The sequence below is a fragment of the Saccostrea cucullata genome, unplaced genomic scaffold, assembly GCF_032062105.1.
Source record: "Saccostrea cucullata isolate Sc308-1 unplaced genomic scaffold, CSIRO_AGI_Scuc_v1 ctg2542, whole genome shotgun sequence".
Lineage (NCBI taxonomy): Eukaryota > Metazoa > Mollusca > Bivalvia > Ostreida > Ostreidae > Saccostrea > Saccostrea cuccullata.
This window is the reverse complement of record NW_026922077.1, coordinates 20669-92757: the sequence shown is the minus strand read 5'-3', so window position 1 is coordinate 92757 and position 72089 is coordinate 20669. Positions and strand designations below refer to the sequence as shown.

Genomic DNA, 72089 nt, shown 5'->3' with positions numbered 1-72089 from the left:
GCACAATTTACAACCACTCTTAAACTAACATAGCTGCCCTAAGTGAAGAAATATTAAAACAGAAAGCGCAAAGATATATAGCAGTGCGGATTATAAAGCGGAAACTGACCCAAACCAGGTTATCATTAAATTATTTGGCCAAGAATTCGAGTCCTTCCTATAATAGTAAAAAATAACAGAACGCCGATTAAAATCTACCGGTTTAAATTGTATCAGCAGGAGTTTTGACATATTGCTATAGATACAAACATTTCAAAGTATATTGTGCTTTCTATATTAATATTTCTTCACTTTGGGCATTTATGTTACGTCAAAAGTGTTGCACTTTAGTACAATTCATTGTGACGTCATTATGTTACGTTATTACGCTAACTATTAGACAAACAATGCGGGAAAATTGTAAATTGTCTATTAACCCTTTCACGATAACTGCGGTACTGCTCTTTTGCAGGGCAAAATGATATATTTTGGTGAAATATGACCTAAATGCAATTGTTTAAATAACGTCATTTAATTATCTATAAACAAAAATTCCGGCAAACGATATAAATTTGACCTGCAGAAGAGCAGTACCGCAGTTAACGTGAATGGGGCTAATTATAACACGGCATTTAGCTTTGGTTGAAACAATAAAATAAAATGTTTCACGCTCTTTTTCGGAAGTCTTGTTGTAGAACTTGTATATAGGAAACACTGTAGAATTAGGAAAAATGTTTTCAGCACATGTTCTGATATGTCCGCTCACGGCAGTGCACTGGTATTCAGTTTGACGAATCTGTTGACGATGGACAGTGATTCGGTGTCCTAGGGTGTCCCTGGTTTAGCCAATTTAATGCTCGCCGTATCCTGAACATGTCATGACATATTTCAAATTTGAACTCTGGCAGATAAAAGAAGAATGAATTACCAATTTTCTTCCGTTTTTAAAAATAAATTGTTCTGTTTCCTGTGAAAAGGGACAGGTTCCACATCTTGGATGATGACATTTTTTAACATCGGCTGTTTCTTCTGTATTGCTAAATTTGGCTCGTATTAAAATCTTCTTTAAGAAGGGGCTCTGTCTTTTACTTTTGATTAACTGAAAATCACTGAGTACGTCTTTCATCCTTGGACCATTCTCAAAAATTGTCATGTTGGTTTTGATGACTTGGAAAATTCTTTATTTTTTGGATTGTATGTAGATACGTAGGGAATGAAATTTTTTCGGGTTTTTCTTGTATCTGAAGTAGGCTGTTTCTCTCATGTAGTTTGACGTTGTTTATTCCTTTTTCAATCAGTAAGGTTGGACAATGCCTTTGTTTTAATACTTCCCGTAAATCATTAGGTCTGACATTTAAAATATCCTTGACGATATTATGGTACAGAGTCGCATGGCTAAATTAAATGGAATGTTATTATTGATCAGGGATGGGGTCGATTACTTTCAAAAGTAATCAATTAAATAACAATTACTTTGCAGTTTAAAAGTAATCGATAACAAGCTGATTACAGACATTTTTTAAAGTAATCAATTACGTCTGATTACTTTTCTTTCATGTAATCATGATTACTTTAGATTACATTAAGTTTTTTAATGTTCAAGGACAATGGCATGTTTTTATTCTTCTTTCTTTAAATATCATTAATATTTTTAAGGTAAAATTCAGACAAAGTATGGTGGCACGTGCCTTTATATAGATGCATGAGATTTATCTTATATCATCCGATTTCTATCTTTAATACAAGTAAATATTCCGTGTTATGGTCGAAAGAAATAGAAAAAAAAATTCTATTTATAAATCAAACTGAATATACCCTAACAAAAAATACTATAGTAAACTTTAGTTAACTATAATTTACTATAGTACCCAAGTTAAAACTTTGGAACTTTAATTTACTATGGTGAAAACTTTGGAACTTTAATTTACTATGGTGAAAACTTTGGATCTTTGAAAAACTATAAAAAAAAAACTTTGGAACTTTGAAAAACTATGGTATAAACTTTGGAACTTTGATTTACTATAGTAATAACTTTGGAACTTTGATTTACTATTGTGAAAACTTTGGAACTTTGAAAAACTATGGTATAAACTTTGGAACTTTGATTTACTATAGTAAAATCTTTGGAACTTTGATTAAGTACTATAAAACCTTTGGAATTATGTTTTTGATTCCCATTCAATACATTTCAAGAAATTTGAAGAATTAGATTCATTTAAGTTTCAGAGAAGGTTTTAAAAATACGACCTGTCCCCTAAAAGAACAAAACACAAGAAATGAATTTTAATGTACAGATTGTCTCTTGCACCGATAAATAAGCAATATTTATTATTATTTGTTGGTAAGAATTATTATAAAAGAAAAATTTCGTCATTTAGAATCAAAATATTTGCTTTCTTAACTTCAGATAACTTTTTTTTCTACTGTTAAATGTAAATATTGAATTTAAATTAATTACTTTGCATATTTAATATATGATTAACAACAAAACCAGCCTAAACAAACAAATATCATCCCCCTTGAAACAGACTAATTATAATAAAAAACTTAATAAAACAGAATACAAAAACTTTAAAACTTTGATTTACTATAGTAAAAACTATGAATCTTTGATTTACCATAGTTATAACTTTATAACTATGGAACTTTGATTTATTATGGCAAAAACTTTGGAACTTTGATTTACTATGGCAAAAACTTTGGAACTTTGATTTACTATGGTGAATACTTTGGAACTTTGGTTCACTTTAGTGAAAACTTTGGAACTTTGATTTACCATAGTGAAAACTTTGGAACTTTGATTTACTATAGTGAAAACTTTGGAACTTTGATTTACTATAGTAATAACTTTGGAACTTTGATTTACTACGGTGAAAACTTTGGAACTATGATTTACTATAGTAACCTATAGTTAACTTTAGTTTACTATAGTATTTTTTTTTGATTGGGTAATTATAGGGATATAAGAATTTGATAGAGAACAGGGTTCACCGAAGTAATTGACCTTCTTGATTAGTGATGAACTTTTCAATTAAGCTGCCAATTATTAGATGTTTTTACTATAATTAAGACATTGACTGGACAAGCATGGATAGTTAAATAATTATTATTTAAAAACCAAAGCTGACCTAACTTACGTTTATCTGTCAGGCTGTGTTTTATGACTAATTAATTCTTTTTATGTACATTGTATATCAAACCAAATTATTTAAAAGAAAAACGACACTTAAAAATGATCGTGTTGATCGAAACTTTCTTTCAGTATATATATGTTTCTTTTAGAATATACATGTATCTAGTCAAAAATGGCAAATTGCTTATCTGCTAAAGTATATTGAAATGACTAATTGATATACCTAAGTATGATAGAATTGCCTGGACAATGGACCTGGTTATAAGCATTTCTGGAAGTATTCTAAGAAGATACCTAACTTAATGTATGGCTTTTAATTTTATATTAACCTTTGCTGATAGACAAATTTGTACACTGAAAACAATCACTGACTATCTTCAAAATCATGATTTTATGAACTTTATTTTAATAATTGTAATCATAAAGTAATCAAAAAGTAATCATGATTACAAGACTTTTTTCAGAGTAATCGATTAAATTACGATTACTTGTTATCAGAAAAATGGATAATTACTGATTACTCATGTTTCATTGGCAAACTGTAATTGATTACAGCTGATTACGATTACTGATTATGATTACCTAATCGCTGTTCTTGATGTGTCTTGGATGACAGAAATGGTAGAGATAGAATTGTTTTGTGTCCGTAGCCTTGTAATGTACGTCAGTTAAGATTTTCCCTTCTTTTTTCATGACCATAACATCTAAAAATGGTTACTTGTTTTCCTCACTCTCCATTGTAAATCTTTATGTTGGGGTTCATGTTGTTTAACAATATCATAGAAACTTTGTAATTCGTCGGTAGATTTTGTCCAGATTATAAAGCAATCATCCAAATATCGTTTCCAGGAGTTTGAATAAAAATATTACACACAACACAAAAATTTTCTTCCACGGTTTTGTATAATTTTCCTCAAGGTATCCCAACGTAAGTGTGGTACTGTAAAATCACATATTTTCGTGGGGTCAAATTTTCGTGGTTTGAGGAAAAATGTTGGTTCGTGGGGATTTGATTTCGTGGATGAAGAACTTTTTAATAGGTGTGCATATAAAAATTTACGTTTCGTGGTGGACATAAATTCGTGGGTCTCTTCATACCACAAAAACAACGAAAATTAAACCCCCACGAAAATAAGTGATTTCACAGTATATGTCGGGGAAACTTTGGTTCCCATAGCTATTCCAAGTATTTATCTGTAGGTTGTTCAATCGCATTACATGAAGTTATTTTCCAAAATGATTTTTAAACCTTCTAGAATAAACGTTTTCGATAATAAAAAGTTGTAGTAATTCTGGGAATTCATCAATCTAATGTTCAATGGCTTCTAGTCCTAGTTTATGTAGGATGTTGGAATGTAAACTGGTCACGTCAAATGATATGAGCGTTGAAACAGTTGGAATATTGCCAGATAGTGGTTTAAAAAAATCAATAGTATCCCTTATATAACCTTTTACCTTTGATACACATGGTTTCAAAAGTAAAAGATACAAATGATACATATGGTTTCAAAAGTAAAAGTTTCGAATAATTTAGGAAAGTCAGACTGGACAGCCATTGAAAATTTTAAGAAAGATGAATCATTATTATAAAAGAAGCTGACAAAGGAATTGCAGTCGTTTATAGAAAAAATAAATTTAATTCACTTCAAAATTTTACCCTACGTTTCTTTTTCCCTCAGTATATATATGAATAGACTAACCTGATATCTTTGTTTTCCACACATCATTGTCTCCAAGATTAACCATTTTACTATTGTCTAATGTGACCGATAAGCCTTCTTCTTTCTTAAATGTTGCTAAAAATAATAGTTTTGCTATAAATTAACGAATTTGAAAAATCAATAGGAAAAATAAAATTGTTTAAACAATCCTGGAAAGAATGTTTAATGATATTAACCAATTCTGAGTCGGGGGAGGGGCGTATAGATTTTATTAAACTGAGTTGTGGTCATGCATTTTATGCATCTTAAATATTTGATAGTTTTTACACGTTTTTATCGTATGACATTGGAGTGTTTCCTGTTTTGTTTGAAGAACATTATGAATGTTACAGGCATATATAATCCCTATCTTAATGACCTCCTGCACGTTGTCAAAAAGTCAAAATTACTTTTGCTAGGGCATTTGCACTATTTTTATAAATGTAAAACATTTCACTACATGAAACAACATGTATATTTCGTTCGGTCGGTAATTGTATTTTTTATACATTTTAACAAAAAAATAATGAAAAATTCCATTTATCATATATATTAATTCGCTTATTCAGTCAATCACGTCTAAAAGGTATGTAGGTCGGTAATGACTGTTGCTAAGCTGGAGGGCGTGGCTTCATTAATCAGCGGGTATTAGTGTTTTTTATTAAATGCTTCTCGACCAATCAGATTTTACTAATTTACATGAAGGTATTATATATAGAGATAACAAACATTATTCAACACCAAAACTCCATAAAACAATGCAAAACAGGGACAGAGCAAAGACGGATCTCCAAAACATCAGAAGTGGGATCAGCTGCAATGGAGAAGTAAGCATCCCCTAACGGCAAGTCAAACTCACCGTGTGTTCTTTGTCGTGTTTGGGAAATAACGGAAAAATTCGTCGTCAATTTAATGCATAATTAATACTCTAACAATTAGTATGAAATAAGTAAGCATTTTAACTGATGACTACCAGTCATGAAAGTTCAATACTTCTCTCGTTTCTTGTTGTTAAGAACGAAAGCGCATTGAACTTTTCGTAGTTAAAAAAATAAAATTGTCGTGTTATACTGCGTAACTTTTGCGTTCTAACGTTGAATTAAAAAAACTCTTTAGACTTATTATTTTTATTGAAGAAAAGTCTCCATTTGACACTTTCTCAAACTGTTTTTATCAGTCACATTCAATACAACTTTACCACTTATAAATAAAGCAATCCTTCATTCTTAACTAAAAATTATACCTTGTAGAAACATAGCTTAAACGTGAGTAAACAATCTGTCACCCTTGTGATGGGTCACAATTGACAAATGTATCCTTATTTTGTCACTTTTCTCAGATTTTAATCTTAAAAAGAAATATCTCAAACTATCTTAAGTAGGGAAGCGTAAATGGCTCTACACTTGTTGTGTTATAACTATGTATATTTTCTTATATTTTATCGACTTAACAACATATAAAGTGATATACCTCCTTTTTTATACATATATTTTGAGTTTTATTGAGACATATTTACATAATTGATGACAACTTCTTTTGTTCAATAGATTTTATTGCTTTAAGTTTTATCGACTGAAATAGTATACCAATTTTCAGATATCGATAAAAACAAGATATTAAATCATGTTAAATGAATGTAGTATTGTTGATATGAAAAAAAATATATCGTTATATTGATATAGATATATGAATACTTTCGCTAAGAAGTTAGAAAAAATTGTTTTAGAATTAACTTTGGGGGGGGGGGGGGGCTGGAATTCTTTTAAATCTTCACTTCTCTTGGGAAAACTCATGTACCATGTATTTTCTATCGTGTACGATAAAAGGATGCAACAAATTCAAAAATATTTGAAAAATGGAGATGGAGAGGCATCAACTCTTAGATTATATGCATTGTCATAGGGGGTTATTGTAACCATCGCCACTCTTATATTAATAGGAAATCTGATATATATTTATTCTATCATGATTCACTGGTTATATCAATTGAGTTAAGTGGGGGATCGTAAATTGCTAATGAAGCAAAAATATAGAAAATAACAGCATTATAAAAATAACACTGATAACGTATTTTTGGGGATATATTAGTGGATCTCTGATGTATGTATTCAATATTTTTTTTGAAGGTGGATGAGGGCTACAAAGATACTCTTACCCCCCCCCCCCTCTTCAAAAGTGGTGACCGGTGTATTAGCCCCATATGAATCATAATTTTAATAGGCCTCCACCTCCCTTTTTCAATATATTTTTTGATATGATTCAACCTTCAATCTTACATGCAAGCAAAGACATGATACATGTACATAAGATTTTCACTGAACCCCGAGTGAAGTTATCGAAGGTTCATTAGAATCCCCGCCCCCGCCAAGTTAATTCAAAACACTTTATTCTGACTTCTTTATCGCAAATATTCAAAAATTAAAATCGATATAACTATGTCTTTATTTGTTCATATCGACAATACTATATCGATATGACTAAATACCTTTTTTCGATCAATATTTGAAAATCAATATATTATTTCAGTCGATAAAACTTAAAACAATAAAATCTATTGAACAAAAGAAGTTGTCTTCAATTATGCTAAAAAGTCTTATCACAATTCAAAATATTGGTACATGTGTATAAATAAGGAGGTATAACATTTTATATGCTGATAAGTTGATAAAATATAAGACAATATACAAAGTTATAACACAACAAGTGTAGAGCCATTTATGCTTCCGTACTTGAAAGTGCATAAAAAGACGCCTAAAAGGGTTGATTTTTCCGGAAATTCATAATCATAAAGTTTAACTTTAAAAAAGTTGCATTAACTTAAAAAGCAGTGAGAAAGAAAAATGTGACAGTAATATGGGTTCCATAGCAAGAAAACTTAAAATTGTAGCTTGTGATGATCCAAGAACAAATTGTTAGAACCTGTTACTATATGTGTATTAATTAACCTTGTACCTATGGAGAGGGCTTATATAGGCTATGCCTGCTGCCCAATCCATTTATGTATTTTACATAATAAAATATGTTCAAATCAAATCAAGAACAAATTGTCTTTTGCTTTTCTTGAATGAATGAACACGATCACTTAATCAAAAGAATTATACGACTTATGCAAATATCTTGGTTAAACAGCAAAATGTCCTCGTATTAACGCAAAAGTTCCACGTTATATCGTAAATTTGTCGCTTTATATTCCGAAAATTTCGCCTTATAATGCGAAAAAAGTATTTCATATAACCTAATGAATGAGCTTAATTGGCCTTCATAATTGAGGAATTGTTAAAACAAATTCTAATTTTGAGAACAGGAAAATATATAACGAATGTGAATACGCAGGTATGTTAAGGTTACAACCAAATTTTCTACTTGCCTATATGTTATGACGTCATAGTAAGCTATATGACGTGAAGCTTGGAGATATTAATTTCTTAAAATCGATATCTAAGATTGATTTAAGGTCGTAAAAATGAATCAAAATATACAAAGGCATAACATGAACGGAGTTGTTTCGTTTCTGGGTCTCTGTAGTTATCACAAGGGTTAAAAACCAAACCTGTAACGTCATAACTGTTGATCATGCAGGAGTAGAGTGAAAGTGAAACGTAACAAAAATTCATGTAAACAAACACAAGAAATCGGAGATTAATAGCAATTAGAATGAATATCATATGTGATTCATGTGGGAATAAGGATTATGAATAAGGCATGCTTTGTTGCAACCACTATTGAAATAACGACAACTATTGAAATAATTATATCAATAGTGGTTGAGAGTGCATTTCAATAACAAACAAAGTTAGTAACCACTATTGAAATACAACCACTATTGAAATAATTATATCAATAGTGGTTGAGAGTGCATTTCAATAAAAAAACATAGGTAATAACCACTATTGAAATACGACCACAATTGAAATAATTATTTCAATTATGGTTGAGAGTGCATTTCAATAACAAACATAGGTAATAACCACTATTGAAATACGACCACTATTGAAATAATTATTTCTATAGTGGGTGAGATTCATTTCAATAACAAACACAGGTTGCAACCATTATTGAAATAATGTTCACTTTTGCAATAAAAAATTCAATATGGATTAAATTATTGATTTAAACAGTGCATTAAACAAAGAATCCAATATATATTGAAATAATTATTTCAAAAGTTAGTGACGCTGTGAAATTTTTCTTTCAATAGTATATTTCAATTGCGGTTGAAACCAATGGTTACCATTTTGAAATGCACTCTCAATCACTATTAGATAATTATTTCAGTAGTGCTCGTATTTCAATAGTGGTTGAAACCTTTGGTTATTATATTGAAATCCACTCTCATCCACTACTGAAATAATTATTTCGTTTTTCAATGGTGGTTACTAACTAGGTTTGTTATTGAAATGAACTCTCAACCACTATTGATATAATTATTTCAATAGTGGTTACCAACTATGTTTACTATTGAAATGCACTCTCAACCACTATTGATAAAATCATTTCAATAGTAGTCGTATTTCAATAGTGGTTACCAACTATGTTTGCTATTGAAATGCAATGTCAACCACTATTGATATAATTATTTCAATAGTGGTCGTTATTTCAACAGTGGTTGCAACAATGCTTATATAATTCTACAATTCCTTCGTAAAATTAAAGCAGTGAAGGTGTTTACTTGCTGATCAGCCTTTCCTCATTCGATCGTAACGAAAAAGTTGAAAAAGTTCAACACTATGCCACATACTTTGAAACTTCATTTTTCTTAAGTTCTTATTCACTTTTTTTTGGAAAGTGCTGCTAGAATCGTATGATTTACGGGAATTTATGCCATTTTTTCGATGTTATGAACAAAATGTAAAAATTTAGGGAAGGCTTCGTCCGAAAGTGATAAATATTTATTCCTGTGATAGGACTGTAGGATTCTAGCAGCACTTTTCATGGTACGGAGGTGTTTTTACATAATTATTATTACAAATTGAAATTTATTATCCCCGGGGTAGTGTTGAACTTTTCACTTTTTCATTAAGGCATATTTGCTAATTATGGACGTTACGTGGTGACGTCGTGGTGAAGGGCTTCCTGTAGTATAAGAACTATTGAAGTCTATAGAATGCATAATAATTGCAAAAGTTTTGTCCTTGACATTTCCGATTTATTAGTGTTACATAATTATATAAAAATGTCAATTCGCCGAATTCTGATCCATGTGTTGCCTTAACAAATCCGCGTAGTATACAAGGTTCTGATATTTCTGGATGAGACATTTAAAACCGAGGTCCCGTGTCAGCGGCAGGCGTTGACACGATAAAAATCCCTCACTGCTCAATGGCCCTGAGTGCCGAGTAAAGGTCAAAATTTGAAGCGTCATACGGTGACGTCTCCATGTGAAAAATTCTCGAGAGGGACGTTAAACAATGTACAATCAATCAATCTGATATTTCTTTACATTTTTTAATCTTCAAAGTTTATAAATCATTTTAAATATTTTATCTAGATGTAATATTTTTAAAAATCTTAACATCGAAATAACGTAGTTTTTCTTTAAAAACCGGAATATTAATTGTTTGTTTCCAGTGAATTGATAACATAATATTTCAAAAAGGGAAAAGATGCAATTAAGTGATGCTACATTTAATTCTAAAGATGGAACATTAAAATTCTTGATATATTCTTTCACATCCTGTTACGACTGGAAGTGATAGCTAACAGGTTTAACCCTGAATGTTTCGTATATTCTTCAAGGTATATCACTAATGCAAGTGTCTCTTGCTGTTTCCGAGTCACTCTCAGATAACTTCATATTTTGAGAACATGAAAACCGCGACCGGAAATGAATTTTACGATATTTGAATATCAATAAGATATCTCAAATATTTCTAATACATTATTTATAACTGATATTTATAGAAAAGTTGAACATCGAAATAAAGAAGTTTATCTATTAACACTGGAAGGTAAACTAATGTTCTTGTTTCCGGTAGAATGTAACAATTTTCGAAATAAAAGAGCAGGGAAAATCACTTTTTTATATCCGTTTTTTTTTGCGATAATCTATTTTACGCTTTTTTGCGAACATTTTTCGTTCGCAAAAATATAAAACATACAGAAATTATGTCAGCTATAATGTGACATAAAAACATTACCACTTTAAACATAAAAAAATATTCAATAATAAAAAATAACTAACACAAATCAAAAACTGTACTTATCAACCTCTTTTTCGCAAAATTTAGAACACTCGAAAAAAACTGATATACGGTATAATTTTAAACAGAAAAGTTAAAAAAAAATCATATTTTTATAAATTTCCGTAACAACCTGAAATCACGGCTGACGTATCTTACAACCAAGCTATATGATAAACGTGATGACTTTAACTTTTCCATCGTCAACTTCCCTTACTTATGCAGCAATATACCTTCATTACCTGCATACGGAGTATATATATTTCTCAATTGATTCGATACGCAAGAGCATGCTCTACGTATGAAACATTTCTGAAAGGAGGTAAATCATTGACAAGCAAGTTGATGAAACAAGAATATCAGCAGTTTTGTATAAAGTCATCATTTCTTAAGTTTTATGATTGATGCAATTACCTTATCAGCAAATACAATTTATCATTGAGTTAAATGCTGACTGACGATCTTTCAGACCAATTATTAGTCCATTATTTATACACTGAATTGACAACGGATTTTTCCCGATCATGAAAAGGAGCATGACCGGTCAGCAGGGGATGCTCACTCCTCCATGGCACCTGATCCTATCTCTGATGTTTTGGGTGGCTGTGTTTCTCTGCTTCTGTTTTGTATTGTTTTATGGACTCTGATATTGAATACCGTTCGTTATCTCCATATCCTTCTATATATATGTTTCATCTACTCCTCACAGTCTATAACTGATATAACTTTGGCGTCTTAATCTCTTACCGTTTCCGAGATCTCAGATAACTTCTCATTTTGAGGACAATAGAACAAATTAAGCAAAAATATGATATTTAATGTTACTCTAGACATTTGCAGTCTGAATTAAATACTGTAGATTCCTTATTTTTTGCAAGTACTTATTATCGCGAAAAGGCTCTTCAACGGCAAATTGCGAGAACAATTTATCTCAAAGGGAAGGTTGATCAAGAGATTTTACATTGATATCAGTGCCATAATAATAAAGGCTAGACATTTTTGTCGCGTACGGTGCTTCTCGCGAAATTACGAGATACTTAATTCCACGGGTACATTTAGGAATTTAAAGTATGTGAAATTCATTTCAAATACTTTATCTAGTATTTACGAATGATATCTATTGGAAAAGAAAATACTAAAAATTCTGTAGTGTTATCTCTTATAACCGGAAGTTGTCATTTTCAAACGAGAATAAGTAATGAATTTACTTTAGGTAGATCATTTGTACTTGCATCGAATCTATTTACATGTATCATTAATTGAGATGTTTGGTGGTGTTCAGTAGAAGTGCAATAAGGTCTTGGAACTTTCATTTTTCCCTTAGGGATAAAATGGGGTTCAACAATGATGTATTTAACGCAAAAACCCATGGATCCCTAATCTCCTTTTACATTTTACACAGTACACTAATCATCGTTTGGAAGATAAATAGTAGTGTTAAATAGATGTGCAATATAGTTTGGAATTTTTCATTTTTATCCTGAAGGTCAAATCAGAATCAGAAAATGCGCGGGTATATTAAGGCAGCACATGGATCAGAATTCGGCGAATTAACACTTTTTATAATTAGGTAACACTAATAAATCGAAAAGGTCAAGAATAAAACTTTTGCTATAATTATGCATTCTATAGACTTCAATGAGACTTATACTACAGGAGGCACTTCACCACGACGTCACCACGTGATGTCCATATTTAGAAAATATGCCTTAATGAAAAAGTGAAAAGTTTAACACTACCCCGAAGATAATTAGTTTCAATTTGTAATAATAGTTATGTAACAACAACTCTGTACCATGAAAAGTGTTGCTAGACTCGTACTGTCTTATTATAGAAATAATTATTCAACAATTTCGGACGAAATCTTCCCAAAATTTTTACATTTTGTTCATAACATTGAAAAAAAGCATCAATTTCCGTAAACCATACGATTCTAGCAGCAGTTTCCAAAAACAAAAGAATAAGAACTTTAAATAGAAACAAAAATTAAGTTTCAAGGTATGCGGCGTAGTGTTGAACTTTTGCATCTTTTTTGTTAGGAACGACAGAGGAAAGGCTGATCGGCAAGTAAACACCCTCCCTGCTATAATTTAACGAAGAAATTGCAAAATTATATTACCATACCTTATTCATACGCTTTATTTTCACAAGAATCACAATTGATATTCATTCTTTATGCTTTTAAACTCCGATTTCTTGTGTTTGTTTACATCAATTCTCGTTATGTTTCACTTTCACTCTGCTACTGCATGATCAACAGTTATGACGTCACGGGTTTGATATGTAATCCCTGTGATAACTACAGAGGCCCAGGAACGACAAAATTCCGTTTATGTTATGTCTCTGCATATTTTGATTCATTTTTACGACCTCAAATCAATCTTAGATATCGATTTTAAGAAATTTGTTATCTCTAAACTTCACGTCATAAAGCTTACTATGACGTCATATCATATAGGCAAGTAGAATATTTGGTTGCAACCTTAACCTACCTTCGTGATGTTTTTTTTTATTCAAAAAACCCTTGTTAACATAAACTTCTCTTACATTTTACCATGAAGCCTAATCATCTTTTGGGGGACAAATGTAATGTCAAGTGGATGTGCTATAAGGTTTTTGATTTTAATTTCCACCCTGGGTGTCAAATGTGAATCAGAAATGACGTTGTTAAATATTAAATCATGGCATCCTGGATTCAGAATTTCCCTTATATTTTATGCATTAACTTAATCATTTGGTAGATAGTGGTTTTGACCTGTGTTTCAAAATTTGCAATTTCTTGTGGATAGTAAACATGATGAGAAAAAAGAGGTCCTTCACTAACCAATGGGGCCATGATTTGTATAAACTTGAAAATTCACGACTTGAGATTCAAATGAAGTAGTCCTAGCAAGTTTATAGAAGTTTAGTTTACTTAGTGACAAGCTTCCTTATAAAAAAAAGTTTTTTCTATGTGCAGATAATCAAGCTTTACTTTCCAATATTTTATAGGTTGACCTACAAATGAGAGTAAGTAATGACTTTACTTAAGATAGATCATTTGCACTTTTTACTAAATGAAATATGATATTTTGTTTCGTACAATCACTAAAGCAAGTCAATGCAGTTTATGGACTTTAAACTTTAAACTGATTAGTGTAACAATGGATTCTGTATTTTTGTAATGCTTGAAATTTTACCTTTCATTATGACCTTAATCTTTATCATTACTTTTTTTCATTGTTAGATTTGTAGCTTCATTGTTATAGGTAGAGTGCAAAAAACTAATTCTGTTACAGTATCAACGCTGATGTGAGTGCTTCCTTTGCTTGTTGATTGTGTTCCTTCATTTGCTTGTGATTAAATGCTAGTAATCGTTACTATTTTGTATAAAATAACTTTCTTTAATCTGTTTACATTGTTTTTTACATAATTTCTATTTATCCCTGACTGAGAAAATAAAAAAAAAATATTTGCAGTTTCGTTTTGTGAAATACGAATCTATATTATAAGTAAACCAATTAAAATTCATATTAAAAGTAGGCTTATGCTAGTTCTATCCTTTGCTTGCTTATGCTGATCCTGGTAATGCTGCTTTTAAAATGATGATGCCAATGCTAGCTGGATCCTGATTATTCCTTATGCTACTATAGGCCTTTTACGAGAAGCGCTGACTTTAACAGTTGACAGCTTACTTTTACAAAAGAACAATGTATGGAAGCTCTTTTATGATATAAATATTTAGCTCAACGTTTAATTCAATCAAATACCGGGTTATTTCAAAGTGTAAATCAGTTCTACTTAAAGAGAACGACAACAATTCTACCATCAACTCCCGGTCTTCACATCTAGTGCCCCTGAGAACATTAGGCTAAGGATAAATACCGATGACCACTAGAAAGGTCTTCTTATCCATTATCGATTCCGTACCTCCATACATAATGTAGGTTTAAATGTCAAGTAAATTGTCAACTGTGAAAGTCAGTACTTCTCGTAAAAGTCCATAATGTTTATTATAATGCTGGTCGATGTAACAAAAAATAATTCATTGCATGTAAATGTTGTATTTACTCGTATATTCAAGTATTGTGGGAGGGCTGCCTGTATTTCATGACCCATTTATATGTATTTGATTTGAAGTTCATTATGAACGTACCGAATATCCCGTGCTCATTAGAGGCTGACGTATCTGAAATTAAATTCTCTAACTCTACGCCTTCATCTTCCGATTCCCTTTTTTCTAGGAAAAAAAACCAAAACGACATTATTCAAAACATTCATATTCTCATATACTTTGTATATATATTTTTCTTCATCATTTTGATGGTTTAAGATACGATTTTTCAGTACCGGAAATATACTATTTTTGTGATTTTGCTGCGTTTCTGTTGTAGATAAATGAGAAAAAAAAATGAACAGCTAAAGATTATTAATTGGAGGTTAAAATTATCCATTTATTGTGCATATATTTTATAGTTTATGACAATGTTCATAAACTATGTTAATTGAATGTTTTAAAATTTTGATTGACGAAAAAGCAAAGAAACAAAAAAGAAATAATTAAACACTATGTCGATTCATGTCATAAAGAGGTAACTCATGCAAACAAACGCACATGTTGAACTCGAATTTAGAGTAAACACTTATTCTTGATTTTTTTCTCCTTTTCATGATAATGAATATCATTAACAGGACAGTAGAATAACGCCATGAACTCCTAAAGCGATTCCTGTTACAGCTCCTTGGTGCCATAGTCCATTCTCTAAAGCGTTGTGAGGAAGATTTCTAATAAAATAGAAGTTGATTGAATTGAACACTTAACCATTTCAAATGTTCGGTTAATAGCCAAAAGTTAAGTACACTGTTAATGCCTTGACAATTTCCAAATGTTGAAATAATACACAGTGAATTAATTGTAGGGTAATTTTTACCTTAATTTTATCTATACATGTATTATACGTTTGTTTCGAAATTATACCGCGTATTTTCTAATGAAATTAGCATTTATTAAATCGTGCGCCGTAGTACAGAACCCTATGCACATTCAAGTATTCTTTGATAAAATTTTATTCTGTGTATATTTTATAAAAAAAGAAATCTAGATGCGCTTATACATGATTAATAAACATTTGCTAAAACTTTAATTCGGTGCGCCTATTATTTTTCGATTAAAACGCTTTTGTGTCGCCTGCATGACCTAGCTAGTGGTTAGATAGTCTGCTCTAGAGTCTGGAAGGAAGGAGTTGATCCTTACGTCTTGGGTTCGAATCTTACTTTTGGAGGTGGAGATGGTTCCTTCAAATGCGTAAATTAACCGACGTCCCTTGTCGCAGTAGGTTCTGGCACGAAAAAGATCCCTCACTGCTCCATGGACCTCAAAGCCATTATATAAAATATATAAATACTAGTAATTCAATATGACATAGAAAACAATGTATATGGAGATAAAATCTAATTTTGATAAGTAATGTTCACATGATATCCATGCAAGATCAACAGATCATATGAGCCGTTCCAAGCAAAAACCCCCTTATGTCAAAATTTTTCGAAAATGACTTCTTTCTTGAAAAATGATGTAGAACCTTGGATGAATATAACCTGTAAATATTACGGGTGTATCTTGCTCCGTTACAGATTTACAGGTATTCAAAGTGCGCATCATTTACACAGCTGACGTCGTATTTAATAATTTTTTCTCTTGTAGCGACGTTATAGCGAGGTAATAAAAACATGAATTACTTATACTTATAACTTGGTATTGTATTACCGTTGTGACTTATACATGTGCTTAATTTGTTGTAAAATATTTTTTTATTAAAACGTTCAGTTTATTTCTTTCTGATATTTATTAAAACTATGTCAAAGGAGTTCAAATAGTTCTATGATTCACTGACTTAGAGAAAACATCTCAAATACATGTAATTGATAGGTCTTTTATAATTTTAAGAAACAATCACTTTTAATTTTACCGCTTAAGCTCAGCCCAAATCTTTCAAAACCAGAAACAACAAAAAATATTTTAGTTCCCATTAATTCATATTTTTGATAATTGATGTTATTTACTTGTCCAACCTTTGCCTTCAAAACACCGAGCAAGAGACAGCATTAAGGGGCAAGGGCTTGCGCTTTTATCAATGAACACGACGTAAGGATTTTTTAAAGTATAGTATTTCAATGTAAATGATGAGTACATTGTACCATTTATCCTTTTTTCTAACTGCTCAGCTACATATGCATTTTCTTTACTTATTTATGTCCTCATTTGTTAAAACATTAAGAAGGAAATGAAAGAATGAATATAAAAGTACAAGCATAAAGGCAATTTAGACTAGATTCTGTATATACATGTTAAATCTGCAATTTATGAATACTTAAATTGTATACTTTTCAGATTTCAAATTTCAAATGAAATAAATAATAAAAACATGACCTGAAAAACTGAAAAAAAGGGTAAGGAATATGATTCAGCTTTGTTTTGAAAAAAATGTATATTTTCTACAGTACATTCACATACATTTAGTCTAATGTCATTAATATATAGAAGATTGCCAAACAAAATTATGAGAGCCCATCCTCTTATGCTTTACGCATATATCTATGAAAGTGAAAGTTAGACTTAAAATTTCTCAACATTTAAGTCAGATATGCGATCTGATATGAAGTTAAAAAAAACATACATGTCACAGTTAAATAAAAACACAACAAAACAACAGGTTGTCATGAGGCAAAAGCAAAAATATGTGTAAGTCAGGGGCCTATTTAGAGCAGCTTTTAAAGTCCTCGGAACCCTACAGACACAAATAAGATTACCGTCCTCATAGAAAAATAAACACATAAAGAAATTTTATAGTAAAGAGAACATGTTTCACATGCGAAGACTACACATTGGACTGTCTTTCGAATAAAATGCTTCTCATATATTAGTAATATCGTATATATTCTATCGCAGTATACCAAACATTTTACACACATACAAAGAAGTTCCACTGTGTGCAGAAGGGAGGAATGCTGGCCATTCTCTGCCACTACATTAACATCAAACATTCGAACATCTGACCATCCTTACCAACTCACAAGGAGTCCAAGTGTTCTGAAAGTGGGGGGGGGGGGGGTAGGTAGGTAGTTAAATTTACATGAAGACCGATCCTTCGGATGAGTCTGTATAAACCGCGGTCCCGTGTCGCAGTAAGTGCTGGCACGAAAAAGATTCCTCACTGCTCGAAGGCCCTAAGTGCCGGTTATAGGAATATTTGCAGCTCTCCACCGGCAAGTGGTGGCGTCTCCTTATGTCAGTTTAAAAATTCTCGAGATGGACGTTTAACAACATATAAACATTCAATTTATTTAAATTTAAACATTGAGAAAGGGTCATCACCTTTAGTTTCACTGCTAAGGACAAAAGAGGACAAGTTATCTAGAAACCTTTTTTTATCATGATATATCCCACTTTTGAGTTTGACATCTATAGCGGACAGTATACTAATACGATATACCAGTATAGGGAACTTAGGTGTATATTCCTCGCTGGGGAGGTAGCTTTTCCAGTGATGCGGTCGAGTCTCTCTCATAGTCTCTATTTCAGTCAAATAAAGGAACGGCAAGCCTGTTTAACCGTTGGATGGGTGACCGCTCAAAATCATGGAAAGTAATGAGATAAAGGCATATATCACCGCAATGCTAAATGAAAGCAAAAATTTAGGAGCTTTTCAGACAAACATAATTATGTATACTTTGCAGTGTCAACATCATTCATTTAATGATTTGTTTAATTTTGTATTTTCCATTAAGCACTATAAACCGAGACTCTGTATCATTTATTATTACAAACGTTGTTTGGGGATAATAATTTTAACAGCAAATTAAAAATAGCATTTTTTATACAACGCTTTTCATCATTTTATTGTCTCCTGATGGAATCTCACTATATTGACAAAATAAACTTCAATTATTTCCTTTTTTCACTCTTGCATCTACAATGTCAGGGTCTACTAAAATGATAACGCTTGAATATTTTTCCTTCATATACATTTAAAAAAAACATATCAACACGTTTTTCAAATCATTCGACAAAAGTGTTTATAATCTGATAAATACGCCCAGCTCTCTGATTTTCCAAGATCTAGCGTTGTGTGAAAAAAAACCCAGGTTATGTTCACCTGCATTTGATCTTCCTGGTGAAAATTACGAACTTGCATTTACTTTTTGCTACGTTAGATTAAGAAGTAAATCGAGAAAAATCCAAACTGATTAAAATATTTTGAAAATGTATTTTATTTGCAATCGATTTACACTCAGGTGATCAAATATTGTGATTACAATCATGCACATGAAAACAGATCCGGGGGTTGCATTTTTTAATGTGAAATAAATAATGTACGTGTGCTTGCCAAATACGGTACTTTTAACTTTCAAAATTTTGTAAAAAGCTATACATGTATTATTTATTTCTATATATCTTTTAGTACATATATTCTTATAATTTTTTGTGGTGGGGGTGGTGGGAGGGGGGGGGGGAGTTACAACAGTATTAACAAGTTTTTGATCTTTCCAACACATAACAAAAAAAAAAGAATGTCGGAAATACGTCTATTCGATTTGTGTAGCTGAACTTATGTCACTTTTCTTCGAGGAGATTCTGGGTCTACAATAAATGAAAAAAAAACGGGTTTGTATCTGGCATTGGTGTGGTTTAACAATTCTGACATTCAGTTTGATTGGTGTTAATCCCTGTGCAGTTTTCTTGACATAAGATTAAGTCAAATCAATTTTCGCCAAGACTTCAGATTAAAAAACATTTCAAACTACCCTTACTTCCTTTTTAAAACTATTTTTTACACTCAATATTTAATTAATAAAAATATGTAATTTTTTGTCGTTATTGAATATGAAAGAGTCTTAAATTTTAAACAACAGTTGCATGTTTTATTTAGTTTAACTAAAAACTTATATATATATTGTACTTGAAACAGAATAAACGTCGAAATGTCGACAAATTTTATGTATTTAATCAGAACACTATTAGGCCGTTTTAATGTGTAATACACATGTAGTTTGACAACAATCAGAGTCAGATATGTTATTAAATAGACAATACACATGTAGTCATGAAAGAAAATATGCAGAAAGCACAGCGGAGAAAATTCTGTAACGTAAAACAAAGCATGTAGGTGGGACGTAGTCAGTGCGAGATATGATTTTGATCAGAGTTTTTGTTGCAAAACAATGACGTCGCTTTTTCTATTGTGACGTAAAATTCTGTCAGATTACATAAGGGGGGTTTTTGCTTGGAACGGCTCATATCTCAAAGCACAATTAGAAACTACTAATAATTTTTTATACAATAACAAAACAAGACATGCATGTTGTTTTGAAATGATTTCTTGTGTTGTTATCTGTATTCTACCTCTAAAAATGTTCTACACTTCACATACTGATGTCAATTAAATTTCTTTGATACAAATAAACCCACTAAACACTACAAACTAAAAGTTTATAAAAAGTGGGGTTTTTTTTCAAGATATAAAGTGTGAAAAAAATGCAGAAGTGAAATTTGCAGATGAGGTTATGTTCAATACACATATTTTTTTTTATTTGGGGGTTCCTTTCAATATTTATTCTCTTTCTTTCTATTGCAGGCTTACTCACGTGCTGTTGTGACATGTAGGATCCGCAAAAAAGCATCTTTCCTGAAGATTTATATTTTGACACTCTTGGACTGTATAAATGTTAGTAAATTAAATAAATATTTTTATTGAATATGTACATATGATTGTATATTCTTTTGAATGGTAAAACAAACATACTCGATGATAATTAAATAAAACACAATTTGCAATTTTATGTACTATCATGTTGATTTAATCTAATATATCATTCTGAATTAATCCTATTTAAAAACGAAAAACACTAAATAATAAACTCTTTGATACGATTCCAAAATAAAGTAACATTTTCTCTTTTTTCTCTCCCTCTGGCTATTGTTTGACATGTTCTTTCCCTCTTTCCCCAATTTCCTCCATATTTTTTTGTCTAGCTAAAGAAAACTTTTTAAAAATGTTTTTACATTAAATATTTTAATTGTGAAGTATACTATCTTTGACTGCAAACATTTTTTTCTTAAATATTCGGGTTTATACTTCTTAAGTTAAATTTACATTTATACATGTCAGAAAGAAAGAAATGGTTAACAGGACACCCACCTTTGAAATGAACGCGGCTGGTTTGATCCAAATTTCCACTTTCGTAAACCTTTATACAATTTCCTGTATGAAGTAAAAAATAAATTAATGCATAGAATTATTCTTAAATTTAAAATAATAGACGCACAAGATAAAAACCTTTTTCATAAAATGGGACTGTTGACTTATAACAGAATTCCACCAGGTTTGATATCTGGTTATTAGGAACACAGACGTACTGACTCCGCCCATTCTCATCCACACCACACCCCAGTCTGGTAGCCGAGGTATTATACTCTGTCTTGTTACTAGGGCAGGAGTCCACAATCTTACCAAAAGATCCAAACGTCTTGTCCATTGCTTTTAAATCACATTAATATTTTAGAAGATTGTAGGAAGATATTTTTCTTACATGCATGCTATGTTTCACAGAAGGCTTTGATTTTATGAAAAGAAATTTTATAAGTAAAAATAAATTCAAGTGAATTGGACTTAATAGAAATATTTTTTCTTAACTTTATAAACTGATAGTTTGAATAAAGAAGTTCAACAAAATATGTCAGACGATATTTTACACCAGACTTTTTCTAGTATACATAGTATAAAGTTGGGCACCTTTTCCCAAACATAATTTTACTTTAGAAACTGTTCATTTAAATTCCTGTCTGTCCCGGGTTAAGTAGTATGTATATATCACTGCATTTAAAAACCATCCCTTAGTAACCTCGAATTCAATACCCACCAGAAACAATGTCTTGTTATTGGAACTTAAATTTGAATTGCTTTAATGAAGTCACTGGGACCTACAAAATTACTTTACTATATCTGTAATTTGTAATATTGAGTAGAAGGAATTCATCAGATTTATATACCGTACATGTAGCTAGGGATCAAAGATAACTTTGCTATATCTGTGAATTCATAATATCTGTGTTCGTACTTTACAAGTTTTACTGTATTGTCGAGTACAAGAAGATGAGTAATATCAGTAGACATTAGCCTAACTCGCTGGGTTTTTTGTCACTATTTTTTGTTGTAACAAGTTATTCTGGTTTGTATTTTGAAGGCAATTATGGCAGTGAAATACAATAAACAATTTACATGTTTATAGTGAAAACTTTTATATGTAAATGATGATCAATCTTTTATCATAATAAAAGTATCAGAGTAGACAACATAGGAAATTGTCTATTTTGTTAAAAAAAGATATAGTTTATATTGACAAAAATGTGTTTATTATATAATATTTCAATGCTGATATCTCCTTTTCAGTAATAATGAATTGTTCCGTGAGGACTTGATGATCATCGCTCATATTGTAGATTATTAATAGATTATCTACATTATTAGTAATTTTCTTCTGAAAATTTATGCAAAATTTTCATAAACTAAGTTTACGAGGGGCGTTCAATAAATAATGTCATTAGCTCAATGACATACAACATAGTAGTCATATGACATAAAGCTTGACTTTCTCTCATTATTGAATCTTTAATGAATTTATAATAGTTTATGTGACCACTTTTCATCATATAGTTTTATCGTGAGAAGCTGGGAAACAAGGGCTATTCGAAACACTGCATTATAAATGAATGGTAAAGAATCAGTAAACTAGAGTGAAAATAAAAGCTACATTAAAGCTGCTGTAAAACTTGTAAAAAATCCCAAAGAAATATTCACTGAAATATGTGACATTTACAGCAACCGATGTCTGTTTTATGGACAAATTAGCAGGTGGATTTCAAAGATAAAAAATTATATAATGGGCATCAAAAGTGGGTACCCTCCTTGCCAACAAAAATTATAACAACTTATGTACTGTTTGCCAAATTTCAACAAATAATATTTGATGTTGTATGATTGACTTTAAGACACATAGCAAATTTGACAGACTTCATATCGGGAGTAGTTTACACTGTTTTTAAGAAACGTTTGACAGTAATTAAGCTTGGTACTCTAAGGTCACCCTGTATTTTGTAAAATGAGTGAAAACGACAGCGTGTACAAAAGTCTTAACAATTATTTTAAAATATCAGTAATTGTAGTAATCCACGTTTGTTGTATATTCAAACAGATATTGGAACATGAATCTATTGCTTAAAACCATTAAAACAAAATTTACCATAAAATGTACTTGATAAAAACGGCGAAGGTCTGTCAAGAGCAAAGGTATGCAAGAGCACAAAAACAGATTTATATGCAATTTTCTTAAATATTAGTGGTATTATTGTTCAAATTCGTATTCGGGGAGACAGTTTAATATCTGGGGGTGTCTAGAAAGCAGTTTTTTTGTAAAGAAATCGAAAGGTTTATCAGAGAAAGGACCCAGAATCAGGAAAATACTACATTGAATTTCTTCATGACAGCGTTTAAACCCGCATGCCCTAAAGAGTAAAGGGGTTTACGGGATAAACAGAAAGTTAATGTTTTTTCACATTAACAATATTTGCCAGATCTTTGACCTTTTGACTTGTTTCTATTTCCAAACTTGAATAAAATACCTTTTAGAAGGAAAAAACAAGTCCAGGAAATCATTGGATCTGCCATTTTCCAGTATACTAAGGGTCATACCCAAAAATGAGTTCTAAAAACAATCAGAAATTGGATAAAAAATGTTACGGACATGTTTTTGAATTAAAATAGATTGATAAGTAAAATCATGAAGACTAAATCATTGAAAAACGTCGTTTGCTTCTTTCTGAGCCCCAATGACATTATTTATTGAACGCCCCTCGTATTGTTGTTAAGGATAAATAACACAACAAACTTTTTTTTCAGAAATCAGCATTATTTCTCATAGATTTACATTTAAATTGACAACCTGAATAATGTTTACCAAGTAGAGTGGGAGAATTTTAAAAGATTTTGTCATAAAGTTAAAAAATTGTGCAAAATTTTGTATGGAATTATATAGAAGGCAAAATAAAATCTCAAATCTAAGCACCAAGGAAAACCTACGATTTCTTTATATTTCAGGGATTTATTATTTATGTCATTACAAATCAAAATTAGTCAAAAAATATATATCAACCCGCACATCCATTTTTTGTTTGTGGTAAGTACCCTTAAAAGTATATGTCATTTAGTAATTTGTAAAGCTGGACATGTTTATATACTGTAGATCATTTCATTTTGTCGCCCGCGTGGCACAGTGGTTAGAACGTCAGCTCTAGAATCGCGAAGTAAGGAGTCAATCCTTACGTCTTGGGTTTTAATTCCACTGTGGGGCGTGGAGATGGGTCATTTAGATGAGACCGTATAAACCGAGGCCCCTTGTCGCAGTAGGTGCTGGAACGAAAAAAAATCTTCCCTACTCAATGGCCCTGAGTGTCGAGTATAGGAAAAAATTTGCAGCTCTCCACCGGCAAATGGTGGCGTCTCCATATGAGTGAAAAATTCTCAAGTGGGACCTTAAACAACATACAATCAATTAATCAATCATTATATTTTTGTAACACCTTATTAACATAAGAAAGCTTTTTCGTAATTATTAGCAAGATGAATTTTTTGTAAACTCTTGTTTTTTGTTTTATAAAAATCCTAATGTTATATTTATAAATGGCGGTTTGATTTCTGCTAACAGATAAGCAAAGGTAAATAAACAAACATAAAGTAATGAATAAAATGTGATTGACGGTATTTGATTTCATTGGTATGAGTTTAAGTGAATGTGGACTGACAAGGATTTTTATCTTTGTAGGACAGTGGTAATTTAGACACCATTCACTTAATTAAGAAATCTGGAGGAGGATTACAAGACTCCTACTTAGATGAAGGTGAGCTTGTTTAATTTTTGTAGCCCAGTATAAACACTGATGATAATATTTGTTACTTTGTGCAAGCTTTTGTTATAAAGATCAATATTTAAGCATTTTGAGCACAACTGTAAGTATGCTGTGACTTATTCAAATTTTGTTTAGATCTGATGACAATGGTATGTATGATTATTTTTATATCCTCGGTGCATTTTGATTGTTAGATGATCTCGGTAAAATATTCAAACTACATGTTAGGTTTTGCATTGCTTTGTCATTGAATATATTTCTTTGTATTTTGTAAATGTTTCCCTCTGGACAAAAAAATTGGTGTTAATCAACTCAAGAGGATAGAGAATGCCAAGGATTTAATAGCCGATACACGTACCATGGATACAGATAAAATCAAGGTACACATTTTAACATCTATCCATTGAATATAACTATGAAATCATAAATTTTTGTGGGGGTTTCCTTGTTTTTAAGGTATGCAGAGACCCTTGAATCCATGTCCACCATGAAATGTTAAATGTTACATATTACACAACTACTCAACAATTCTTCATCCATAAATTCAAATCCCAAGAACCAAGAACAGTTTTTACTCATACCATGAAAATTTGACTCCAAGAAAATATATGATTTTACAGTATGCCTGTACTTGAAGTGTCTATTAAAACTGGGTATATTTAAAATTTCACAGGTTTAAATACTAGCTGATTATATAACATTTTTGAATAAGTTTTCCTATTATATCACAAATGTAATAAATTTCGCTATAAACCCTGAAAAATGCCGAGTCACACCGGACACAGTTATGTCCGGCCGGAAATAGTTATGTCAACCCTCGCCGGAAAAAGTTATGTCACTATTTCGATCTCATTCACGTGTATTTACGTTACGCATTTTAGTTCGGGTTCGAGATTTTATGACGTCTTTTGCTAAGCAAAAGTAAACAGCACAGCGTATTTCTTAACGTCAAGAATGCATTTTTGGATTATTTGTGTACATTTTAACGATTTTGAATTATTTTAAATTTTCTTTTAATTTTAAAAATGTCATATAACATATACCACATGGCTTCTCGGGCGACTATACCAGAATATTTGCCCCTCGGTGACAGGAAAGCCCTGGAGTGTTATGTCACCCTCTGCCTTCGGCATCGGGTGACATAACACTCCATAGCTGCAGATCTTTAGCGTTATGGTTTAATATATTTGTCTTTGACCATAACGCTACAGATCCTGTAATGCAAAAGAGGTGCAATTTACGGCGCAATATTTTTTGCGCGCTTTTAGGGAGAATTTCTCCACTTTCAAGCATTGGTCAATGAACTACCTTTCATGCTCTTGTCTCAGTTTGTCTGGCATTTAACAGTTCAGATAAGGTATGTATGTATTTGTAGGTTGTGAAATTTCATCCACGTTCGACTCTGCTAAGCACGTCAGACTGGGCAAGTGTAAACTGATAGAGGAAGTGATGATAGGAGAGGGAAAGTTGATCAAGTTCTCAGGTGAGATAATTATTAAAAGGTATTACATTCACAACGTCATCAAGTTGTTTACGAAGATAATTCTTCAAAAGTTTTAATTTATGTTACATCAGTCTGAAATACTATGGAATCAGTAAAATGTACAACGGACAATTGTCAAAGGTTGCCAAAATTTTACAGGTTCAAGGGACCTTATTTTATTTAAACATAATTATCTTTAAAAAAGGGATGACTCATATAACCCAAATTATTATATTATACCCCACGCGACTAGTTGCGTGAGGTATAATGTTTTTGGCCCGTCCATCCGTCAGTCAGTCAGTCAGTTAGTCAGTGAGTCCCTTATTATTTGTCAGCGCAACTCCTCATAAAGTGCTGCACAGAATTTCGTCAAACTTTGCAGGTATCTAGGACACAATGCGTAGATATGCATATTATCAGGAAAATCTGATTTCTTAATTTTTTCCGGGAATTTCCGAACTTTTTAACTTAGGCATTTGGCCATACCTTGAATATAGAGTTGAACATTTTGTCTGCGCAACTCCTCATAAACCGCTGCACAGATTTTCGTCAAACTTTAGAGATATTTAGGACACAGTGTGAAGATGTGCATATTTCCAGGAAATTCCGATTCCTTTATTTTTCTAGGAATTTTGGCACTTTTCAAATTAGTTTTTTTGCCATAGCTTGAATATAGAGATAAACAGTTTGTCAGCGCAACTCCTCATAAACCGCTGCACAGAATTTCGTCAGACTTTGCAGATATTTAGGACACAATGTATAGATGTGCATTTTACCAAGAAATTCCGAATAATTTATTTTTCTGGGAATTTCGACACTTTACAACTTAGATTTTTGGGGATATCTTGAATATAGTGATTATAGCGGGACACGACTCGTAAGTAGGCATACGCCATTTTCAATAGCATTATCTACGAAACATCAATACTAGGGTATACTCGTCGCATTCCTTACACCTGACTGCTTTATTGTCACGGGTATCGGCGTGGAATGGCGGCACGTGTTCGTGATGGTTATCTAGCATTACCTTTGTTTGTATTTTATTGCTGTTACGTTTATCTCTGTTGTTTGTATACTGTACTGAATTATACTTCACATCTATAATTGTAAATTTATTATCTTTCTTCATATCTTGATATTATCTTACTTCATTATCTTGATATCTTACTTTCCTGCATTAGACGGATTATTGCATTATTATTCTATCTTCCTACTACTGTATAGCATACGTCCGTCTACATCGGTGTCGACTGATTACACTGAAGAGTGACCAAGTCCTGCCCTATTTATAGGGATCTGCAGCGTAGCAAGACTCGGGAACACAAATGGCGGACACATTCCTTTTACGAATCGTGTTCAGCTTTAACAGTTTGTCAGCGCAACTACTCATAAACGGATGCACAGAATTACATCAAATTTTGCAGATATTTCGGACACAATTTGTAGATGTGCATATTACCGGGAATTTCCGATTCTTTCAATTTTTCCGGGATTTTCAGCACTTTGAGTTTTGGGGGAGCGTGGAGTATTGAGCTTTCTCAATTTTTCTTACAATGAGGATGTGAATTAATGGATGCAAGGTAATCACACAAAATCCACAAAATATAGAACCATCTCAAAAAGTAATGCTTCCACACTACTTTTAGAACCCCTTGAGACTATTTTAAGTAACTTGATGAGATTTGATTCATTTTATGTAGGTGTGGAGATGAGTGAGGTCTGCACCATTGTTCTACGAGGCGCCACTGAACAGATCCTTGATGAGGCCGAGCAATCTCTCAACGACGTCCTTTGTGTTCTGACGCAGACTGTCAAGGAAACCAAAACAGTGTTCGGAGGAGGTAAGTGCCACTTAAGTACTCCAATGTCGTTTTTACTCAATGTCACATGAGATTGTGAACTTTCCCTGCTAGAGTCAGAAAATCTAAAAAGTCATCCTTGATTTGGGCTTGAACATGAAAATTGTGGAATTGTTGAAATATGTATATTTCATTCTGTTTATCAACCATAAATGTAAGATGCTTTTATTAGTTATCACGTTATAACGAGTTAGTTATCTCGTTATAACGAGTTTGTTATCTCGTTATAACGATTTAATTATCTCGTTATATCAAATTAGTTTTCTCATTATAACGAGCTAGTTTTCTCGTTATAACTTGTAATCAACGATGAAAATTACAAAGCATTTAGGCCTTGTGACTTTACTAACTAGAACTAATTATGTGGAAATTATAAATAGAAAACTGTTGTAGAAATAAACTGATAAGAGATCTTTTACTGATTGGCTAGAACACAAAAAAAAGTATCTGTATTCTCTAGACTTCTGATTTTAAAGGTTTTTATTCATATTTTGCAACAAACAAAACAAAATATATTTGTCACCCTTTTTGAAAGAAAGTGTGTTAACTATGAATAATCTTTGTTTTACAGGCAGTTCAGAAATGTTAATGGCAGATGCCGTCTCTAACTTGGCTGCTAAGACCTCTTGGAAGGAAGCTGTTGCCATGGGATAATTTGCCAAGGCGTTAAGAATGGTACATCATTTTCAATTTAAATGTCATGCGTCAAATCATTATTTAAAATAATTATCTCATGCTCAAAGTGACAGTAAAATAACTTTCAAGATATCCTAGGATTGTAAAGAGAAAGTTGTTGGGGTCTTACATATATCCAATGTACAGCTGTACAGTGAAACTTGCATATAAAGAAGTGCCAGGGATGGGCAGTTTTGCTTAGTTGTAAGCATAATTTCTTATATCTGTAAAGTTTACAACATTGAATAAAGTCTTGGGGAATGATTATCACTTCGCTATGTATTTTGGCTATGGACATGTATACATGTATATATTCAGGATATCTGCGTTTGAGATTCCGAAATTTAACTCTGTATTTATTGATTTTGTATGCTCCCCTGTTAACTTTCAGTAATATTTAGCTAGAAAAAAAATTGTCATCTAATCATAAACATGTTAATGTTTGACTTCATTGATGAACATTTTGTTATCTTTGTTGTATAAGCAGACCAAACTTCCATTTTAACATGTCTATTCTGTAAATTTTCAGCTTCCTACCACGATAGCAGACAATGCAGGGTATGTCAGTGCCCAGCTTATCTCAGAACTAAGAGCAATTCACACAGCAGGAAAACAAACCATGGGACTAAGTAAGGGAAGATAAAAGTTGTATGTCTTTCATTTTCTTTTATTATATTATAATCATTTTTCTTGAGATTAATCAGACAAAATTTTATATACCGTGTAAGTAGAAATTGTAGTGAAACACAAATTTAAGATTTATTTATAAAAAAAATGTTGTTTCAGTTTTAAGTATAAGTTATTGAACGATTTTAGAATGCCCACTATAGAAGCAATAGCAAATAAATCACAATATATTTTTAAGGGATATTCAATTTAAGTCCTTGCTCTAAAATCTGCTGATACAGTTTTAAAGGGGGGGGGGGGCAATCGTTTAAAAAATTCACATGGCCATTTGGAAAATACATGTAAAATAAAGAATACAGATTGCAGGTACACTTCTAACTTTGAGATAAGAGTTCTCTGATGTAGATTTGTGTGTTTGTTCCTAAAGATATGGTAGAGGGTGAGGTGGGGGATATGGAGAAGTTAGAAACCAGAATCCTTCCAAGTCAAGCGCCAAGTCTTAATGAGCGCTTCGGAGGCCGCGGAATTGATCCTACGTGTTGACAATATCATCAAATCAGCACCAAGACCTCGGCAACCTGATCACAGGCATAACTGAAATCGTGGGCATTAGTGACATTTTGATAAATTCACCACTAAACAAATTACTGTGACTCTTGTAACTGTTTAAACAAGTTAATCAAACGTGAGAACCATGTATGAATTGTAATAAATTTCTAATATTTAATATGATTTATTGATCATTCATTATAATTTCAAACCCTTTTATTGTTTCTTGGCACCAGCAGTGTCTGAAAGCTTGAGACCTCATTAAAACAAAATTAGATTTCTCAAGCCAGCCAATGACATCTATTTTGAGATAGTAGTGTTCCAAATTTTATCATAATTTTAATTAAATTAGAGAATGAGTACATTTAGTGGGGAAATCAATCTGGACAAACAAGTTTTGCCCACATATATGGTATATTTAACATGTACTTTAATATTGCTTTTGGCAGACATTTTCCGAGTTGGCTAGCGCTACTACATTTAAAAATGCTTTCAAAGACAATGCCAACATTGTTCACTCATTGATAAGCAATCTTATGGATAATGCAAACAAATTAATCATACCAGGAAAGTATATTAACAAGGGGTTATCCAAATTGAGTTTGTGGACTACGGATATACAATGTAGAATTAGTACTATATAGATCTGTAGCTTTCAAAATTCATAAGGAACATAAAACAACAAAAAATAAAGAAACATTGAAAAGTTTAGCTTGATACTTTAATTATTTGCATAATTATCATAAAATAAAAACGACATACATAATTGATCATCTGGCGCCGTCGCCATTTAGTTTTATGACGTCAGACAACGTCATTATTTGTCAATGTCCGTTCTTCTTTCTACCCCATACACTCATTTTTATGAGATTCCTGGAAATGAGTATGGACTAAATCCTGTCAAGTTTGTATGGATTTACAATGAGACTGACTCTGACTGAGAGTATGCTCGAAAGATATCCAAGGATTCGAGATACTATGGTTAAAACACAATATTTACATTCAGTGTAATTTTCTTTATTAAATCAATTAGAAATCCACGACGTTTAACTTTCTATAACACACGCGAAACCTTGTCCCAGCGCGGTAGAATACACAGAAGGAACACATGTATTTTCAGTATTTAATTTTACCAAGATGTATCATTGTTTTGACCCAATTTCATTAAAAAAAAAAACCCTTGTAAAATTACATAAAATACGGCGAAAATGCATTAAAACTAATTTATCATTAATTTTATTTACTCGCAATGTTCATTTGCGTTATTTAACTTTCCAACGTCACGAACGGCTATTACGTTTGTCAAGCACGCCAATACCGAAGGGCGCTAAATCCACATTAAAGAGGAAAAAAAAACAATTATGATAAAGAAAAATTAGAGAATGTAAATATAAGCATTGAATTCATATTTTGGGATGTCTTTGGTCCTATAACACACCTGGCCGTGCCGACAAATTATCATACCGCGCTAATGCGCGGTATTCAATTTGTCGATTCGGCCAGGTGTTTTATAGGACCGAAGGTATCCCAGAATATGAATCCAATGCTTAAGTAAATGTGGTTAACTCTTCTTACCCACTTTAACTTATCTGTTAAAGATATTGGTGTTAGCTAAAATAAAAAAGCCTCTTTTAGCTCACCTCGACGAAGTTTGGGAGAGCTTTAGTGATGCACCGTCGGTTTCCCAGTTTTAGGTTGTCTTTTAGGAGCAGTTTCTTTGTACAATGTAAGTACTTCTATGGCCTATATCGATAATGTGACCGATGTCCTTCCCGGCCCTGTCACTGGTTAATAAATACGATAGTTTTTATCTACGTAGTTTATTTACATATTTACAACACGTGCAATATATTCACAGTAATTTACAAGGTTTACAATTACAAGACTTCCACTCTCCTTGACTTCCAAACATATTTTTTCTTCTCGCACATTATCCTTGGCCATACCAAATCTCTAATTCCCAAGTTTTTCACCCAACATCAACCTAATGCTCACCTTCATCTCTTAAATCTCTGTCAAGAACAATAAACAAACGATAGCAGAAATGACAAACAAGCAAATTATAAATCCATGTTTTCTCACTTTCTTTTCCCTCTAACAAGATAAGAGGAGATTCTTGGGTAATAGGGCCATAACGTCGCCAGCGTTTGTAACCTTATCAGACTTCCTAACTCTCACATTTATAATTAAGGCGATTGCTCTGAGACGATTAGACATACATGGAAGATGCTTGTAGAGTGTATCATTGTACTTGTCTTGTTGTTTCAGATGCAGCAATTCCAGCAAAGGAATGACAATGTTAATGTTTTTGGAGTAGGGTAACAACTTTATGTCCCCGAGATCAAAAATTCGGAGGTATATAGTTTTTGTAGTGAACGACCGTCTGTCTACCTGTCTCTATCTCAGTCTATCCACAAATATGAACATTGCCCATATTTTTTTAGTGGAGATACACGTAGGGCTTTTTTATTCTATACTGTATTCCTTGTGACAGGCCTTTATTTTGGTACCGCCAAATTCGACCTTGACCTTGGAATTCGACCCATTTTTACACAAAAATCCAAACAAATGCTTTGGACACGAATTTTAAATTGTGGATGCTAGGTTTTCATACATATGTATTCCTTGTGGCAAGATCTTTTACTGGATACATGTACCAACAACTTTGACCTTGCCTATCGAATCAACTGATATACAGTGTATATAAACTCCGTATGCAGGTGATGAATATATTACTGCATAAGTAAGGAAAATTGATGATAAAAAAAGATAATGTCAACACCTTTATCATTGAGCTTGGTTACAAGATTACCATTAACGTCATTTTCAAGTAAAATAAGATGTGTCAGACTAGAAAAGTTTTATCTTCTCTATGTTTGAATTCGGCAGAAATTGGAGTGTTTCACAAACACAATATTTTGTTAAAATGTTGAATTGTTACAACTGAACAGGATTTTTTTTTTAACATTTACGGCGTGAAACTGAACTTTTGCAATAGACTGTAATAACTTTCATGATGCTAGATTTTAGAAAGTAATGCAAATTCTTAACAAGGAAAGCAGTCGAACAGACAAGAATAAAGTTTTCCCGCGTTTCGTAGAATAGCGGGAAAACATTGTATGATAGGAACGTATTTTATTGGAAATGCCTGTTTATGGTAGGCGTGGCCAAAGGAAGGCCAATGAGAAGGTGGTATTTTGTGAGGTGTTGGATCATTCTAAGCCAGTGCTCCGCAGAACACACACGTGTTTTTGTTTATATTTATATTCAAATTAATACGTCTATATGAAATATATAATGGAATATTGTCATATATTTTGATTTTGCTTTATTGTACATTTACATATACGGTGTTTATGCATACCTAGTACTGCTCCGAATGCACGTCCGGCATTCTCCCTTGAGGCATTATTTACATAGCGACGGACACAGGTTTTCCATAGTTACTCGTCTATGGTTTTTTCCTGGGCTGTTTTTAATGTCTTTGATAGGGGTATAATGCATAGCATGGAACGCATAGTTAACCAAAACATTGCAGTACTTCATTGATCACATACACAATAATGTATGCCTGTTTGTTATGAATTGTTATTAAATAAATGCCAGCTGCGCCCATTAAGCTAGCCTGGCTTACAGCTTAAGTGTTGTATTATTTGAGGCGTAGTATGTCAAATAATGAATGAAGATTATACAGACTATTATCTTACGCATTAGAGTCATGATGATGTTTAGAGAAGACAGAGGTGACAAGTGACATCAGCTGCAATGTGTCTGTGTCTAAGCAAATGCACAGGACTGATAAAGAACGGATACAGAAACGGCGATTTTTTAAATTAACTTTTAAAAATTCTGTTTGAAGGGCAAATTTTGTACCATATCATGGAGTCTCTACTTTTTTGCAGAAAAATATTACAAAGATTGTCATCCCTATATCAGTCACGGTAAGATATTTCTAATCCAAAACGCCCAAACATGGTCAAAGGATGACTGAACAATTTAGGAAGTGTTATTTACCAATGTCTTTGGGGATCCCTAGGATGGGTTTTCTTGTCATGGGTACAAAGACCTGAGACATGTTTAAAGGGTAACAAGAGATACTGGTATTTTGAGGGATTGACACGATTGAAAAAAACTGTTTTATATATTTTCAAATGAAAAATGATCTTTACATGCTGTGCTATACTTTCCAAAGACAGATTCTTGTCAGCGTTTTCAGTGCATCAGATTCTAACTTATAGATCCGCCGCTCTATGTATGTAGTGCACATTGGATTTCTGTTATTCTGTTGTTTAAAAATTCTGTAAATACTAAGGGTGAACGGCGTTTTCATCATTTAAAAACATGTCGACTTAAAACAAAATAAGTTAAAACTTGTACCGAGAATGGAACTTTAATTACATGAAATTAAAATGATTTACATATTGAAACATGGCTTTGCTATTCTTGGGAATATTTTTTTAAAATACATTATAATGTAAAAGAAGAAGGTATGGTTTTAGCTTTATTACGCCCTAAAAATGTAATTACATCAAAAAGTTTTGAAACTGGCTTAAAAATTAGTTACACAAATTACTCTGATAAATCAGGAAAGAATATGGCATAAAGGTTTACCATTCTGCAAATATGACGTCATTAACGTGAAGCGTTTCTCTATTTTCAACAGAAAAAGCCTCAAAATGGCAAATATCAAGGGTGATTTTCCTTTGGAAAACAGTGTCCACTGCCGTCGCCCACGTTAATTTTTTGATATTTTGTGCAAAATTCAACAACAAATCACATATCTAAAGATCTTTGTGGGCGATGCCTGTGCACAATGTTATCTGAAAGAAAATTCCATTGAAAATTGGCGTCTTCTGCAACTTTTTAAGAAAATACTGGAAAATGCACAGTCATGTTTATGAGTCAGAATTAGCATTTAAAACACATGTGAAAATAAATTATTTGTATGATTTTTCTGCACTGAATTTCAATCATTTAAAAAGCATGAGTTTTCAACTTTTACACCAGTTTCACTTTTTAGAAAATCACAGGGCAAAATTTGTATGAAAACCATACCTTCTTCTTTGGATCCCCCATCGTGGCCCCACCCTATCCCTGGGGGTTATGAATTGAACAATCTAGAATCTACATTACCCGAGGAAGATTCCATATATATATCACTAATCATTGCTTTGAAGTACTTGAGAAGATGATTTTCAAAAGATGTCCCTAAATATTCCTACGTTAAACTTTGATTGGCCATTTTGACCCCACCCTATCCCTAGGGGTCATGATTTGAACAAACTTGAATCTACACAACCTGAGGATGATTAAACATGAGTTTAAACTTTCCTAACCCCGTGGTTTTTGAGAAGACGATTTATAAACATTTTTTTTTCTAATATACACCTATGTTTAACTTTGATCAGCCATTTTAATGACTTTGGCCCATCCAGACCTACTTGAAAATAAGATTTCATTTTTTTTCTATATATTCCTATTTAAAACTTTAATCGGCTTTTTTGCCCCACCCTATCCCCTTGATTCGAACAAACTTGAATCTATACTACCTGAGTATGATTCCACATGAGTTTCATTTATCCTGACCCAATGGTTCTTGAAAAGAAGGTTTTAAAAGATGTTTCCTATACATTCATATGTAAAACTTTGATCAACCATTTTGGCCACCGTCTACATTGTGCCCCAGGGGTCATGATTTAAGCAAACTTGAATCTACACTACCTTATGATTATTTCACATGAGTTTCATATTTCCTGTCTCAATGGTTCTTGAGAAGATGATTTTTAAATGTTTTTCCTATATATTTACATGTATAAATCTGTGATCAGCCATTATGGCCCCACAGTACCCCAAGGGTAATGATTTGAACAAACTTGAACCTACACTACCTGGGGATGATTTAACATGTGTTTCATCTTTCCTGACCCAGTGGTTCTTGAGAAGCTTTTTTGAAAATGCCATAAATTATAATCATAATAATATACCCTTGGAAAAGGGCGTGGCCCTTTATTTGAACAAACGTGAATCCCCTTCACCTAAGGATACTTTGTGCCAAGTTTGGTTGAAATTGGCGCAGTGGTTCTTGAGGAGAAGGTGAAAATGTGAAAAGTTTACAACGACAACAGCGAATACGACGACAACGACGAGGAAGGACATATTTTGTTCAGAAAAGATCCCTTGAGCCTTCAGCTCAAGTGAGCTAATAGTTTGAATAAAAACAATTTTAACAATGTTTGAGTTATATTTAAAGGCAATATATTTTGTAAATGTATCTTTTAAAACAAAAATAAAGTGCAAGATTCTTCTGAAACTTCACTGTAGATAGAAAAATCCGATTCATTCGAGTATTAAACATTTCAAATAATTCCAAACCAATTAAACAGTTCAAAATTTACTTGGAATATGTACTTTGTATTTTTCAAGGATTTATTTACTTTTTAAATCCCAATATCTAGTTAACACAGTGATATCGATAATATGCCGATCAGTGACTGAATGCAAAGGGCACATTATTTTACGGTCTTCTTTCCGAATCTCTGATTCCGGTAAAAAATGTTTCATAATATCCATTGCAATTGCCACTGTGTCGTCGGTTCGACATCTAAAGCCTCTAACAAACTGTATTCTTCTGTAAAATGATCCTGACAGATTTTCCAATATTTCTTCTATTCTTTTTTGAATTGTGCATACTTTTTCTCTTTCCAAAAAGTATCCTGCCACCGGATGAAATGCTTGAAGTTGTATAGAATCTTTAGTGACAGACAAAACGATGTTGTATTCACGATTCCTAAACAAAGCAGCGTTTCTGTACAGGCAAGATGTGCTATCATTTTTTAGTACTTTCCAATCATCTTCTTGCATACAAGCAACAACAAGACGGTAAAACAAGAAAAATGGCAGAAATTCAAATTGATAAACAAGGACAGATGATTTACTTTCCGATTCCTTGATGATATCTGGGAGTTCTTTTTCTATTTCCTTACGATTCATGCACGGAATGTAGTGAGATTCCGAACCAACGGCCAACAAACCGAGTCTTTGCATAAAATTAATAATTGATTTTTTATGACATTGCAGATACCGTTTATCTTTCTCATATGATCCGCCTTTAATTTTGTGATTTTCATCATCTTCCTTAAGCTTTTTAGACAACTTTTCATCTTTATGTTTCCAGATCTCTGTCAGAAGCTTGTCTCGCAAATTTCCAGTCACGTAATATTCATCCCAGTCCCTTTGGTTTACAGGAATACCTGCGAAATGTAGTTTGTCTGTGATGATATGTTTGAAGGCGTCAATAAACCATTGAGCATCAATTATAACCTTTTCCTCCAGACCATTTTCATTAAAATATAAAGCTTTTCCGGCATCATGATAATAACGCAGCATATCTTGTGTTTCCTTTTTAGCTTTATATGAATCTGCCTGTTCTTTAATCTCTGGTACTTTCGTTGTTATTTCTGAAATCTTTAAGATCCGCTCTGAGTGTTTTTTTTGGTTAATTTCTAATCCAAAGAAGGACCACTCTTTTGGAATGCTCTCGTTCCATCGTTTATCGGAAGCTATGTTGAAGAAGCAAGTCTCTAAATCATGGAGAGGTAAAGTAACGTCGGTACAATAAACGTTTTCCTTTGTGACGTACTGTGGTAAATAAGATGTCTCTGGACACTGACGGTGCAAGCGCTCAATCAGTTCCTCTTTATCCTACATTGATAAAAAGTAAATTAAAAGTGGTAATTAAATATTAAACTTTTTCCCGTTCTGTTTAAATCATCTGACACTGTGTTTTCTTTTTATTTATGTTCCATATAAATCATCATTTTCACCTACACAGAAAAGATCCTGGAGCGATACATTTATTGAAATTACTCTTTGAAAATATATAATTTAGAGAGGTATCCAAAATTATGAAAATGATATAATTATTATTGCCTTTCTAATACTTGCTATAATCATATGGAAATAATCAAAACACATTACATACAATATCGATTAATTCGGTATCATGATAAAATGTATTTTATTCAATAACGACTATAACAGATCACTAAAACATTACACTGCAATGGGTTTAGGATTTAATTTCTTTGAGAATTTAAAGAAAAATGATAACGGTGTGTATATGAAGAGTTCATTAGATGAAAATAGCTCACCCTAAACTTTCTGATGTCTTCTTTCCAATGTGTTGCAACAATTATAACTGTGGGTTTTGTATCTTTTTGTTTGTCAGAACCACAGTATGTGTGTATAGACTTTATCCAGAACACAAAGTAGTCTTAAATAGAGAGGAATAAAAATACCTTTTAAATTTAGATTCCGAAAAAAAAATACTCTTAATAAAAAATCAATTTTGCGGCTTTTGCAGTAGTTTAAAGTCCACTCATTCTTTTCATTCTTAACAGGAAACATATATCACACAAGCAGTGCAATCTAGCAAAAAGTATACATTCCATCGCGATTGTCTTTTTCTTGCACTCATTATGTTATTTTTTTTTCATTATTTGATAGTACATGTAATAATTACGTTAATAATTATAATGATAATGCAAACTTAATAAACAAATATTCCCCACGATAGGTCTCGGCTTTTTTATATCAATGACAGCCGCTTTTTCAATAAAAAATGAAACTCGTAAATTTCCTTACCTGGTCATTGGTCATTTGCAAAATTATTTTGTTAAACATGTTAAAACACATTCTGATTGCACACACAAGTACTCTGAATTAGACATCAAGAAGATGCTTGAGCTTCTGATTGACAATATCTATGTGGTTTAATGAGACCAAGTATTCCACGAATCTATTGGAATTCCAATGTGTACATGTAACTATTGCGCTCCGTTATTAGCAGAACTATTTTTATATTCATATGAAGCAGATGAAAAGAAGAAACACTTGTTGTGGCGTTCAAATTGTCATTTAGATATATCGAAGACGTATTGTCAATGAACAAAGGTAATTTCCATTCCTACGTCGATGTGATATATCTTGCGGTGAGCTTGCGGAAAAAAAGTACCACAGAGTCTGATTTACCTGTTTCATACTTGGATATTTCCCTGTACACGTGCATGTATTAAAGGTAAAAGATTACAAAGGAAACAAATACATATATAACAGACAAATATACAAGATTACAGATTATATAGTTATTGTTATCATGAGAATGTTTTAGCTTATATATAATTAAAATAATATATTTATGCAAAATTTTTTGGATATTGTGGGTATGTGAACAAAATATAGTCACGATGCATACGACACTTCACCCCTGCACCCATTAAAAAATTAAAAATAAAAATTTCCATGCATTTATTTCTTTGTGTCCTTGATAAAAAAAATATGCATAGAATTAAATTAAAACAGCTAGCAGACACCTAGCCATACGTTCGAAAAAATCTTTTTGTTTGATTTCATACAATTACACGTCCACTTGCTCATGATAAAATGAAAATATGAGATAATTAATTGATATTCTAAAAGGTTTTTTTTCGATTTTTACTGTTGTTGTTCCATAATTTCTTGATTACATGCATGTACGTATAAGTTGATGAGTGCATAATTCTTTATAATTGAATGAATGCATTCATCGGGAAATATTCAGATGTATCAATGCCTCTTCCGATTTATTGATTGTTTATCGTTTAAAGTCCCTCTCGAGAATTTTTTACTCATATGGAGACGCCACGACTTGCCTGTGGAGAGCTGCAAATTTTGTCCTATGCTCTGCACTTAGGGCCATTGAGCAGGGAGGGATCTTTATCGTGCCAACACCTACAACACCTACTGCGACTCGGGACCTCGTTTATACGATCGCATTCGAAGGACCGGTCTCCACGTCCCACAGTGGGATTCGAACCCGCAAAGTAAGGATTATTTAGGCCTTTGTGCAAAGAAGAATCCAGGATTTTGAAATTGTTTCTTAATTATTTTGTGCATCTGAACAGCGACATAGAATAGTTCATGAATTTACAAAAAGGCTATACGGACATGATGAAAATGTGAATCGCTTGGAATAATCCATTTCATCAAAAAATAGTAACACTGCAATATTTTGCATCAGTATATTATATCATTTTTTTTCTTCAGAGAACTGTTTCATTGTAAAATACAGCAGGTAAAAGTCTGGTATACAATTCCAATGTAAATCAGCAAGCACAATGTCTAGCTTTTTAGGTTTGATCGCATATTTCGGATTTTGGAAATATTGATTTTCATACAGCCTGTCGACGTGACGTCAGGCAATTACAAAAATTATCAACATCTAATATACAACTTTATTTAATTATAATAGGATAAAAGAGTGTACATGTTTTATGATGTATGAATCTGTTTTTAACGCCAGAATCATCACAATTTCTTCAATCGCCATTCCCCCATTCGATACTGAGGACGCCCATTTTTTTGCTGGCCTTATACAAACTAATGCATGATAGTCTATTGTTCTCCTTTTTACAGGTGTGTATTGGCATTGGCACAGAAGATTAATAGACAAACATGAGCTTATTGTTAAACAAGAAAAAAACCTGCTTCTTATTACATGTACATTCGCGCTCTCTGTTGTAACCAAGGTCTGTGACACGTTGAATATTATAATTCACCACGTGATATCTTTCATCACATAAACGTCACAGGACTTATAGGTAGTATTTTTTGTGTAAACTGGGACACTGTGCTCGAACATGTTAAATAGTCCGCCATCGATTTAAAATATTATTTACTTACATGAATGTGTTATGTTTAAGAGCTTTGTAAATATAAATACGTGTACCATACATAATAAATGGGAAGATGGACAATAATAATTTCTTATTTTTTAATACATGTCATTTATTCTGCCAGTCTAATTTTGAATCAATTCTGATGAAGTTAGCTCCTCCTCCAATCCATGCATAATGATCAACCAGGGGCAGGTAAGTATAAACTCTATATATTTGGAAAAGTTAAGGACAAAAACATGAAAACATGAACATGAAAATCAATTTTAATATTTAAATTGGATGTCAAATTGACAGAAATCTGAAGTGTATGTATAAGAGTAAAATAATGTTACTCTAAGAGTAAAATAATGTTACAATCTAAATTCAATAGAAGCGACCGAAGAAAGGCCCAAAACGCAGCGTTAAGTGCAGTCATCCTTTATGAACTGATCGGACAGATATATGTGTATGGCCAATGGTAAATAGAACGCTACAGGTTTTTTTGCCCGGTGCACATAGCTATTAGAACAAAAGAAACGTTTATTCGAAAAGGTATTTTTTATACGGTACCTTTAAAAGATAATATATATATATTGAATGATAATGATGGATTTCTTTCTTTTTTACCTCCATAGGTCCAACCAGAGAACACGCTACCATCTTGATCACACACTGCCTTATCCACCTTCTGGTCAAGACGTTTAGAGGCGTCCAACACCACAACATAGAAAGCTCTCCTGGTCAGGTAAATCTGGTGACAGGCGTAGTACGCACACTGTCCTCCAAAGTCAAAGAATGTCAGAGTCTTAGAGTCAACATTTGTAGTATTTACTTTTTCACGATTCTCCTGGCTTTTCCTTGCTAAAAAGAGTCATAAGATATCTCACACACCATCATTTTTTTTCATCAAAATATAATGAAAAAAGCAATAAAATAGTATTTTTGACATGTTTGTTTTAAGGATGTATTTTTCTGATCATTTCACCCCAAGTGGGTCTTCGTACATAAACATGTCGTAAAATGCAAACTGATAACAATTCATCAACAAGTTTTAAAAGTTTTATGATTCACATGTTAAACTATATTTATTTTTAAATAGAAAATCTTTCTATGTTGTATTAATGACTAAGACGTGTGCAAAATTATGATATTTACGACATAGGCCTAAGAAAGTCAACAAGTGAAATCGACATGATTGAGAGGGGAAGAAGACGGGGTCGCCCGTTTCAAAGCGACAGGAATGTCGAAGAGCCAACCGATACAAATTTTAGAACATTTAAAAAATTGTCGGTATCACAATTAGGCCTACAGGTACATTCTCGAAAGCGGTCCCTAAACATGCCAGCCAGGAGCGCCGAACTGTGTTGGCGACGTTCCAGTGCCAGTGGAAAATCGAAAATGTAGGTTTCTAATGCTTTCAAACTTATTGAAAGTAGCAATGTTTATGCATTATAGATACAAAAGTTTCAAAATACATAGTTTACACATCGTAAAATGAAACAAGGCATAAACATGTTACATAACGTTAGAACTAAGGGGTCTTCAGATGAAATTATCACACTTATTTTTAATATTTGGTGAATAAAACACATACTCTGACGCCTAAATGCCTTGATTCATTCTCATTAAATGCTGAAAAAGAAATAGGGGGTGGGGATATAAAAAATATCAAAACTTTCTTACATGTACACTTACACCTACTTTTCATGCTTTGAAAAGGAACCATAATACCTAAAGAAATTGTGCTACAATTTTCTGAAAAGTTAAATTGTAGAAATATGTTTTCTCTGGTTTTTCAAGCAATTTTATAGGAAAAAATTTGCCTTTTTTTGACACCGGTGAACAACATTTTTGGGTACAAATTATCTAATTTGTGTTTATTTGCTCATATTTTGCTTTAAAAATTAACTTCGCAATACGTTCAAGTAAATTTTAGCCATATTACGTTTAAATTGATTGTATTTATAAGTTTATGAGGTATTTATATGGTCTAATAAGTTTTATTTTAATGAAATTTCCCATGCTCTGTTTTGGCCTGTGTTGGAGGGGTTGGATCTCTCTTAGATGAACACTAACGTACACTTTTTTGTCCTTAAATTATTCCTTGGGTATAACACTTTCAGAAAAAATATAAGCATGTGGAAAGTTTAATGCACGTTTTTTTCCGGGTATCAGAAGAATACATCCTTAAATTCATAGTATTTAAAAAAATATATAATTTTCTTTCAAATAACAAAGTACTAAAATTACAACACAGGAAGTAATTTACATGTATATGCATGGTTACGTATATCATTTTATTTCTACTGTCGACAAAAACATATCTATCATCCTAGCTGTTAAAAAAATCATGTTTCGCCATGCTTGTTTTATTTTAAATTGTTAAGAACAAGTCGCATAAATAAAGAGAAGTTTATTGACTTATTTTTTTTTGGGGGGGGGGGTCACAGGTTAAAGTTTTTATGAAAAAATATTGGGGGAGAAAGTAAAAAAGAGGTCATATTTAGTGTGTGCAAAAAAGCCATCTTTCCCTAATTCTCTTTTCTCTCTCAGGCTAAGTAGCATCATTTTGTTACCTTTTAATGATCTTGTTTCATCACATATATCACATATTTCCTCATGAACCTCCAATCCCTCTGTAGATTTTATATCTCTAATATCTTCTTCACTGCATCCTAGCAGACGTTTAAGGAGCGTAGTTTTCCCCGCCCCAGCACATCCTACAATCATCCCCCGGGCGTGGTGGACTGTCTGTGTTCCTCTCTTAGCGTACTCCATATATCGCTCTCTGGCTTCCTTGTCCCACACTAGTATTTCCTCTGGGACTCTAACTATACCGTGTTAAAGAAGAAAGAATTCACAAGAAAGATACGCATTTCCTTTTACTTCAGTTTCATGTAAAAAAAAAATTGAAATTTAACAGACTAGTCCGAAAAATCTGACGTTTTCCTGGCTTTTTTACGATTTTGGATATTTTTCATGCCAGGAAAACGTCAGAACCGGTGTAAAGACGAATAATGACCCCAATAGAATAATGACCGGGGGTCATTTTTCAACGACAAAAAATGACCCCCACCCGTAGAAAAAAATCATTTTTTGTAGAAAATGGGTCCTAGGGGGTCATTATTTTATATGTTAGTCCTATAAAATAATGACCCCATTGAAAAATGACCCCCTTTAAAGTGATACAAAATATACACTCTTTGATATCTTTTTTACAGCGAAACTAATTTTTACATTTTCTGTAACCAGAAAAATACAAAAAGTCGTATGAAATAATTTAGAGATTCACGTAGTCTTTCAAAGCTAAAATGGTGTTTGAAAAGAGATTCTTTAATTGTCAAGTAAATAAAATTTCTTTTTAATATTCCTCCTTTATAGAGTTTGCTTAAAGAATAATACTCAACTTGTTTTTAGAAATCAAGTCATGCAAAAATCAGGTTTAAATACTCTTCAATAGGAAAAATTAAATTTTCCGTCATTTCAACTTTTAGTTTGTTTAAGTTTGGCAAATCCTACTTGACAATTAAAGAGGAGGAAATTTTTATCCCCCCCCCCAAATAAAGAACATTACGTTAAATCAAAACAAAAAATAATAATAATAAATGAAAAGCAAAAATATAAATAAAACTTTATACCTTTCAATAATTCTGAAAGAGGCTCTAGATAAAATATTGAAATGAAGTTAAGCCTTCACACAAGTACTATCATATCATAATTTACTTCGCGCCATGATTAAAGCATACTTTAAATGTTGGTTGAGGTATACCTGAAAGTATTGTGGCAAAGTAACAGTTAAAAATTAGTAGAATAGTAGATTATTTTTAGCTTATTTTTAATTCCTTCTTATAGAAAAATAAAGGTAGGGTGTTTTTTTTTTTGCTTTTGTTCAATATCGACTTCCTTTTAAATAAGAAAGGGGGTGGGGTATGTAAAAGACCTAAAAATATGCTCTGTAAAGCTATGGGCTAGTGTAAAATACACAGTGATTCTAATGCAAAAACTATACATGTAGACATAAACTTTTGATTTAGCACACAGTATTCATTACATTTCTTTTAACGTAGAACCTACTTCGTACGACTTCATAACTGGTAAATGTGTTAAACCTGTGCTAACCCATTAAGACGTCATAATTAATTTAATGCCACTTTTTACCGTACTTGACAGCAGCTTCAATGAAAATGGTAGAAAATACTGCATTTTGAAATTCAAATAATTCAATCATGCCAACATAATCTTAATTCAATTCATATATTTTTTGGTTTATAATGCTTAATGGCAATATATTTCTGGAATAAGAGAAAATATGTAGGCACCTTTTATTTACTAGATCTAGACCTGAAGTTGACAAACCCAAGACTATCTAGTGTAATGAAATTACAATGTACATACAACTTTCGTAATAATTTGAATGGTATGTAACCATTTTCAAGGAATGCATAAATCGTAAGAAATCTTTAGTTGCCAGCTATTTAGTGTAATGTATTGATGAAATGTGTCTAAGTCAAAGATGTACGTGTTGTAGATCGTTTGATCGTGTGTACATTTTTTTGATATCTATAATGAAATGATGTGCATTCTTTTTAACAATTATTTGTTACCTATTCATATTCTTGGTGTTTGATTACAATTTTTTAATTACATATGATCTTTTTAAAGTAAAAGTACAATTTCTGATAAATATTTAATCTGAAAGTAACCCCAAACAGTCATTTAATTATTAAATCCCGTGTAAGTGCAAAAAGGTCAAGAATATGAGTATCGGTAAATAGCCTATCGTTCATTAGTTAGAGGGGAAAGGTATATATTTTACTCATTTTCTGTAATCATTAAAGGAATGTTTTTCAGTTTAGTGTGAGTTATTGGTGTGTGAATCACACAGACTTGTCACGTAGGCATATTTCATGAAGCGCGCTATCATGAAAAATATGCCTACGTGCAAGTCTGTGTGATTCACACACCAATAGTTCACATTAAACTGAAAAAAAAATTCCTTATATTTACATTTTACATGCTTTGAAGCAACTAAAATATGCTAAATATTTGAATTTCTCGCTGCCCTATCTCTTTGCATCTTTACTAACGTCGCTAAAGATTCATTGTGACGTCACGTTAACGCACATTTCTCCGTGTAGATTTCTACGCGTGAGTATACCCCAAAAATGGTTTTCAAATCAATTTCACAGTTGGCTTACTAGAAAATCACAGTGAATGTAAATATTTGGCTATGTTCTTCATCATATTGAAGATTGAAAACATTGTGACAAAGACTTCTAAAAAATATTTACAAATATAAAGTGCATAATTGACTAAAAATTATAGAGTTCATTTGACTATTTTTTTTAATGGTGGACTTATCTTTTATGTTAATTGAATGAAAAAGAAATTATTCCTGATAAAATATTGTTTAATATTATTCAGTTAAAAAAGTTTATAAACGACGATGTTTGAAGAAGTATTTTTGTGATTTTTCATATTCCCTTTATGACAAGTACTCCTAAAAAATTTGAAAATGTGAAGTCGCAGTATGTAAATACCATACCAAGTTTCACAGCCTGTTCTAGATTAAAAAACAAGGAAATATATCATGATATCTTAACTGATTGATAAGCAAGTACTAATTTATCATTTTGAAAAGTTTGAAAGTCTTGTGACAAAGACTTTTCCGACATAGGTTCTACCTTTATTCTTGTTTTACTCCACCCTTTTACTCAGTTTTGAGTATATTTTTCAGAGAATTTAATATGAAAATCAAAACAAACATTTTCATTGTTGTAACGTCTTCTTTATAATGTATATTAATATGAAAAGATAATTGAAGACCATTTCTTTTTATGTCCCCGTAATCGAATATTCGGGGGTATATAGTTTTATCCTGTTCTTCTGTATGTCTGTCTGTCTATCTGGCGGTTTGTTTGTCCGCAAAAACCTTAACCTTTACCATAACTTTTCATTTTTTGGAGCTATTACTTTCATATTTAATATGTATATTCCTTGTGACAAGACCTTACTTTGGGTACCACTAAATTTGACCTTTTGACCTTTACCTTGGAGTTTGTCCCATTTTACACAAAAATGTCAAATTTTTACTTTGGCCATAACTTTTAAACGGTAGATACTAGTACTCTCATGCTTCAAATATGTAGTTTTTTGGCATTACCTCTCATTGGATACTAAAAACCTTGACCTTTTGACCTTGACCTTGGAGTTTTCCGTACTTATGATTTTTTTTTACCTTGGCCATAACATAAGGGCTAGGGTATTCATACTTCACATATGTAATCCTTGTTACATTAAACATTTTCTTAAGAAATCATCAACTTTGACCTTTCAGTTTGAGCTACCTTTCAAAAATTTATCCTTGGCCATTACTTCTGAACAAGTGGTGCTAGGGCTTACCTATTTTGCAGTTGTATTTCTTGTGAGAAGACACTACTTTGGGTAACAATATATTTAAATTGCATTTAAGAAAAGTTTAATCTTCACTATGTTGCCATACAGGGGCATAGCTGTTTCACAAACACATCTTTTTATATATGAGGATTTGCGGATAAGAAATGGATACCTCAAAGCTTAACAGACGGACGGACGGATATCCCGATCACTATATACCCTCCCGCTTTTCAAGCGGAGGATATAATATTATATAATACTGCTGATTTTTTCTGTCAGTTCGATGATTTCCACCATCAAAAAACAATGTTTACCTAACCCTTAAGGCTTGATAAATCTTTTACTCCTTTAGGTTCTGAATCATTGCATTTACCTTACAATATGGCTATAATTGTATAATGTTATGAGATCAACATATCATCAGCTTATTCCCATTGAGCTCAAGTGAGCATTTTGGCCAATATGCTTCTTTATCTAATTTTTTTGCCCCCCTAAAAATTTTAGCTTTAATATACAGGGGGTCATTTTTCTACGGGGGTCATTTTATTTCACGTGGGTTCTGCAAATTTTTAGAGAAGTGACACTTTTTCTACGGGCAAAAGGGTCATTTTTCTACGCCGAATAATGACCGGGGGTCATTTTTCGCTGTCGAGATATGACCCCCGGTCATTATTCGATGGGGGTCATTATTCGTCTTTACACCGGCGCCATTAGGTACACTTGGAAGTCGCCGCCTCCAACTGCTGGGAGGCGGCATTCTCGAGTTTATTTTAAATACTTGCGATCTGAATTAAATTTCAAAGTCAAAAGTTATCAATAGTACAATACTTAAAGAACTTACCAGTATATTTTTTATGGATCATTTATGAAAAAATTAATCCGTTGAAAAAGGTTTTATCACACTGTCGAGATTTGTCTTCGTTACCTGCATTTTAAAATCTTTCATTTCCTGTTACGAAATTTGGAGTGATATTTTCTTTTCACCGATATAGGTGAGTACTAGAAGCATTGTGCTTTAAATAAATTCTGATTTTGGCATTTAGTTCGGTTCACAAGTATTGAAAATCAACTCCAGTTGAAGACGGCGAAATTTCCAGTTTTCGTAATGGCGCCGGTTCTAACGTTTTCCTGGCATTTAAAATATCAAAATCGTTAAAAAGCCAGGAAAAGGTAAGATTTTTCGGACTATTAACAGACCTGTTAGAAGTGACTTCTTTTGACATTCTTAATAACTAAATTTTTATGATGTTGATATTGATTTTTTTTTGCACCAACATGTATTCAACTAAATTGCAATATCATTTTACTTAAATTTGTATCCCATCCTCCTCAATCATTCTCTTTTTATCTGTTTACGGAGTTTCTCTTTTTTTCAAAAACACCACTCTTATCTAATGTAGATTTGAAAGTATTTTTTTATCCTGCAACTACATGTACATGTACCCTTTGCATTGACCTAATAAAGGTAACATTATAAACCAAAGTTATATTCGGTCACTGCCCTAATAAAGCCACGTGGATGTATTCCGACGTTCTAAAAGCATTGGAACGTCACGTATACTGCAAAGTAAACCCATAGCGTCATAGTATCAAATGCAGGGATGTACCTATAGCTGTCGAAAATAGCTTGTTTTTGGTGGTTTAAATGTAAAATGTTGTTGCAGGATGAACAAGATAGATGATAACTGTCTTGAAATATAAGCGATATTTGGTATCGGGTTGAAAATGTAAAAGGGCTCGAAAAACCTCGCCGTCTATCACGTTTTCTTACCCTCGCCCAAATATTGCTTATATTTCAAAAACAGTAACCATATATTTTATATTTCTCAACATCAATGATAAGGATGTTAATGTCCAGAGGTTGAGTAATCAGATATGAAGATAATGAACAAAAATCCAGCTCTGGAGGAACAGGGTTTTCCTACTAAATATGATTATTACCTGTTACAATGTATTTCTAAATACACCATGATTTAATTTGAATCCATTGATCTTGAAGTGTGACCTACTATTTAAAAGCGTTGACCGTTGTCATAACTTTTGTATTAAAAGAGAATTAAAGACCCAATTTTTTTACCGTACGGTTACCTGAGGAGGGGGAGTGGTCGAAGTAACAGTGGTGTTATTTACCTGGAGACCCCAAATACCCAAGATGTCAAAAATCTGTGTATACGTAGCACTACACAGGAAGTCTGTGTTTGGTAATCGGGGTCATCATAACGTGTTTTGTGTCTGGTTTTGAGTGAAACTACGTAAAATAATTATTTCGGTATGAAATTTATTTGTAAACTTAACGCATTCATCGTAATCATGGTAATGTTTTGAAGGAAAAAAAAATAAGATACATGTTTATCGTTTTAGAAAATGTTTTCCTTACATTAAGATAAATCACGAGTAAAAACTACAAATCAATAATATTTATCTTTTTCAGTCTTCGATAAAAGAAATCACTTGGTTAAAAAGGTCTGAATATTGAAATAAAAAAAAATATTAATTCACCTATCCGTCGTGCACGTGAACATGCATTTACCGCGATCGGAATGTTTTTTTCCCCTGGCCAACAATGTTGTCCAAAATATTCCATATTTTTGATTCTTTGTGTGTTAACAAAATTTTATTGTTAGAAAGATTTCTTTTCAGAATCGATCACTATTAATTATCTTCAAACGCGAGGAAATTCGAGCATTAATTCTGACATCAATTTCTGTACAAAATTGTGTGGATTGTAGCCATAGTACAAAATAAAACATCTTTTTAAAATATTTGCTATGCCGTTTATTAGTTCTGAATATTTTTCTTGTATCCCATTTCTTAAAAATATTTTAAATCGTCGCCCGGACTTCCAATTAAGGCAAATAAAGCCGGTTTCTGTGGACGCGGTCTTTTTTCTACAGACAACGTGGACGATATAACACTTACAAGTAACAAACAGCAGTGGAGATAGAAAAGAAATATTTTATAATGTCAATGTTTTAATAATCTACCTTAAATTATTTTTTAAATAATATTTAAACATATTGGAGTTTTCTAACCCGCGTGTATACTATGCGAACATGAAAGAGTTTGACGCGTTACCAGGCAATTGTTTTCAAAACATGGCAAACTCAGATCATCAAGAAGCACAGGTAGCTGACCTGTCAATCAAATCCGAAGCTATTGTTTTTTTATGATTGACAGGCGGTAAATTATTGATCTTGAATCAGGTAGAATTTGGGGGCGTTAACATAAAATTGGGTGTTTAAATGAAATTCAAATTTCTTTATGATCATGTTACCTTCGGTTCAATCTATTTTTCAAAATTTAAGCATTCCTTTTTTTTTGATAACTTTGAAAAAGAAAAAAAAATAGGGCTATCATATTATACACAGTTATTACCTGTAAAAAAACCTTTCTATTTTCATAATGGTTTTTAACACCGGGACCCATCGTCGGAAACCCACGGGTGATCTCGTCTTTAAAGACAAGATCACCTGTGGGTTTCCGTCGATGACCGGGACCATGACTTTGACGTTTGAAATACTTTTTGAAATCTTTTAACTCTCTTCATAACTTTTGATAGAGAAGATATAGTGCTTTCATTTTCACATATGAAATATCTGTGGCAAGATAATTAAAAATTACACCCATTTTCGACCACATCATCTTGAAGCTAAATTTGTGAACTTTCATTAAACGTTTGTTTTTCTTTGTCCACGGCGGCGAGATTGACTATTTCTCACGAAGAATAAAGAAAATCTTTAAATGAATATTACACATAAGGGACATACGGGATGTAGAGTTTAAGGCATTGACATGGCTATATATTTTTTAAATGAATATTAATTTAAATTCATCGCGAGATACTTCACTAGAAGAAAAAAAACTTTCAGTGAAAATGAAAAACGGCTTTTAGTGACTTTTCGACGGCCATTCTGTCACTGAAGAGCAGTGAACCTTTTGTAACTTTCAGCTCACGACCTCATGATTACGGAGCGAGTTTGCGCTTCTACCGACTGAGCTACTCTAAACGGCTGGGCACATGTTGGTAAGCGATGATTTTTTGCATTTGGAATACAAATTTGTAAAAAATCTGTGCTAGTGAATTCTATAAGACCAACAAGCATGCATGCGCGTGGATTGTAAGAATTATGTGCTTTTTGAAGGCACTAATACTTGTGGATAGGTACGTCCGGTCCAGGTAGGGCTTTTAATTAATTGGAAGTTGACCTGCTCCAAAAACTTTAACCTGTTCACTTATCTGGAAAATGTAGGTCAGATTCAGCATCCGAAGGAATTGTGATCATATATATCCCTAGATGCATCATACACGCAAGTTTAGTCAAAGTAGGATAGTTACTCGGGAATAGACCTGCTCAAAACACTTAAACCTATATGGTTCATTATCTCTAAAACATTAATTTATTTCGTTATCATTGTTTTGTCTCCTACGGTAATAATTCCCCTTAATTCTGATGCGTTTGTCGATCGTCAACACGCGTTTCATCAACAGGAAACGAATGCAATTTTCTTCGATTTGAAGCTCGTAAGTTAACTTTAAACCCTCTAATTAATCTCAGGAATAAAAAAGAACATACTCTTAAATAGTAACATTTCCAGTGGTTTAAGAGTTAGGGCTCTTCTCTCTGTTGTTTATCCCCTTGAAATATATACTAAGATTAAAAATTCAATTCAATATTTTGTGGGAAAGGAGGAATATTATGCTGCCTTATCATATTCAAAGTAACTGAATCTTTATATCTCGAATTCTGATATATTGATAATTAACTTTTAAAAATTCTTTTCAACCTCAAGAAATCCAGATTATCAAAGATTCTTTTAGAATTCATCTTTTATTACATTTTAATGTATAATTATTAGAGGTATAATACAGAAATAATACTCACAACGTTGACTGATCCTGATATGAATCTCCCGGTCAGACACGGTACAGTGTGAGATGATGTCCAGCTGTAGTTTCTCTATGAAGAGGTAGTACATCTTCTCCGGTTCGTTCGGTACATACAGACATTTCTCTCCCTCACTCCTTTTGTAACCCCAGGACCTGCAGTATTGTGATATCACGTCACGTGACGCCGTGGTCAGGAAAAACTCCAGATCACTGTCCTCCACCAGACACTCCGTAACAAAGGCGTACATGACGTCATGTCGGATGTCGTCTGATATAAACGTTGCCTCACCATTATGTGTTTTCTTGACATCACGCTGAAGGGATGTCACATCAACATTATCAGACAGAGAAATCTTTTTAAAATACCTTTCTCGTATCTTTATCACTATTGACTTGAACGCCTCTCCTTTTACATTAGCAGTGTACTTGTCACACAACAGTAAACTGTAAAGAAGACATCTGTCCACTCCTAAATATTCATGATATTTGCCTAAATTGAACGAAATCAAAAAGTTAAATGGGTTACATGCATTACCAATAACAGGCTAGGCCAATGTATTAAAAGATTTATAAGAGCATATTTTTTCTTAGACAATTCTACTAAGTTTTTTTTAATTTTTAGACAAAAAAGACAATTTTTGATAAAACATCATCTTTCTAGGATTGCCTTGTTACAACGCACTTTGAAAAATTACGCACTTTGAATTTTTTTTTCAAAGAGCGTTAATTTTAGGACGAAGCTAACGCATTTTGAAAAAAAAATTATTTTTTTTTCAAAGTGCGTTAATATCGACCATATTAACGCACTTTGAAAAAATGTAAAGCTTGATCAATATTCTTACAAATAGTCAGTATGATAAATAGTTGACCCTGGATTGACAACATTTTTATGATAAGGTCACTTCAGGACCTGAGATATTGACGTTTTAAATATTTCAGGTTTTGATTTATTTTATAAAAGAAATGGATATTTTAGAAAAAAAAATTATTTCGTTTCTTTTTGAAATTCTAGTCTGTAATAGGTAAATGTAGGGGGGGGGGGGGGGCTAAAAGTGACTATGAAAATTCTCTCTGTCTCATACGTTTTACTGTACTTAATAATTTCTAGTTTTCATCTGTTTTAAGTTAACTCATATATTGAAAGTTTTCAACGTCATACCAGTAATGTCCATGTTTTGGGTATAGCATAGGCATCGACAACGAACGAAGGGCAAGGGGAGGAGGATTTAGCCCCCTCCCCCCACTTGTTTTGAAAGATATACATCACATAGGCATTGAAAATGCAATTTATCGGGTTTATATTATTCTCCTTCCCACGTTTTATTTGTTACCGACGCCTGTGTATTCAAAGAAAATGCGTTGAGAGATCTTCTACCCGTATTCCCCTTTTCTCGACCGGAGTAAATCAATTCATAAGTTTTTTGAAAGATAAATAACACTGAAAAAAAAAATTCCATTAATAAAATCTTAATCCAGAATTTCGGTTTTTATAATTTTTTTTTTCAAAGTGCGTTTAGTGTCTCCATGGTAAAATATATTGATGTAAACCTTTACGCACATTGAAAAAAAAATTCAAAGTGTGTTGAGTTGGTCCCATATTTAATGCACTCTGATTTTTTTTTCAAAGTTGGTTGATTTTGTTTTGATTTTAACGCACTTTGAATTTTTTTTAAAGTGTGTATTTTTTTTTAAAAGTGCGTTGCCACATTGACTTTATATTCTATTTTATACACACAGAAATGAAAAACAATTGTACAGTTTATGAAAGCCGTACTATTGCATGGACTTGCTCATTTTTTTTTTAACTAACTCGAGATTGTGAATGAAATTTTTAAACTTTTAGTTGCTGGGAGGGGGGTCTACTTCTCTGAAAAGCTATTTATGAAATTAGATATAATAATTATTTTTTTTTGTTTCTATAAATATAAAAGAAATTTAATAATGGCATAGATTATCATGTTTTCAAAGTGATCGCAACATAGAACAAGTTGTTTTCGAAAACAAGCAATAAACAGTCACACGAAAAAAGGAGTGTGTTACACTGTAGGTATAATTGAAAACAGATTTTTATTCTAACGAAGAGACATACATCTCATTGGTTTATTCATCTCATTGGTTTATTCACATTTTACATGCTGTATAAAGTTGAATATTTCAAATAAACAAAATTTATGAAGTTTTGAAATGGACATTTGAAGTTTGGTGCTTGTGGTCAATGGGTCTGCATTGATCCAAAGCACTGCGAACATTCAACTAAAACATGCTAGAATGCCTTTACCGGTCTATAAATCTTCAAATGATTTAATATTTGGATAGGGGCAATAAAATTGTGCATTGCTAATTGTGCAGTGGAAAATTAGAATTGATTATAATTTTTCATACAACGTTCACTGGCACATAACACATTGTCGAAAAATCGTATACAATGCGAGTATACTAGTCAAAAAAGACAACTCTTTGATCATGTTGATCACAACAACTAATAGATTTTGTGTTTTTTTTTTCACGTTTTAAATGTGTTGTACATGTTGTCTTGGTTATTAATGTTTTTTATGATCAATTAAATGTTTCTTTATTTATTTTCTATGAATTTTCAATATTAAAAAGATCAGACGTTCCTCATTATTTGTTAACTGAGTCTGTGCAATAAAGATAAAGAACAGTGGGACGGACAACTTCGGAATGGACATTTTTCCGAACTTGCGCACCCTTTTCCTTTAAAGCTTTCATCTTAGGGTTTTTTTAAATGGTGGGGTTTTTATAATCAAATTGATTTATGAAAAAAAAAAATTCAACATTTTCTGATAGTTTTTGAGATATTTGAGTTCAAACAAAAAAAATCCCATGGGGAAACATGAACTTAAAAATACCCCACAAAAACCCCATGGGGTTTATCCCCCCAGGGGAAAAACCCCACAAAAATCAATGTAGGTTTTTTAAACCCATATGTTGCTTATATTGTCATATGAGTTTTTTTCTCCCACGTTTCTTTATTATGGGGTTTTAAATCCCATGTATTGATATATTTACTGTGAGATAATTCCTAAAAACTTGGTTTTTCTTCTTAGACTTATGGATCATTAGTATCTTCTCTGTTTCTCATTCTATAAAAGTAGATAGTTATAACAAATATCTATCATTTTTTTTCAAATTTTCAAGTATTCATTCTTCAAATTTTTGGTTATGTAAAAGAAGATTTATATGAAAACAGGTTTCTAGGGCAGTTGCCTCCCATAATGAAACATTCATCATAAAACTCTTTACAGATTATTTGATCGATGACAATTAATCAGAATATTTAAAAAAATGAAACAAGAAAATTTAATACCAACACAATATACACAATAGAAACCAATTCACAGTGTCCAAAGAGGTTACCTTTCCTTAACTAATATATATTTATATATGTTAGGTTTATATGATATCTAGTTTGTGGATTTTTTTAAAATTTCCATTCCCCTTGCATTCACCACTAATAAGATTGGATTTATATAATTCATGTGCAATATATCTAAATATTGAATTAATGGAACTCATTCTGTTATATATCACAAAGTACAACTATTAAAATCTTTTGATTCACCCAAATATTTAAAAAAATAAAATATTTATGCCTCTTGGATCCACCACTTATGAGTTTAGATCATGACCACACATGACATATAAGCTTATTGTTTAAAACCAATCAGCCATAATCATTAATATCCTTGATACACCACAAATATTTCTTTAAAAAAATGAATATCCACTCCCCTTGGATCCACCACTAATAAGTTAAGATCTTGATCACATATGATATATAAGATTAAAGTTTGAAATAGATTAGCCATATTCATTATTATCCTTTTACCCACCACAAATATTTAAAAATAATATCCGCTCCCCTTAGATCCAACACGTTTAAATTCAGATCATGTTCACACATGACATATAAGCTAAATGTTTGAAATAAATTAGCCATAATCATAAATCATTAATATCCTTTGATCATTCACAAATATTTAAAAAAGATAAATATCCACACCCCTTGGATCCACCACTTATGAGTTTTGATCTTGATCACACATGACATATAAGTTTAATGTTTGAAATCAATTAGCCGGAATCAGTAATGTCCTTTTACCCATCACAAATATATAAAATTAATATCCACTTGCCTTGGATCAACCACTTTGAAATTAAGATCACGAGCTAAATGTTCGAAATAAATTAGACATGATCATAAATCATGAATATCCTTTGATCAATCACAAATAATTAAAAAAGACAAATATCCACTCCCCTTAAGCTCGGATCCACCACTTATAAGTTTGGATCTTGATCACACATGACATATAAGCTATATGACCATAATCATTATTATCCTTTGACCCATTACAAATATCTATCTACTCCCCTTACATCCACCACAACTATCATGGCAATCAAAACAATTAATATCCACTAGCTTGGATCCACCACTTCTTAGTTAAGATCATGATCACTCACAGAAATATTAGCTAAACGTTGAAATAAATTTGCAAAAATCATCGGTATCCTTTGATGCAATACAAGTCTTCAAAAATTCAATATCAACTCCTCTTGGATCCACCACTCCTTAATTTAGACTATGATAATACATGACTTATAAGCTAAATGTTTAAAAATCATTTAGCCATAATCATAAAAAAAGATAGGACAAATAACGAAGAAAATATTACAACCTACAGTATTCCCTTAGATCCGCCATCGTGTCTTTTGATATTGATCACCAATCTGATTTATTCTTCTTTTTTTATCATTAGGTTAGGTATCTTTATTCTTTTTATGAATGAATGAATGAATATGATGAAAAATGAAATTAATTGCATCTCTATGCTACTCTGTCTGAATAAAAAAAAGCTGAAATAACCACTTAATATCAGCCAAAAAAGCAGGTACAATCAATATGATGAAATAAGACAACATATATACATTGTATACATGTACTACGCCTTTACGGTACCTTATTTACTACTAGTAATTTTTAAAAAGTTTATTCCTGTCATCAAATTAGCTCGACTGTTAAATCTACATTGGATAACGAATCAATTTAGGCTTTACATACATCATATACATTATAATTATTAGTAATATATAATTGGAATTCATCAAAAATGTTTTGGTTTCTAATTAGAAAAAAAGAAGTTCTGAAATTAATAAAACTAAATTTTCATCTTGCAAGGTGCAGTCAGGCAATATTGATCTCATTCTGACAATACCACTTTTTTTCATTGTAATAGATCTACATGTATGTCAAACTTGATATTTCTTTTTCTTATGATACTTCAACTTTCTAACTATAAACTAAATTATTGAAAGAAGATGTTTATTTTTACAGAAAGCATCTATATGCATTATCATGTCAAAGTCAGTCAATCACTTTTGATGAGTTCTTTTGATTTTTGTCCCCCACCTTAGCGAATATGAGAGGACATTTAATCTTATTCATCTGTCATCTGTTCAATGGTCGGCTTATCAATGTAAAAAAAAATCAAACTTTGGTCATATCTTTTGAATGAGATGAGATGGAGTTTTCAACATGTTCAAATTACACATATATTACCTGTGCAAATTATTCCTTCTTAATACAGATTACACAATCATGATTTTTTACCATGATATCTTAACCTTGAAGTATGACATACTTTTCATAAATATTAATTCTTCCTTATGACTTTGATTTAGAAGAGATAGGGTTTTCATATGTCTGTGGCATGATATTTCTGAGCATGCTATGATTTTTGACCCCTTGACCTTTGCCTTCATGTTTGACCTAATTAGAAAAAAAAACTTTGGAGCTACAGTAACTCTTCAATGACATATGATACCTGGCATTCTTATTTGACAAATATATTGTACATAAATTATAATAACATCTCACCCATAAAGACGCCAAAAGCAGGGGACCACAATTCTTTGAATTTGCTTGTTTTTTTTCATTCAATCAATCAATGGGTTAAATGAAATACAGACTTGAATTCTTGACTATAGAAAACATCTGTCATAAGTATTAGGAAGATCCTATGACTTCAGTTCAGGTTTCATTTTGGGTTGTAAATGTTCATAGTTACATGAATTGCAATTTTCTCACCGTTCGGTATTTAAATACATAGATATGAATGATATTCACATGATTCAGAAAAAAAAATATTAAAGATTCCATAATAAGGTATTTCCAAACATATCGTATGATTGCTTCTTTGTTTTCAAAGTGATAGTTTTGGTTCACAGTTTTTTAGAAGGAAAATAGAAATTTCACATCTATATCACTGCAGTAATGTTAAGATCCACCCTTGTGAGTACCCCATAAAAGTACATGCAGGGATTAATTATTGAACTTATTCACACAGACCTAATGTTATAGAATCCATAAATAAACTGAACTTGAACTTGATAAACCTTAGACTGTTAGACAGGCACAATGTGACATACTCTACTGATACATGTACATGGGACACCCTGACGGATATTCCTCCTCCCTTGAGTGTTGAGTTAGACTACATGTAAGACAGAAAACTAAAAAAGTTACATTAATTTTTGACCGTGTAAATTACCCTAATATCTACCACATATAGCTTGACTCCGTTTTGCAAGAAATGACCCATAAATTCATAGCCTGCTAATACTTACATCACTGACATGTAAACAAAACTAATTCCTTCAGACACCGACTGACAGCAGAATTCCAATTGGACATTTTATGATGTTAATGGAATAATTCACACACGCCAAATCAATCAGACTGATTTAAATAATCGCGTGAATTAATTCTTGTTAATATAAAGTTCTTAATTCCATCATTACATCAAGACAGGTGGGCTTCTTCCTTCCGCTCTTCTGTAGTGTAACTAAAATGGGTAGCGAAACCCGGGCCGGGTCGGCCGGGAATTTCGAAACTGAAAACCGGGTTTTTGACAATAACGGAATGAATACACATTCTTTCTTCATGAAATTTACGGACATAATTTATTACTATAAGATTTGCCTTCGCTGAAAGTTTTGAATTAAAATGTTATGTTTATCCATCATTATCGCCGATTGTCCTTTTCAAGGTGACTAAGGTAGTGAGCCCGGTTTACTCATTTTAGCGATTTACACTCAATTTCGGTAATATATTTAAAATAATTTCCGTTAGATCTTTGTAATTCAATTTAAACTATTTAAAACATCTTATATTTGTGAGGCGTTTATACTAACCCACCTGCAGAAGATTTATATATTTTTTTTCATTGTTGACTTTTCTAATTCATCTATTCATTCATTCGTTCGTTCATTCATTCATTCATTCATTCATTCATTCATTCATTCATTCATTCATTCATTCATTCATTCATTTATTTATTTATTTATTTATTTATTTATTTATTTATTTATTTATTTATTTATTTATTTATTTATTTATTTATTTATCAACACATGATTAATCAACCGTTACAAGCATATTACATGTAAATTAAGCCTTATATGTACGATCGTGAAAAGCCTCCCTTGCTCAGCCCCTTTATCAAGCACATGATATGGAATCGATATTTTTTGTTCACACCCGGTTGTCTCAAAAATAGTAAACCCCTTACTCTTCTCGGTCTGTTGTAAAAAAAATAATTGTATTTTTTAAACGAGGAAAATGGACTCCCTGGTCAATCTTCGGACTTATTTGATTGTAAATACATGATAGGAATATCAATGTCTAATTCATTAAATAAAAGTTAAATTCTTACGACCTACCCCACCCCATTAATCTATATTTTATAAATTTTATTCAATATAAATTATATTTTATCCCATATTACAAATGCATGGAAATCACGTATTTATGGTACTAGGTATGGATGGGGGAGGGGGGGGGGGCACATGTATGCAATCTTCAGCGCGTAGAGCATGGTCGAACCACTCTGTACACACTAGATAGAAATTTAAATATATTGTAAGATTCACCCTCAGGGCTGTATTCCGAGGGGTACATTGTAACCCAGACGTACATCACACGTGTATATATACAAGGTTTTGGTTCCACACCTAAGTAGTGACACCTGTCATTTCCTTTTTATATTGCATAACAGTCGTCTAGTCCCATCTTAGAGCAGTTTACATGTACTTTCAAGAAAGTTATTAATAATTTCCGGTTTTAAAATAATGGTTCAACATTTCTACCTCAACCTAGGAGTAAAACAAAAGATTGTACGCTTTTTTTTAATTCAAAGTTTTTAATATTGTTCTTATTAGGATCTGATTTTGAAGGAATTTAATCACATTTCACATCTCTTTTTTTCTATTAGGTTTTCAAACTCTGGACATCACTACTGGACGAAAAAAGTGCTGAGAATCCCAAATTGCACTGATAATGTTTGATAATTACTGATACGGTGCTGTTCTTGCTGATAATTACTGATATTTACTGTTATTATTACTGTTGTTGCTGATAATTTTAGTTGTTGCTGATAAATAATGATAAATACTGTCGTCTTTTACTGTGGACTCTGATAAATACTAATAAATACTGTTGAGGTACTGTCGCTGCTGAGAATTGCTGATAATTACTGTTGAGGTACTGTCGATGCTGAGATTTACTGATAATTACTGTGGTCATTGTTTTTAACCTGGGAATGGATTAAAATAGCCTGAGAAATGATTTTTTTTAATATTTTAACAAATTCATTACAGTCAATTACAAAATAAATTATTCTAAATAAAAAAGTCACATTTTATTAATTTGTATTCAGTTTTCATCTATTAATTTCATTATAATTATTTTTAGACCATAATGTTAACATAAGCTTTCATAAATGTTTATGTTTTTTTCTTTAAATTTCTCCTTACACGTAGATGATATTATCTGATGAAAATTATTCTGTTGTATTTGCATTGTTTTTTCTCCCCAAGTACTTTTTAAAAAAGTTTAATTTTTGTTCATAAAGGTTAAAAAAATCTCATCTCATATTTTTTCTCACATGTATGTGTACTGTCATCAAAAGCTTTTTGTGGGTATCTTTAATACTTCAATACAGTCAATGGTTGTAAATATCAATTTATTTTACCGTGTGGAGAACTGAAAATGCATGAGCACATTAAGTTGAACACCCCCCCCCCCTTTCCAATTACTTTTAAATTAAGCTCTCATTTTAACAAGACAGTATTAAATATTTTTCATAAAATCTAGTCTTGAAGCGTACAATTTGTTATTTTATAGAAGAATGTGACAGGGTTAAATAATTAAATTGAAGCATCTTTAATTATTTTTTTATATATATATTATGTAGACAGCGCGCTCTAGTTCTCCGATGTCCTCCCTGCGAATTTTATATCGTGTCGCTTTCTAGCTTTCTCTCTCTCCCTCTCTCTCTTTTAAATTATTTGTTAAGGCTTAAGTATTGTACACTACATGACATAAATCTTATGCAGTGTGATTTTCAGTCAATGAAATATACGTCTTTCTTTAGGCTAATTCTTTTTTCATTGTATACAGTTTTAAGTCTATGGGCATGTGGCTTCTAATATTATGCGCCACTACTACATGTTATATGCGGTCAGTCAGTTAAAAAACTAAATAAAATAGATCATAACTTGAATTAACTTTTTCCATTAATGCAAACTTTGTGCTTCTTGTATTGAACTACATGTCAACCACGAGTAAAAGTTCTACTTTCGTTTTAAAAAGAATCGGGTCAATTATTAGTACATTCTGCCATAGGGATATCGTTACGGTTTCCTTTTTTGTAAAATTAAAATTTTGTGCAGTGATTATAATTTTTTTTTAATTCCATTTTTGTCCGAGACCTTTGTATAAACGAACAGTACAGACTTGGTGCTTATTTATATGATTTTACTTGATTGTAGCCTAAAAAGGAGGGGGTGAAATACTGTTTACAATTAAGTGATAGCCGATAGGGCAAGGTCTGTTCTTTAGTTGTGTGTTTTAAAAGTCATGCAAGTTATGATATTATACTTATCGAATTTTTTATATGCATGAATAAAATTGTTTTAGAGAATCAATTGCAATGAACCATACGAAGAGGTAGAGCCATGTTGGGCCTTATTTGGCCCTGAGAATTTCTGAAAATTCAAAACCGCCCAGTTTAGGTTGCAAATGCAGTATTTATCACTTGGACTGTTGGTGAGCACGTATCTATTAATTGTGACGTAATTTCACATTTAGTCAATGCATTATGACGTCATAAAATGCGTCATTTTCCTCATACTCTGTAATATCCTTTGAAAATGACCTAAAATTGAAGCGTACTTTTCCAATATTTCACATAGAGCACAACCTCTGATCCAAAATATGCCAATACATAATGAAAGACCTATATCCGAAGATCAAAAAACGTGTGTTATTTTTTGGATCGTGGGCTGTGCTCATATTTTTATTCCTTGCTGAAGGTAGTCAAATACGCATATTTTCTGCAAATTTCAAGAACATTGCAGTTTCTAAAAGCCTGTTTTCAAATATTTTGATTCTCAAAACGAAATTTCATTATAGAGCATGGAAGCACCAAGTGTCTACTTTATTTTGATATATGAAAATGGAAAGAGAGTGATAGTTAATTAATTGATATAAGTACAGGGCCATTTTATGTATAAGATGGCTCTTTCTCTTTCAGAACTGAAGTATAATTATAACATTTATTCATGAGTGCGATACACAACGTCATGTTTCTGACATTCAAAATCCATACATTTAAGGTTTTTTTTTTCTCGGATTAAGCGAAGTGTAGTTTCCCTGCATCTGAATTGGGAACAATTCATGCTAATATTATTTCAAAAAAGTTCTTCACTACACAATCTTTCTCTTTATATCTATATGATTGTATATTTTGCACACTTTTTTTTTTATTAAAAAGTGAAGTCAATTTCTCGTCTACGTATTTACCGGTCCCAAACAATCGTTAGTAGAGATTCAGAATTGAAAATACATTTGACCACCTCCCCCGGGATATTCTTTTATCTGATAAACAAAATATACTCCCCGGCCTAAATTCCCTAAATTCGCATTTATAGCAACCTACAATTTTTTTTGTTTAGTTTCTTATTCACGCATGCCTATTAGACCTACTGTTATGTATAAAATCACCTACATTTTTTATGTTTTTGTGGTAAAATGGTACAAAGATTCAAATACTGTAAACCAACTTTTATTCGCGTGCGAGAAATTTTCGCGAAGTTCGCGACAGCCTCGTCATCGCGAATAATTCTCGCCGCGAACAGGTATACTTAACGTTTCTCTGTCTATGAAAAATAAATCGAAAAAGGCTTGATCGCGAAAATTAGTCGTCGCTAACTAGTTTACCCCTGATAAATCGCGAAATAAAGTTGTCGCGAATAAAAGTTGGTTTACAGTAAATGATTGATTGATTGAAGAAATATGCGTAAAACTAAAAAATGAAATTAAATACTGAATAAGATACATGATCTTTGAGAATTGAAATAATAATGAAAATAAGTCTGTACAACGTCCATGATGTACATGTATATATCTGTTTTTTTTCATTATAGTACCAAAGTGTTCTATTCTAAATATTTTTTCTATCAATTTTATTTGTCATCAAATTCAATATTATGGAATTTTTTTTTCGTCCGACCATAAACTTTAAGATTGTTCCAAAGTAGGGAGTACACGTACAGTGTAGGTAGTTTGTTTATTGAAAACACCGGTAGCCGCAGACGAAGAACAATAGGTAATTAGTGCCCATTGTTACGCTGACCACTACAATTTGCATGGAATATACAAGTTGTACACCGTTCTACCCCGGGGCTGAAGACATGTACACAATACAGCCAAATCACAGGTCGATCACCGATTTCTGATCAATTGAAATCAATTTAAAGGTGTTTTCCTTACAATTTTTTACCATGCAAAATTAAAATCGATCAATTTGATCATATACTAATAGTAACATATTAAAGAACTATATGCGGTATTAACCAACATTTGCCCCCCCAAAATCAAACTTTGATGGAGTAATATTTAATTAAGTCCTTAAACAGGGGAGTATATGCTGACTTCAAAGCATTGAATAATTTCATAAGTAATGACGTCATATGTACGTAATGACGTCACAAATATGACGTAATTTCAGTTTTTTATGAATTTTGCAGAAAAATGTACATATTTCGTCGATATTTTAAATAAAAGTCACCGAGCGCATGTGTGTTCAGGATAAATATTTTGATATAATGTGTAGAATGATAATATCAATGAAATATATCAATATTGTTCCTGAACACACATGCGCTCTATAAATTTTAAAGCTTAAATTGTTGAAATTTTGTCCATTTTGTCCTCTTTCTGAAAAAAAATATAAAATCGGACTAGTTTGTGACGTCATAAAAACAGAAATTGTGAATACACTGCTCTGGAACTATAATATTTTCTGTTAACTTATATTTCTCGTACAATTTATTGAATTCAGCACATTTCAGGAAGTTTTCAAAATTTGACTTTTGTTGGGGCAAACATATGCAATATACCACATATAGTTCTTTAGTCTCATTTCAGTTCTTATTTCCCATTCCATAAATCAAATAAAAAAAAAATTAATGAGATTTCAAAACTGATTAAATAAAAAATGATTTTGTATTTAAATTTTAAGAAACAAACTAAACACATGTACCTTTGTACTAGGGATTCTAAACCTCTAAATTTTAATCAGCTCGCCCCATTTGCCGGTTGTACATGCATACAGTGTGTACTTGTACATATGTACATGTGGAGGAGTTAAATTCTTGGACGATCTACAAACGTCTACATAACATTAGAATAGATGAATAAATAAATAAATTATTAATAAAATCAGTGCCCACAGATTGAACATATTCAAACCTGTTTTCATCTGTTAGTTACTTTTTAAAAGGGATAAAATTTCTAATTTTCGAGCAAATTTTCAAATATTTCGACGAAAAGAGACAAGAAAACTGAACATTTAACAAGATAAATATAATTGTTTTCGAGAAAAAAAGACCTTCAAAAACAAAATGTTATCCAAACTCGACCAGTTGACCTAGTGAAAACGGAACAAATCCAACTTTTCTAACCTGCAGGAAACTTTTTTATCCCGATTTTCCCCATCCATTAAGAACTTTTTTTTTTATTATTGAAAAAAAGATCACCGATCTCCCTACATAATTTTCTTGGGAGTCGGGAAAGGCGGCGATGGATCTTTTTTAAGATAGCATAATTTTCTTTTTATTTACAGCTTATTTTTCAATACGACCTTATGCAAAAGTAAAATTCCTTTTTTTTCTGCAGTTAATTTTTTTTAATTAATTCTATTTATGTATATTCATTCTATTAATAATTCATTTGATTATTGTCAAAATTTTCACAAAGTTAACGTAATGTAGAAATTGAGATCAGCATACATACATACAGTGTACAGTCATGTAATTTTGCCACAAGCAGAACATTTTAAAAAATATGAAAATTTTGCCATGACAATTCAAGTAAAAGAAAGTAATAATTGAAGGTTTTTATAGCCCTCTGTTTTATTTTAAACCAATTACCAGGTTAAAAACAATGACCACAGTAATTATCAGTAAATCTCAGCATCGACAGTACCTCAACAGTAATTATCAGCAATTCTCAGCAACGACAGCACCTCAACAGTATTTATCAGTATTTATCAGACTCAACAGTAAAAGGCAACAGTAATTATCAGTATTTATCAGAAAAAACAAAAAATATCAGCAACAACAGTAATAATAACAGTAGATATCAGTATTTATCAGCAACAACAGCACAGTATCAGTAATTATCAAACTTTATCAGTGCAATTTGGGATTCTCAGCACTTTTTTCGTACAGTAGTGCATATAAAGTTATTTATTAAAAGTGTCAGTTTGTTCAGCATTAAAAATGTAAGTTTGTTCAGCAGTAAAACGCAACTAATTGGAATGGATTATCTAGATCTGGGGTGTGTAGATATTGGTTTCTCGGAAGTTAGCAAAAGGGGGTGGGTAGGATTAAATCCAAACTCTAGTTGCTGTATTATTATGTCGCCCCGAACGAAGTCGGGGACGACATATTGATATTGTACGCATGTTTTTTTTTTTATCCAGCTGTTTCTCGGAGATGGCTGGGGCAATCTTCCTGAAACTTTCCTCAAAGGACGATCACTGGTTGTAGTTGTGCAGTGAGGTCGTTCAGTTCCAATATGTCTACCGTTGCCATGGAAACCTGTAAAAAGGGACGAATTTTGTCCGCGAGTGTTCCCTCTGGTCCCTTAAACGTTCGTCATGAAACTCTTTTTATTTTAATGATTAGTGTCTGTAGTTGTGCGATTTGCATTTAAAATTTTCAAGTAATCGATTATTGCCATGGAAACCAGGGGAATGTTAAAATTCTTTAATTTCGATTTTCACAATAACTACTCAAGCAATCGTTTTGAAACTTTCAATGTTAATTCCTTGCAATGTGTCAAAGTGATTTCTATTTTTAAAATAATTGTAATGAGTCGCTCACAGTTGTCATAGAAACGAAACAGAAAAAAAGGTTAAGATGTACACATGTGTTCTCCAAGGTCTAGGTCAAAGGGTCAAAGTTCTTCGTGTCCAATAAAAGTTCTTTTCACAAGGATTACATATTTGAAATATGAAAGCCCTAGCCCTTACCGTTCAAACGTAAGGTACTATGTTCAAGACGACCCCGCCCCCTTTTGAAGCGGACTGCCAGGTAGAGTACACAGATATAACATATAAACTTACAAGTAACGTTTTAAAAGTTTCATTCATAAAATTCAGTTCTCCTGATGTGATTTGATAGTTTGCCAACAATTCTTCTTCTGTCTTGTCTCTAGATTTTATAATTATTTTATTTTATTTTATCTATATAAAAAAATAAAATCAACTGCATCTATTAGCATTTCGCGTTTTTTTTGTATATCTATTACTTGTATATTATTAATTTCATTAGATAGTGCAAGTATAAATTAGAAAATTGGTACGTTATTTCCATAGTTTTTATTCATTCATAAATCCTTGAATCCTCTCCTACAGGTGCGCTAAGCCTTGATCACTACTGTAAACAAAACATTCATCTCGCCGAAAATGTTCATGATTCCGCTAAACTGAGAAAGTTTACACATGATTTATCATCTCATAACAAAAATCAGCTCTGTACAATGCAGAAATGCTCGAATTGAAGGTGGCATGTCAGATTCGTTTTCCGGCAGAACCTCTAAAAATGAAAGTGAAAGTAGGGAAATTTCAGAGATATCACTGGCGTTATAATACACAAAATAATTCGGCTGATCTTCTTAATAAATTACATTTGCCAAGCTTTTTTGGTAGGAAAAATACTGCCAATTAACAAGTATGAGGCTCAGTTCAGTACATCTGTCCAATTTCTTTTATGCAAGTCTGCAATTTTAGACTTAATTTTTTCCTGCATTACTTTCTTCTCCTACCGATTCTAAAAATAATGAGTGGGATGTACCCAATTAAGGTCTTCCGTTTCCAACGGAAAGAACTGATATACGACTCGATGGTTGTCCAAGCTTAGCTAATGGACCATTGTTTTAGTGATGATAAAAATGAAAGTCTTGTCCAATACGGGGCGAAATATGCTATTGCTTGCAATAGCAGACTTTCTAGTTTTTATTATAATCATTCAAACATAATGATAGATTATGAATATAGATAAAACCAACAAGGTTGATTAAATTTCCGTTGAATCCAACTCGGATGAAAAATAGGAAACAAATTCACGTTCTGTTTATTTTAATACACCCCTGCCCAAAAATGTGCTACCCGGCTGAAGCTAGCAGCCAATAACAGCAGCCACTAAGCCCGTAGAAGCTAGCAGCCAATAAGGAAATTCATCAAAGAACTGAAAGTACTGAGAGACAGTACTGTTTTTAATACTTTATTTTAGATAATTAAGGGCTAATGATTGAATAATCAATGCGAAAATTAATAACATAATAAATTAGACACTCGGAGGCAGTAAGGCTCACCTGAAGAAAAAATGTGATTTCTTGAAACTGAAAAAAAAATAGAAATAAATTACCCAATCATCTTAGTCCACTTGATCAAACAAGCACTAAGATTTGGTTCATTATTTCAAGATGAATACCTTTTCAACTCTTTCAAGATACCTCAAGAATATGACAGGGCCAAAAAGCTAAGCTGAAAATTGTTTACTCTATCGATTGTAAACTGAAATATTACACAAGTGTAATCTACGTTGAAGTATGTTTCGAACATTATTACCCGGGCAACTTTATTGGTCTATAAGACTATTAATAACCGTTATCAGTAATAAGATGTAGTGGAGGTGCCACCAAGTGGTTCCAAGAGCATTTTTAATACTACAGGCAGGTATAATACCCATGATTTATAAAGTGCCTACCATATCGTAAATTGTGCAAGGTAGAAAGGCCCTTTTGTTTCCTGCTATCAGAACGGGACTGTAGTGGTACCACCAGGTGGTGCCAAGTGCGTAGAGTATATTTCAAGCAACCAATTGTCATCAATTATTGGCCACTTGAAAAAACTAATCACTGCAGATGGATTAAGGGCCTAAGTAAGTATCCCTTGTCAACCTTACAGAGGGTCCCAGGGACCGCAAAGGGCTAGTAGGCTAACCTTGATTTTACATTATATCCCGAAAAAACCATTAGAGAGGGGCCCTTGGGCTATCATTTCCCAACTTCAAAAACTTCCAAGTGGTGCCAAGTGCGTGGGGCATATTTCAAGCATTCATTTGTCCTCCATTTCCGGGAACCTGAACCATCTTTCACTGCGAATGGGTAAAGGGTCTTAGGGGGTATCCCCTGTCAAAGTTTCAAAGGTCCCCAGTGGCTGGGAAAGGCCGGTTATCTAACCTGAACTTTGATGTTTTTTCATTATAGTATATTGTGAAACGGGAAAAGGCCAGCTATTATAGGCCTTATCTTTAAAGTGTTCATCAAATGATTATTGGGGCAAAGTAGAGGGGTCCTAGAGCTTTCATTTCCCACCTTCAAAATGGGGCTGTAGTGGCACCACCAAGTGGTGCCAAGTGCGTGGGGCATATTTCAAGCATTCATTTGTACTCCATTTCTGGGAACCTGAACAATCTTTCACTGGGGATGGGTTAAGGGTCTTAGGGGGTATCCCCTGTCAAAGATTCAAAGGGCCCCAAGGCTGGGAAAGAATGGTTAGCTAACCTGAACTTTCATGATTTCTAAACATTTTATATTGTGAAACGGGAAAAGGTCAGCTATTAAAGGCCTTATCTTTGAAGTGTTTATCAAATGATTACTGAGTATTGGGGCAAAGTAGAGGGGTCCTAGGGCTATCATTTCCCACCTTCAAAATGGGGCTGTAGTGGCACCATCAAGTGGTGCCAAGTGCATGGGGCATATTTCAAGCATTCATTTGTCCTCCATTTCCGGGAACCTGAACGATCTTTCACTGGGGATGTGTTAAGGGTCTTAGGAGGTATCCCCTGTCAAAGATTCAAAGGTCCACAGGGGCTGGGAAAGGCCAGTTAGCTAACCTAAACATTAATGTTTTTTAAACATTGTATATTGTGAAACGGGAAAAGGCCAGCTATTATACGCCTTATCTTTGAAGTGTTCTTCAAATGATTATTGGGGCAAAGTAGAGGGGTTCTAGGGCTTTCATTTCCCACCTTCAAAATGGGGCTGTAGTGGCACCAAAAAGTGGAGCCAAGTGTGTGGGGCATATTTCAAGCATTCATTTGTCCTCCATTTCCGGGAACCTGAACCATCTTTCACTGGAGATGGATTAAGATCTTAGGGGTACCCCCTGTCAAAGTTTCAAAGGGCCCCAGGGGCTGGGAAAGGCCGGTTAGCTAACCTGAACTTTGATGTTTTTTCATCATTGTATATTGTGAAAGGGGAAAAGGCCAGCTATTATAGGCCTTATCTTTGAAGTGTTCATCAAATGATTATTGGGGCAAAGTAGAGGGGTCCTAGGGCTATCATTTCCCAACTTCAAAATGAGGCCGTAGTGGCACCACCAAGTGGTGCCAAGTGCGTAGGGCATATTTCAAGCATTCATTTGTCCTCCATTTCCGGGAACCTGAACCATCTTTCACTGGGAATGGGTTAAGGGTCTTAGGGGGTATCCCCTGTCAAAGTTTCAAAGGGCCCATGGGGCTGGGAGAGGCTGGTTAGCTAACCTGAACTTTGATGTTTTTTCATCATTGTATATTGTGAAACGGGAAAAGGCCAGCTATTATAGGCCTTATCTGTGAAGTGTTCATCAAATGATTATTGGGGAAAGGTAGAGGGGTCCTAGGGCTATCATTTCACAACTTCAAAATGGGGCTGTAGTGGCATGACTTAGAGGTGCCAAGTGCGTGGGGCATATTTACATCATTCATATTTTAATCATTACCGGCCTCCTGAACAAACTATCACCGGGGATCGGTAAGGGGCCTTAGGGGGTATCCCTTGACAGATTTCTGCAGGATTCTAGGGGCTGGAAAGGGCCACTTAGCTAACCTGAACTTTGATGTTTTTCATCATTGTACATTGTGAAACGGGAAAAGGGCAGCTATTATACGCCTTATCCTTGAAGTGTTCATCGAATGATTGGGTTAAGGTAGAGGGGCCCTAAAGCTATCACTTTCCACTTTCAGAATGGGTCTGTAGTGGCTCCACTTGGTGGTGCCAAGTGCGTGGGGCATTTTATTTAACAGCATTAATTTGTCTTGCTTTATTGGGCACCTAAACCAACTAACACCGAGGATAGGTTAAGGGTCTTAGGGGGTATCTCCTGTCAACATTTCAAAATGACCCAGGGGCTGGGATGGACCGGTTAGCTAACCTGAACTTTGAGGTTTTTCATAATTGTATATTGTGAATCGGGAAAAGGTCGGCTATTATAGGCTTATGCTTATCTAATGTCACCTATAACTTCAACATAATCTGTCGAACTGAACGCGACATTTGTCGCAAATTTGTAAACAAAGTATAGACACGGCAGTTCTATTGTATCCTAGCCTTTCATTTATTAATTTGATCGTTCAAAGATTAAACAAATCGAAATAATTAGTTTTTACAGAAAATCTGCAATTTTATTATACAGCAATCGTGTTTCTCAAAACAATTAAGTACGGATTACTGTCTTGTTCAACCAGAAAGTTGGAACTCGTGACGTAGTGTCTAGAATGTATGCCTTTCAAGAAAAGAGTTGTGAGATCGATACCGGTTGGGTGCATTTCAAATTTTTTTTAATTATGCCCCCGGAAACGAAGTTTCGGGGGTATATAGTTTTTGTCGTGTCCGTCTGTCTGTCTATCTGTCTCTCTGTTTGTCTGTTTGTCCGCAAAAACTTTTATTCTTATTCATAACTTTTGATTAAGTAGAGCTATGAAATTCATGTTTCACATGTGTATTTCTAGAGAGAAGACCTTCTTCTGGGTACCACCAAATTTGACCTTTTGACCTTGATCTTGAGGTTTGACCCACTTTTACACACAAATTTTGAATATTTACTTTGGCCATTTCTTTTAAACAATATCTTCCAGGACATTTATACTTCAGGTATGTATTTTTTTGGCACGGCCTTTCATTGGATGCCACAAACCTTGATATTTTTACCTTGATCTTGGAGATTTACGTATTTATGAAAAAACTTTAAGTTTGACTATAACTTTTGAACAGAAAGTGCTATTGCTTTCATACTTCACAAATGTAATTCTTGTGAGAAGAGGCTTCATTTTATACCAAGGACTTTGACCCTTTGACCTTGACCTTGGAGTTTGACCTACTTTAAAAATACAACTTTGACTATAATTTTTGAGGGGTTAGTACTAGACTTTCATACTTTTTTCACCTTGACCTTTGAGATTTCCGGACTTTGAGAAAACGTCAATCTTGGAAATAACTTTCGAAGAGGAAGGGCTAGGGTTTTCAACCTCCAGATATGTAATTCTTGTTACAAGATCTTTTAATCAGTACCAATAACCTTAACCTTCTGACCTTGATCTTGGAGTAAACGTACATAAAAATCTTTTTA

At 32.6% G+C, this 72089-nt stretch overlaps 1 protein-coding gene and 1 pseudogene across 1 annotated transcript; one reads left to right on the top strand and one right to left on the bottom strand.

The window, feature by feature from the left end:
- The first annotated feature begins 24706 nt into the window (after positions 1-24706).
- On the top strand, positions 24707-30223 carry LOC134261156 (T-complex protein 1 subunit beta-like; annotated as a pseudogene).
- A 6329-nt stretch (positions 30224-36552) lies between these two features.
- On the bottom strand, positions 36553-56833 carry LOC134261155 (probable serine/threonine-protein kinase pats1). The gene is made up of 6 exons (XM_062743610.1): positions 56812-56833; positions 52100-52594; positions 43397-43651; positions 41448-41681; positions 38277-38398; positions 36553-37827 (listed from the first exon to the last, which is right to left on the bottom strand). The coding sequence occupies exons 1-6, from the start codon at positions 56831-56833 to the stop codon at positions 36553-36555; spliced, it is 2403 nt and encodes an 800-aa protein (XP_062599594.1).
- Positions 56834-72089: the final 15256 nt, after the last annotated feature.

What these genes read in the sequence shown, in the direction of transcription:
- LOC134261155 (XM_062743610.1), bottom strand. Translation starts at nt 56,833, where the DNA reads ATGGCGGATCTAAGGGAATACT. An exon ending in CTCTGGTTGGACCTATGGAG is followed by an intron (nt 38,399 to 41,447) that starts GTAAAAAAGAAA and finishes TCTCTATTTAAG; the next exon opens with ACTACTTTGTGTTCTGGATA. An exon ending in AAGACATCAGAAAGTTTAGG is followed by an intron (nt 37,828 to 38,276) that starts GTGAGCTATTTT and finishes TTATCAATGTAG; the next exon opens with GATAAAGAGGAACTGATTGA.